Source organism: Cervus elaphus, chromosome X, assembly GCF_910594005.1.
Source record: "Cervus elaphus chromosome X, mCerEla1.1, whole genome shotgun sequence".
Taxonomy (NCBI): domain Eukaryota; kingdom Metazoa; phylum Chordata; class Mammalia; order Artiodactyla; family Cervidae; genus Cervus; species Cervus elaphus.
The window spans coordinates 58,695,200-58,767,288 of NC_057848.1; the positions used below are offsets into that span (position 1 = coordinate 58,695,200).

A 72,089-nucleotide genomic window follows, 5' to 3' on the forward strand; every position below is an offset into this window, starting at 1 on the left:
ATAACATATTTGCTGTGTTTTTATGTCATTTAAATATCTTTTGCATCTATAGTTTATAAAGATTTAACTTACATTTTTTACATGTTATTTTTTTCTTTATTATCTGGTCATATTTTTTTTTTAAAAAGTCTGTTTCATAAATATTTTCAACAAATTGGTGTTTGTTTTTTGGCCTTACTGCTTTCTAATTCATTATTTCTACACTTATCTCCATTATTTCCTACCCTCTATTACTTAAGGTTTCCTATGATGTTCATTACCTAGCTTCTTGAATTTTTTGGGTGATTTAAAGAGCTCTTTTCTAATACATATATTTAAGGCTATATATTTCCCTTTGAGTACCGTTTTGGCTCTGTTGCACAAGCCATGCTATTTAACTTCATGTTATATTGTTTGAATTTTTTTTACAAGTTGACTAAATCACTCTATTACATATGCTATTAGAATTTTTCAATATATGCCCCAAAACTAGCGAGTGTAAAAATTATTTTTGAGAAGACTGTGAAGATGATGATGAAAGATACATCATTAGGTGAAAGTTTCAGAGCCCAGGGGCATTTTGTTTTATTATTATTGTTATTTTTATTAATTACAGAAGAGACAAACATTAACTTCTGGTGACAGAGCTGGGTTTATGCCAGGAATGCAAAGGAGTTTAACACTAGAAGATCAGTCATTATAATTGGCTGCATGCAACAGTCAAGGATTGTCCAGGAGAATAGAAACCACTGTAAATATTTAACTTGGAGGGAACTTGATGCAAGGGGTTGGTTACGAAAGTGGTAGGAAGCCAAGCAGGAGAGAATTGGGAAATCCAGTTATTAACAAAACAAGGAAATGCCTCACCTCTAGGATGGAAGGACAAAGAAAGGAGATAGTGTTACTGGAACCTGAGTGTTGGATTCAACAGGATCCAGAGCCATGATGGGCCAATCTCATGGTTGAATGGCTGGAGCCATGAAGAATATGGAACCATTGAGGGACAAGCCACCTGATGCAGAGGAAGGAGAAAAATCTTTGACTGCTCTGTCTTCCAGGATTCTAATTTCTTGCTGGTGTTTCTGGTTAGCTGAACCACAATGGCAGTCAACTGTTGGCTGGTTTGATTGCAGCCTGCCGGAGTCGGCCCCTGTATAATCTAGAACAGAGCAAGGAGGAATGAGGGATGGACCTGGGAATGCATAAGCCCAGGATTGCCTTATTACAAGAACAGACTGAGTGAGAAAAATCAGATCTACGTTGATACAGAAAAATATCTAATAAAAACCAACCTCTGGTCATCATAAAAAGAAGAGTGAGTTCAAAGTATTTAACTGGGGTAATGAGTTTTGGGGAGGAAGACCAGAGAGACAAAGTGCCATTCTTATCACATCATATCAAAGGTACATACTATCAACATGATTTATCACCATTGATACTTACCTTGATCACCTAGCTGAAGTAGTGTTTGTCAGGTTTTCTCCTCTCTTGAGCTCAGATGCAGAAATAAGGAAGAGAGGAAGCTAGCACTTGGATCATCTCCTAAATAACCAGCCAGAAATCACTGTTAACTGTGGCTAACTTGTCACACAGATTACAACTCAACAAAAAATATTCAGCCCTATTTCCTGCAGTGAAACAGAAGTCTTCCAACATGGAAAACAATAAATGGGATCATGGTGTAAATAGAGAATATATGGGGGTTTGCATCCAACTTAGAGGGACCCTGAATATCAGAGGAAGGGGTGTGGACCTTATTTTACATGCTAAGTCACTTCAGTCGTGTCAGACTCTTTGCGACCCTATGGACTGTAGTCCTCCAGGCTCCTCTGTCCATGGGATTCTCCAGGCAAGAATACTGGAGTGGGTTGCCATTCCCTTCTCCAGGAGATCTTCCCAACCCAGGGATCGAACCTGCATCTCTTATGTCTCTGGTGTTGGCAGGCAGGTTCATTTCCACTGGTGCCACCTGGGAAGCTTTTCTTTTATGAGTGGTAGAAAATTAAGCAGCAGAGTGACATGATAACACCTGGGCTCCTCTCATCCTCCTTAGTTCCTTTTGGGAGTGGGATTTGGATCTGTATTCTTATATACTATCCTCACTGGGTATGAGGAAGGCTTAAATGTTCTCAGTTTGCAATGTACTTATGAATACCTCAAAAGAAGGGCATCATTTAAACTCCCATCTAAAAGCAATCCTTTGCTCGTTTTGAGATCGTGTTTCAGTAAGACACACTTTCAGTTCACCTGTGTTCTCTTTATTCTTTCGGGTCAAACTCCATCCAGTGGACTGCTTGACATCATGGCCCCAAACCCAGGAAAGCATGAAGTTTTGATGAGTAGCTGAAAACACCAACTGAGCATCCTCACTGTGTATTATGGACTCTTGAACCTACGGTCATGTGCACCATTGCATTTCCATCTGAATTTTGGTCGTAGGCATATTTTTTTGCTTAGGTGTCTATCACCTTAGTGTCTTGACCTGTCTGTCGCTAGAAGGGTGGATTTGCTAACCAAACACAGTCTCAGGTTCTTTTGACTTAAGCAAAAGTGAAACAGAATTACTAATACTTGTTTCATACACTCACTCTTCTGTAACAGTGATAGGAAAGTCATGCCTGGAATTTGGACTGTGCTGGCACTTGTTTCTTGTGTAATGACACTTAACACATACACTACCAGTGAAGGGCCAGAATGTTTATCCTGTTAGAAGAGTCAGAGGTCTCTGTGCCTTAAATATGTCAGAGAATATTTTAGGGAAGGACTGGGTTATATACTTCTGGAAGTCATCAGAATATTGTACTCCTCCAAACCTAAATTGCCTTCCTATTGTGCCTGGTTGGTCATTTCCTCCTAAATGCCACTTCGCTTCTCCCAGCACTTGGAGGACACGGGCTTAGCTTGTCATTCTGTGAGGAGCTCTTTCTTGCCAACATTTTGTTCTTTCACAGTAGTGATAACAGTTTTATGAAAAATAGGATTTTTTAAAGCTCAGTTCAGTTCAGTTGCTCAGTCGTGTCCAACTCTTTGTGACACCATGAATTGCAGCATGCCAGGCCTCCCTGTCCATCACCATCTCCCAGAGTTTACTCAAACTCATGTCCATCGAGTCCGTGATGCCATCCAGCCATCTCATCCTCTGTCATCCCCTTCTCCTCCTGCCCCGAATCCCTCCCAGCATCAGGGTCTTCTCATAATTTCTAATGTTTGATTATGTATCACCGGTAGTGCAATCTAATCCAAAGCACCTTCTCTAAACCCCTTATAAACTGATTAAAACTTCCCTAGGTCTCTAAAGTTTATTCATACATCTTATTCACACATCTTTATATTATTCATCTCAGTGATGTTTTCAGTTTTTCAACTTCAGTTCTTCTTTGCTGTGCTAGTGAGGGATATGCTAAGACATATGAGTAAGGGAAGCTTAAGGACATGTTGGGCAGTTTGTAGAGTGGATGGTCCAAGATGAAGAGGGCAACAGGATCCCTACCTCAGAGCCTCCCACTCCAATAATAGGAAGCAACTCACAGCCCTGACAAGACTCAGTTTATGACTGAAAAACAACAAATGAGAAAACAACTGAAGGACTTCACATAGGTTACCCGCTTTTGAGTAGAAACTCATCATCTGGACATGATTTCAAATGCTCATTCTTGTAGGAGAAAGTAAGAACTCCTTCCTCTGAGCTCTGAATAGGCAACTCTCCTGTTTGGAATCATTTGTTTAGCCTGCCCCTGTGTTGTGAGCTTTGAGAGCCTAGGCCATACCCGTTAATTCTCAGAAGTCCAGGCCCAGCTCAAAGCCCCTGAGGGCCCCCTGAATGTTTTGTGAACGAGTGACTCCACATTTAAACATTCATCTAAGAATGAGAAGGTCAAGGAATGCTGAAGATAACATTTGTGAGGTAGACTTCAAATATCGAGGCAGTTGAGGGGATATATTGATGGCAGGGGTGTACACTCACATTCATACTGTACTAAATAGCTCACACAATGATTTGTTGACTCTTATTAACTTTCCTGCCCACCATCACATTAAGAATTAGCATGTATACCAATTTATGGATGAAGAAACTGAGAACCAGCTGGTCGTACAACCTTGTTCAGGCAGAATTGATGAGGCCAGCTACTTTAGTTCCAAACATTATCTCTAGGACATAGCAACCTGCAACTTTCAGCTCATTTTCTTTATCGTCTGAATGTGTTTCTGCCGATCGTCTTTTCTCGATCTCACTACTTTGTCACCGTATTTTTCAGGTGTGTTTTTGTCCCCTCTGTAATTTTCCATGCTTCCTCGTCCATCAAAGGTCCACTGATTAATAGAAAACCCCTCGGTTTTCTCTGTGAGCCCTTGCCCTCTTCTTTCCCTGACCTCCAGCTACACTCTCTGCCTTGCTCTCAATTTTATGCAGAAAGCTGAAGGGAAAGAACCTTAGGATATGAATGCTAGTTTTGATTCACTACCCACTTAGGTCCCTTTTTTATATACCAGTGTTCAGACCGCCCCTCCACCAGGTATCTCCAAGAATTGTCAAAGCTTTAACTAAAGTCATGCATGTGAAAACACTTCTTAAAGTCCTAAAGAACTAAAGAAATGCGTGTTGTCTTTTACTCAGATGGAAGGGAATGTCCAGGGGCCCGTTAAGTAAGCTATCTAGTTTGAAGGAATTGCCGAAAGCAGCAAAATTGCTGAAGACAAGTGGCTCTGAGCAGGCTCAGAAACCAGTGCCCCCTCCCAGAGAAGCAAGGACCCCTGGACAACACCCCAGACGAAAAGTCGGTAAGAGAAAATGTGGAGAGTTCCTCTAATCCCTGTAGAAAAGTGAATAACTATGGCCTAGATGTGTGGCGTGGACGTTGGGTAGGTGTGGGTTTAAGGTGGACTGATCTGAGACATGAAGTTAGCAGTGGGGCCTTGGGAAAATCTTACACATTTTCTGAGGTCCTGCTTGCTCATCTGTAAAGTCAAGATAAGGATACATAAGTCATACAGTGTTTGAAAGCATTACATTAAATGCAAAAGTGCTGACACATACAAGTAGTACAATAAATCCAGCTGTGATAATAGGGACCATGCTTTGTTAGTGTTTATGCCCAGACGTCTGCTCAATGCCTATGTGTCATGTGCCCTCAACATCTATTTTCTGAGTAGATGTGTCAGTGAACTATTTCCTCAGTAGGAAGGTTGGGCAGTTAAACCTACTGACAGGAAGTGCAGGAAGCTAACACTGAACTGGGCATCTGTGATCAGTGTGGAGCCTCAGTCTCCTGAACCAGTAGTTAAAGGGAGAAGAAACAAAGTATAGAGAAGGGACTTCCTGGTGGTTAAGTGGCTGAGACTCCGTGCTTCCACTGCAGTAGGTGTGGGTTCCATTCCTGGTCAGGGAACTGAGATCCCACAAACCATTCACCATAGCCAAAATAAATAAGGGAACATTAAAACATAAAAATACAAAAGTAAAAGTTTGAAAAATAAATGTGAAAAAGTTTTCACAAGGTGTATAGATGGACAAGTAGGAGATCTCACACTTTCTGGTAAAACAGGGACTGACTCTCCAGACCCTACCAGCCTTGCTTAGCTTCTGTTCTCCATCTTAGAACTCAGAAGAAAGGAGACTGGAGTGAAGAGGGATAGTCTACGAGAAAGAAAAAGCCACGTGTGCCAAGAGGTCAGCGAGCCCCAGGAAGATGACTGCCTCTGTGAGTGACCCTGCTGGCCCACTCACGGAGAAGGGGTTATGAGGCCTCGGTCCAGTAACCTCACCTCACCATCTGGTCCCCCAATCTTTCTGAAGGTCTTTACGACCAGCAACATCACTATACCTCCCTTCGTCCCCGTTGCTCTAGCCTCCAGATTGTGAGGAGTGTCAGAAATTCTTCATCGACAGCTGTGCTGCCCATGTTGCTCCAACCTTTGTAAAGGACTCTGCACTGGAGAAGGGGCATGCGAACCACTCAGCCCTCACTCTGCCCTCTGGGTTAAGTTTCAGACTCTCGGGCATCCCTGAGGCTGGGCTTGGAATATGGAACGAGGCTCCCGATCTTCCTCTGGGCCTGCACTTTGGCCCCTATGAGAGCCAGATCACAGACAATGAAGAGGCCGCCAAGAATGGATACTTCTTGGCTTGTGAGGAATAACCCTCTTTGCCTGTCCTCTGGCCTCAAATCGCTTGTGTGTGGTGGAGAGTTACTCCACGTCTACATGCAAGGATGCACATGGTGATGACATGGTCGGCAATGACACAGTCGGCCCTGTGTACTGTGTGCCCTGGGCATGAACACAGGACTGCTAAAGATCAGAGGAAGGTGGGACACAGTGGTACAGGCACACAGGACTTCTATCTAAAGATCAGAGGAGATGTGGGAGGCGGTGGTACGGGCATACAGAAGTGACTCCTCACTTGTGGAGCCCTTGCCTTCAATGTGCCAATAGACTCAGACTTGGAATGATGATTAAGGAGCTTACCATGTGGTCCCACTGGCAGTTGAATCCATGCAGGCTGAAGAGCACCAATGACAGCAGAGGGAAATAGTTCTTCTATTCAGTTCAGTTCAGTTCAATCGCTCAGTCGTGTCCGACTCTTTGCGAGCCCGTGAATCACAGCACGCCAGGCCTCCCTGTCCATCACCAACTCCCGGAGTTTACCTAGACTCATGTCCATCGAGTCAGTGATGCCATCCAGCCATCTCATCCTCTGTCATCCCCTTCTCCTCCTGCCCCCAATCCCTCCCAGCATCAGGGTCTTTTTCAATGAGTCAGCTCTTCGCATGAGGTGGCCAAAGTATTGGAGTTTCAGCTTCAGCATCTGTCCTTCCAATGAACACCCAGGACTGATCTCCTTTAGGATGGACTGGTTGGATCTCCTTCAGTCCAAGGGACTCTCAAGAGTCTTCTCCAACACCACAGTTCAAAAGCATCAATTCTTCGGCGCTCAGCTTTCTTTATAGTCCAACTCTCACATCCATACATGACCACTGGGAAAACCATAGCCTTGACCAGACGGACGGTTGTTGGCCAAGTAATGTCTCTGCTTTTTAATATGCTATGTAGGTTGGTCATAACTTTCCTTCCAAGGAGTAAGCATCTTTTAATTTCATGGCTGCAGTCACCATCTGCAGTGATTTTGGAGCCCCAAGGAATAAAGTCTGCCGCTGTTTCCAGTGTTTTCCCCATCTATTTGCCATGAAGTGATGGGAGCAGATGCCATGATCTTTGTTTTCTGAATGGTGAGCTCTAAGCCGACTTTTTCACTCTCTTCTCTCACTTTCATCAAGAGGCTTTTTCATTCCTCTTCACTTTCTGCCATAAGGGTGGTGTCATCTGCATATCTGAGGTGATTGATATTTCTCCCGGCAGTCTTGATTCCAGCCTGTGCTTCTTCCAGCCCAGCGTTTCTCATGATGTACTCTGCATGTGAATTAAATAAGCAGGGTGACAATATACAGCCTTGGCGTACTCCTTTTCCTGTTTGGAACCAGTCTGTTGGTCCATGTCCAGTTCTAACTGTGGCTACCCATTGGCTAAAATGGTTCTGTCTCTGTTGGATGTGTTAAGTGTCAGGCAGCTCTCTGACAGACGTTTGCAGAGGTCGACTTGTGTCACTGCTCCTGTTTTGTGTTTATGGTTGTGTTGACCTGTTACATGTATGGGGGCCAAATAAAGTTGATTCAACCAGATTGCAGGAGCCGTGAGTAAGACATTATTTAGCAAACACTTTCTGATCTCCCACTGAGTACTAAGGCCCGTGGTGTACACCAGGACCACAGAGCATGACCGGTAACCCTTACCCAGAGGAGCTCACGATCTTGATAGCTGAGTTGCTGCAAACTTTTGACTGTTTGAACTATCAGAGTTCTGATAAAGTTGGTTCTGACAATTTCTGCTTGAGTTTTTGATGTTTCTCGGGTTCTAAAGGTTTTCTTTTTAGAAAAATTTAAAATGTGATATCCATTCTCTAATAGTTGTAGTATTCTATAGCTTATGCATTTCATCAGGGATGAGTTGGGTAGTTTCTGGATTTTGAGGAATTGTGCAATTCCATTGAAGTTCTTGAATTCATGTACTATACATAGATTTGTTCTTAGTGTTTCCTTTTTATCCTTCCAACATCTTTAGTGTAGGACTTGTAGAATTGTAGTGATAGTATTTCATTTCTGATATTAGTCCTTTGTCTTCTCTTTTATTTTTGTTTAGCTGGCTAGAGTTTAATCAATTTTTTTAATCTTTTTCAATTAACCAGTTTTTTTTCCCCCATGATTTGCTTTCTTTAATTTTGATTTCAATTTCTTTTTCCTCTTGTGTTTTTCATTTGTTTGTTTTCAGATTGCTTTGGCTTAAGGTCTCTCTTCTTTTTCTGAGTTAAGGTGGAACCATAGATTATTGCTTGAGGTCTTTCTTCTTTCTGAATCTAAACGTTAAATGCTATAATTTTCCCTCTGAACACTGATTTAGCTGCATCCCATAAATTGTAATACGTTGCACTTTCCTTTTAATTCATTCCAGTGCAGTTTCTACTTCCCTGAGAATCTCTCTTTGAACTATGGATGGTTGTTTAATTTCCAGTTGTTTTGAGATTTTCCTTCTTCCATATTGTTTGATTTCTAGTTTGATTCTTTTCTTGTCAGAGAACATATTCTGCATCATCTAAATTTTTTACGTTTGTTGTGATGATATAGGATGCTATCTTGGTGAATGTTTCACATGTGCTTGAAATAAATGTGAATTTTGCTGTGGTTGATGCAGTGATATTTAGATCCATAGCATTTGTGAATCCCCCAGGGCCCAGCCTGCCCCTTGGGCCATGGTTTGGTTCTCCATGCTTTTGGTATTCGGTCTATGGTGAGATTCCTGCATGCACAGCTCAGGTCTAACTCAGGAGTTTCTACAACTTGCTGGAATCCCTTGCTCATATTTGCTCTTCTCCACTCTCTGCCCTCATTCTTTGGCTACCAGGAGACTCTCCTTCTGGTCCTCTAACTCAGAGTGGGGGGTATTTAGTTTCCTCACTCTGTTGTGTACTTCCTTTGAATGGATTCGCCTAGATGACCAAGTGGTGAGATAATACAAAAACAGCACAACAGTCACTTCTCACAAAAGCTTTCCTTTAAAGAGAGAAATACCACCCTCCCTCAAAGGTTTAGGTGTCTGCCATGCTGTTATTGAGTCTTCCACCACAGGGTTACAGATCTAGGCCTGGGGCTTTTGCTTCTGCTCATGTTATAAATCCCGCAGTATATTCATGCTATTTTGCTTTACACCAGGGATCAGCAAACTTTCCCGGTAAGCGCTGCTGCTGCTGCTAAGTCACTTCAGTCGTGTCTGACTCTGTGCGACCCCATAGACGGCAGCCCACCAGCCTCTGCTGTCCCTGGAATTCTCCAGTCAAGAACACTGGAGTGGGCTGCCATTTCCCTCTCCAATGCATGAAAGTGAAAAGTGAAAGTGAAGTTGCTCAGTTGTGTCCGACTCTTTGCGACCCCATGGACTGCAGCCCACCAGGCTCCTCTACCCATGGGATTTTCAAGGCAAGAGTACTGGAGTGGGGTGCCATCACCTTCTCCGTCACGGTAAATGGCTAAATTGTAAATATTTTTTACTTTGTAGGCCATGTTTTCTCTTAGATAGAATTTGTATTTTATTTTTGTAGTATATTCATAATAATTTTGTGTCTAATGTATTCACATTTAAGGTTTATAATTAATTTAGTTAATTATTCAATTTACTTAATATTAAAGTTTATTTAATAGTTATAATATTATTATAGTAATTAGCTTATATTGTATTTTTATATTTAGTGTTTACCTCACGTTCTTTTTTTGTGAGAGGATCATTTCACATCCAGCATACCACAGTCCGTGTAGCTGTCACATTTCCTTAAACTTTACCTTTCAGTGACAGTTTCTCAGACTTTCCTTTTTTTTTTTTTTTTTTTGGATGACATTTACAATTTTGAGGCATACTGGCTAAGTATATTGTAGGGACTTCCCTCATGGTCCAGTGGTTAGGACTCTGTGCTTCCACTGCAGGGGGCGTGGGTTTGATCCCTGGTTAGGGAACTATGTTCATGCATGCTGAGTGACCAGAAAAATGTAAAACATCAAACTAGGTTGTGGCAACCACGGGTCCCTCTTGATCCCTCACCACTTTTCTCTTGAGCTCCACACACTACAGGACACTCTGGCTGTCCACTGAGGTAAGGGTGGGGTACACAGCTATTTGAGTATCATGGTCCTTTTCTCCCCTTAAAGAACAATTTCATGGACTCCGACAAGAAAGCGATGGAGCTCTAAGAAACAAATTACAGCCACTCTCAGTTCAGCACAGCATCGGCAGACATTGGTGTTTACTCATCACAGGAGCATCTACTAACAGTCAGTGGGAGACATGGAGTTACCATGTTAGAGATAATTTCTCCAGTTCGCAGAGAGTGAGAATGGTGTCCTCAAGATCTCACCCTGGAGGGCCGGCTCCCTGTGCAGCCCCTCCCAGCTGGCAGGGGTTGGCAGAAAGGGTAAACCTTCTTGGATGGCCTTCAGACTGGAGCACAGTAAACACCAGAAGGTGAATATTTCCCAAATCCTGTTGACAAAAATTCCTCCTCATGGATCCAGTCACAGGTGAGAATAGGAGAAAACACAGAGATCCTGGAGACTGCTGCCTTCCTGTTCTGAATCTTTAGCACAATGTCTGATATCATCATCTTTATAGTTAGTAAGAACACTACCGATAGTAGGCTGTCCTACTGTTACATTATTTTCACAATATTTCAGACTTTAAGCATTTTATGTGAATAAACTTACTTAAACCTTATAACAATCCTACAGTACCTATAAGTAGGTATATAGCTATCACCATTATAGATCAAGAAACTGAGGTAAAAAAATGTTTGATTGTGTATCACTGGTAGTGCAATCTAATCCAAAGCACCTTCTCTAAACCCCTTATAAACTCGTTAAAACTTCCATGGGTCTCTATAAAGTTTATTCATACATCTAATTCACACATCTTTAGATCATTCATCTGAGCGATGTTTTCAACTTCAGTTCTTTTTTGCTGTGCTAGTGAGGGATATGCTAAGACATCTGAATAAGGGAAGCTTAAGGACATGTTGGGCAGTTTGTAGAGTGGATGGTCCAAGATGAAGAGGGCAACAGGATCCCTACCTCAGAGCCTCCCACTCCAATAATAGGAAGCAACTCACAGCCCTGACAAGACTCAGTTTATGACTGAAAAACAACAAATGAGAAAATAACTGAAGGACTTCACATAGGTTACCCGCTTTTGAGTAGAAACTCATCATCTGGACATGATTTCAAATGCTCATTCTTGTAGGAGAAAGTAAGAACTCCTTCCTCTGAGCTCTGAATAGGCAACTCTCCTTTTTGGAATCATTTGTTTAGCCTGCCCCTGTGTTGTGAGCTTTGAGAGCCTAGGCCATACCCGTTAATTCTCAGAAGTCCAGGCCCAGCTCAAAGCCCCTGAGGGCCCCCTGAATGTTTTGTGAACGAGTGACTCCACATTTAAACATTCATCTAAGAATGAGAAGGTCAAGGAATGCTGAAGATAATATTTGTGAGGTAGACTTCAAATATCGAGGCAGTTGAGGGATATATTGATGGCAGGGGTGTACACTCACATTCATACTGTACTAAATAGCTCACACAATGATTTGTTGACTCTTATTAACTTTCCTGCCCACCATCACATTAAGAATTAGCATGTATACCAATTTATGGATGAAGAAACTGAGAACCAGCTGGTCGTACAACCTTGTTCAGGCAGAATTGATGAGGCCAGCTACTTTAGTTCCAAACATTATCTCTAGGACATAGCAACCTGCAACTTTCAGCTCATTTTCTTTATCGTCTGAATGTGTTTCTGCCGATCGTCTTTTCTCGATCTCACTACTTTGTCACCGTATTTTTCAGGTGTGTTTTTGTCCCCTCTGTAATTTTCCATGCTTCCTCGTCCATCAAAGGTCCACTGATTAATAGAAAACCCCTCGGTTTTCTCTGTGAGCCCTTGCCCTCTTCTTTCCCTGACCTCCAGCTACACTCTCTGCCTTGCTCTCAATTTTATGCAGAAAGCTGAAGGGAAAGAACCTTAGGATATGAATGCTAGTTTTGATTCACTACCCACTTAGGTCCCTTTTTTATATACCAGTGTTCAGACCGCCCCTCCACCAGGTATCTCCAAGAATTGTCAAAGCTTTAACTAAAGTCATGCATGTGAAAACACTTCTTAAAGTCCTAAAGAACTAAAGAAATGCGTGTTGTCTTTTACTCAGATGGAAGGGAATGTCCAGGGGCCCGTTAAGTAAGCTATCTAGTTTGAAGGAATTGCCGAAAGCAGCAAAATTGCTGAAGACAAGTGGCTCTGAGCAGGCTCAGAAACCAGTGCCCCCTCCCAGAGAAGCAAGGACCCCTGGACAACACCCCAGACGAAAAGTCGGTAAGAGAAAATGTGGAGAGTTCCTCTAATCCCTGTAGAAAAGTGAATAACTATGGCCTAGATGTGTGGCGTGGACGTTGGGTAGGTGTGGGTTTAAGGTGGACTGATCTGAGACATGAAGTTAGCAGTGGGGCCTTGGGAAAATCTTACACATTTTCTGAGGTCCTGCTTGCTCATCTGTAAAGTCAAGATAAGGATACATAAGTCATACAGTGTTTGAAAGCATTACATTAAATGCAAAAGTGCTGACACATACAAGTAGTACAATAAATCCAGCTGTGATAATAGGGACCATGCTTTGTCAGTGTTTATGCCCAGACGTCTGCTCAATGCCTATGTGTCATGTGCCCTCAACATCTATTTTCTGAGTAGATGTGTCAGTGAACTATTTCCTCAGTAGGAAGGTTGGGCAGTTAAACCTACTGACAGGAAGTGCAGGAAGCTAACACTGAACTGGGCATCTGTGATCAGTGTGGAGCCTCAGTCTCCTGAACCAGTAGTTAAAGGGAGAAGAAACAAAGTATAGAGAAGGGACTTCCTGGTGGTTAAGTGGCTGAGACTCCGTGCTTCCACTGCAGTAGGTGTGGGTTCCATTCCTGGTCAGGGAACTGAGATCCCACAAACCATTCACCATAGCCAAAATAAATAAGGGAACATTAAAACATAAAAATACAAAAGTAAAAGTTTGAAAAATAAATGTGAAAAAGTTTTCACAAGGTGTATAGATGGACAAGTAGGAGATCTCACACTTTCTGGTAAAACAGGGACTGACTCTCCAGACCCTACCAGCCTTGCTTAGCTTCTGTTCTCCATCTTAGAACTCAGAAGAAAGGAGACTGGAGTGAAGAGGGATAGTCTACGAGAAAGAAAAAGCCACGTGTGCCAAGAGGTCAGCGAGCCCCAGGAAGATGACTGCCTCTGTGAGTGACCCTGCTGGCCCACTCACGGAGAAGGGGTTATGAGGCCTCGGTCCAGTAACCTCACCTCACCGTCTGGTCCCCCAATCTTTCTGAAGGTCTTTACGACCAGCAACATCACTATACCTCCCTTCGTCCCCGTTGCTCTAGCCTCCAGATTGTGAGGAGTGTCAGAAATTCTTCATCGACAGCTGTGCTGCCCATGTTGCTCCAACCTTTGTAAAGGACTCTGCACTGGAGAAGGGGCATGCGAACCACTCAGCCCTCACTCTGCCCTCTGGGTTAAGTTTCAGACTCTCGGGCATCCCTGAGGCTGGGCTTGGAATATGGAACGAGGCTCCCGATCTTCCTCTGGGCCTGCACTTTGGCCCCTATGAGAGCCAGATCACAGACAATGAAGAGGCCGCCAAGAGTGGATACTTCTTGGCTTGTGAGGAATAACCCTCTTTGCCTGTCCTCTGGCCTCAAATCGCTTGTGTGTGGTGGAGAGTTACTCCACGTCTACATGCAAGGATGCACATGGTGATGACATGGTCGGCAATGACACAGTCGGCCCTGTGTACTGTGTGCCCTGGGCATGAACACAGGACTGCTAAAGATCAGAGGAAGGTGGGACACAGTGGTACAGGCACACAGGACTTCTATCTAAAGATCAGAGGAGATGTGGGAGGCGGTGGTACGGGCATACAGAAGTGACTCCTCACTTGTGGAGCCCTTGCCTTCAATGTGCCAATAGACTCAGACTTGGAATGATGATTAAGGAGCTTACCATGTGGTCCCACTGGCAGTTGAATCCATGCAGGCTGAAGAGCACCAATGACAGCAGAGGGAAATAGTTCTTCTATTCAGTTCAGTTCAGTTCAATCGCTCAGTCGTGTCCGACTCTTTGCGAGCCCGTGAATCACAGCACGCCAGGCCTCCCTGTCCATCACCAACTCCCGGAGTTTACCTAGACTCATGTCCATCGAGTCAGTGATGCCATCCAGCCATCTCATCCTCTGTCATCCCCTTCTCCTCCTGCCCCCAATCCCTCCCAGCATCAGGGTCTTTTTCAATGAGTCAGCTCTTCGCATGAGGTGGCCAAAGTATTGGAGTTTCAGCTTCAGCATCTGTCCTTCCAATGAACACCCAGGACTGATCTCCTTTAGGATGGACTGGTTGGATCTCCTTCAGTCCAAGGGACTCTCAAGAGTCTTCTCCAACACCACAGTTCAAAAGCATCAATTCTTCGGCGCTCAGCTTTCTTTATAGTCCAACTCTCACATCCATACATGACCACTGGGAAAACCATAGCCTTGACCAGACGGACGGTTGTTGGCCAAGTAATGTCTCTGCTTTTTAATATGCTATGTAGGTTGGTCATAACTTTCCTTCCAAGGAGTAAGCATCTTTTAATTTCATGGCTGCAGTCACCATCTGCAGTGATTTTGGAGCCCCAAGGAATAAAGTCTGCCGCTGTTTCCAGTGTTTTCCCCATCTATTTGCCATGAAGTGATGGGAGCAGATGCCATGATCTTTGTTTTCTGAATGGTGAGCTCTAAGCCGACTTTTTCACTCTCTTCTCTCACTTTCATCAAGAGGCTTTTTCATTCCTCTTCACTTTCTGCCATAAGGGTGGTGTCATCTGCATATCTGAGGTGATTGATATTTCTCCCGGCAGTCTTGATTCCAGCCTGTGCTTCTTCCAGCCCAGCGTTTCTCATGATGTACTCTGCATGTGAATTAAATAAGCAGGGTGACAATATACAGCCTTGGCGTACTCCTTTTCCTGTTTGGAACCAGTCTGTTGGTCCATGTCCAGTTCTAACTGTGGCTACCCATTGGCTAAAATGGTTCTGTCTCTGTTGGATGTGTTAAGTGTCAGGCAGCTCTCTGACAGACGTTTGCAGAGGTCGACTTGTGTCACTGCTCCTGTTTTGTGTTTATGGTTGTGTTGACCTGTTACATGTATGGGGGCCAAATAAAGTTGATTCAACCAGATTGCAGGAGCCGTGAGTAAGACATTATTTAGCAAACACTTTCTGATCTCCCACTGAGTACTAAGGCCCGTGGTGTACACCAGGACCACAGAGCATGACCGGTAACCCTTACCCAGAGGAGCTCACGATCTTGATAGCTGAGTTGCTGCAAACTTTTGACTGTTTGAACTATCAGAGTTCTGATAAAGTTGGTTCTGACAATTTCTGCTTGAGTTTTTGATGTTTCTCGGGTTCTAAAGGTTTTCTTTTTAGAAAAATTTAAAATGTGATATCCATTCTCTAATAGTTGTAGTATTCTATAGCTTATGCATTTCATCAGGGATGAGTTGGGTAGTTTCTGGATTTTGAGGAATTGTGCAATTCCATTGAAGTTCTTGAATTCATGTACTATACATAGATTTGTTCTTAGTGTTTCCTTTTTATCCTTCCAACATCTTTAGTGTAGGACTTGTAGAATTGTAGTGATAGTATTTCATTTCTGATATTAGTCCTTTGTCTTCTCTTTTATTTTTGTTTAGCTGGCTAGAGTTTAATCAATTTTTTTGATCTTTTTCAATTAACCAGTTTTTTTTCCCCCATGATTTGCTTTCTTTAATTTTGATTTCAATTTCTTTTTCCTCTTGTGTTTTTCATTTGTTTGTTTTCAGATTGCTTTGGCTTAAGGTCTCTCTTCTTTTTCTGAGTTAAGGTGGAACCATAGATTATTGCTTGAGGTCTTTCTTCTTTCTGAATCTAAACGTTAAATGCTATAATTTTCCCTCAACACTGATTTAGCTGCATCCCATAAATTGTAATACGTTGCACTTTCCTTTTAATTCATTCCAGTGCAGTTTCTACTTCCCTGAGAATCTCTCTTTGAACTATGGATGGTTGTTTAATTTCCAGTTGTTTTGAGATTTTCCTTCTTCCATATTGTTTGATTTCTAGTTTGATTCTTTTCTTGTCAGAGAACATATTCTGCATCATCTAAATTTTTTACGTTTGTTGTGATGATATAGGATGCTATCTTGGTGAATGTTTCACATGTGCTTGAAATAAGTGTGAATTTTGCTGTGGTTGATGCAGTGATATTTAGATCCATAGCGTTTGTGAATCCCCCAGGACCCAGCCTGCCCCTTGGGCCATGGTTTGGTTCTCCATGCTTTTGGTATTCGGTCTATGGTGAGATTCCTGCATGCACAGCTCAGGTCTAACTCAGGAGTTTCTACAACTTGCTGGAATCCCTTGCTCATATTTGCTCTTCTCCACTCTCTGCCCTCATTCTTTGGCTACCAGGAGACTCTCCTTCTGGTCCTCTAACTCAGAGTGGGGGGTATTTAGTTTCCTCACTCTGTTGTGTACTTCCTTTGAATGGATTCGCCTAGATGACCAAGTGGTGAGATAATACAAAAGCAGCACAACAGTCACTTCTCACAAAAGCTTTCCTTTAAAGAGAGAAATACCACCCTCCCTCAAAGGTTTAGGTGTCTGCCATGCTGTTATTGAGTCTTCCACCACAGGGTTACAGATCTAGGCCTGGGGCTTTTGCTTCTGCTCATGTTATAAATCCCGCAGTATATTCATGCTATTTTGCTTTACACCAGGGATCAGCAAACTTTCCCGGTAAGCGCTGCTGCTGCTGCTAAGTCACTTCAGTCGTGTCTGACTCTGTGCGACCCCATAGACGGCAGCCCACCAGCCTCTGCTGTCCCTGGAATTCTCCAGTCAAGAACACTGGAGTGGGCTGCCATTTCCCTCTCCAATGCATGAAAGTGAAAAGTGAAAGTGAAGTTGCTCAGTTGTGTCCGACTCTTTGCGACCCCATGGACTGCAGCCCACCAGGCTCCTCTACCCATGGGATTTTCAAGGCAAGAGTACTGGAGTGGGGTGCCATCACCTTCTCCGTCACGGTAAATGGCTAAATTGTAAATATTTTTTACTTTGTAGGCCATGTTTTCTCTTAGATAGAATTTGTATTTTATTTTTGTAGTATATTCATAATAATTTTGTGTCTAATGTATTCACATTTAAGGTTTATAATTAATTTAGTTAATTATTCAATTTACTTAATATTAAAGTTTATTTAATAGTTATAATATTATTATAGTAATTAGCTTATATTGTATTTTTATATTTAGTGTTTACCTCACGTTCTTTTTTTGTGAGAGGATCATTTCACATCCAGCATACCACAGTCCGTGTAGCTGTCACATTTCCTTAAACTTTACCTTTCAGTGACAGTTTCTCAGACTTTCCTTTTTTTTTTTTTTTTTTGGATGACATTTACAATTTTGAGGCATACTGGCTAAGTATATTGTAGGGACTTCCCTCATGGTCCAGTGGTTAGGACTCTGTGCTTCCACTGCAGGGGGCGTGGGTTTGATCCCTGGTTAGGGAACTATGTTCATGCATGCTGAGTGACCAGAAAAATGTAAAACATCAAACTAGGTTGTGGCAACCACGGGTCCCTCTTGATCCCTCACCACTTTTCTCTTGAGCTCCACACACTACAGGACACTCTGGCTGTCCACTGAGGTAAGGGTGGGGTACACAGCTATTTGAGTATCATGGTCCTTTTCTCCCCTTAAAGAACAATTTCATGGACTCCGACAAGAAAGCGATGGAGCTCTAAGAAACAAATTACAGCCACTCTCAGTTCAGCACAGCATCGGCAGACATTGGTGTTTACTCATCACAGGAGCATCTACTAACAGTCAGTGGGAGACATGGAGTTACCATGTTAGAGATAATTTCTCCAGTTCGCAGAGAGTGAGAATGGTGTCCTCAAGATCTCACCCTGGAGGGCCGGCTCCCTGTGCAGCCCCTCCCAGCTGGCAGGGGTTGGCAGAAAGGGTAAACCTTCTTGGATGGCCTTCAGACTGGAGCACAGTAAACACCAGAAGGTGAATATTTCCCAAATCCTGTTGACAAAAATTCCTCCTCATGGATCCAGTCACAGGTGAGAATAGGAGAAAACACAGAGATCCTGGAGACTGCTGCCTTCCTGTTCTGAATCTTTAGCACAATGTCTGATATCATCATCTTTATAGTTAGTAAGAACACTACCGATAGTAGGCTGTCCTACTGTTACATTATTTTCACAATATTTCAGACTTTAAGCATTTTATGTGAATAAACTTACTTAAACCTTATAACAATCCTACAGTACCTATAAGTAGGTATATAGCTATCACCATTATAGATCAAGAAACTGAGGTAAAAAAATGTTTGATTGTGTATCACTGGTAGTGCAATCTAATCCAAAGCACCTTCTCTAAACCCCTTATAAACTCGTTAAAACTTCCATGGGTCTCTATAAAGTTTATTCATACATCTAATTCACACATCTTTAGATCATTCATCTGAGCGATGTTTTCAACTTCAGTTCTTTTTTGCTGTGCTAGTGAGGGATATGCTAAGACATCTGAATAAGGGAAGCTTAAGGACATGTTGGGCAGTTTGTAGAGTGGATGGTCCAAGATGAAGAGGGCAACAGGATCCCTACCTCAGAGCCTCCCACTCCAATAATAGGAAGCAACTCACAGCCCTGACAAGACTCAGTTTATGACTGAAAAACAACAAATGAGAAAATAACTGAAGGACTTCACATAGGTTACCCGCTTTTGAGTAGAAACTCATCATCTGGACATGATTTCAAATGCTCATTCTTGTAGGAGAAAGTAAGAACTCCTTCCTCTGAGCTCTGAATAGGCAACTCTCCTTTTTGGAATCATTTGTTTAGCCTGCCCCTGTGTTGTGAGCTTTGAGAGCCTAGGCCATACCCATTAATTCTCAGAAGTCCAGGCCCAGCTCAAAGCCCCTGAGGGCCCCCTGAATGTTTTGTGAACGAGTGACTCCACATTTAAACATTCATCTAAGAATGAGAAGGTCAAGGAATGCTGAAGATAATATTTGTGAGGTAGACTTCAAATATCGAGGCAGTTGAGGGATATATTGATGGCAGGGGTGTACACTCACATTCATACTGTACTAAATAGCTCACACAATGATTTGTTGACTCTTATTAACTTTCCTGCCCACCATCACATTAAGAATTAGCATGTATACCAATTTATGGATGAAGAAACTGAGAACCAGCTGGTCGTACAACCTTGTTCAGGCAGAATTGATGAGGCCAGCTACTTTAGTTCCAAACATTATCTCTAGGACATAGCAACCTGCAACTTTCAGCTCATTTTCTTTATCGTCTGAATGTGTTTCTGCCGATCGTCTTTTCTCGATCTCACTACTTTGTCACCGTATTTTTCAGGTGTGTTTTTGTCCCCTCTGTAATTTTCCATGCTTCCTCGTCCATCAAAGGTCCACTGATTAATAGAAAACCCCTCGGTTTTCTCTGTGAGCCCTTGCCCTCTTCTTTCCCTGACCTCCAGCTACACTCTCTGCCTTGCTCTCAATTTTATGCAGAAAGCTGAAGGGAAAGAACCTTAGGATATGAATGCTAGTTTTGATTCACTACCCACTTAGGTCCCTTTTTTATATACCAGTGTTCAGACCGCCCCTCCACCAGGTATCTCCAAGAATTGTCAAAGCTTTAACTAAAGTCATGCATGTGAAAACACTTCTTAAAGTCCTAAAGAACTAAAGAAATGCGTGTTGTCTTTTACTCAGATGGAAGGGAATGTCCAGGGGCCCGTTAAGTAAGCTATCTAGTTTGAAGGAATTGCCGAAAGCAGCAAAATTGCTGAAGACAAGTGGCTCTGAGCAGGCTCAGAAACCAGTGCCCCCTCCCAGAGAAGCAAGGACCCCTGGACAACACCCCAGACGAAAAGTCGGTAAGAGAAAATGTGGAGAGTTCCTCTAATCCCTGTAGAAAAGTGAATAACTATGGCCTAGATGTGTGGCGTGGACGTTGGGTAGGTGTGGGTTTAAGGTGGACTGATCTGAGACATGAAGTTAGCAGTGGGGCCTTGGGAAAATCTTACACATTTTCTGAGGTCCTGCTTGCTCATCTGTAAAGTCAAGATAAGGATACATAAGTCATACAGTGTTTGAAAGCATTACATTAAATGCAAAAGTGCTGACACATACAAGTAGTACAATAAATCCAGCTGTGATAATAGGGACCATGCTTTGTCAGTGTTTATGCCCAGACGTCTGCTCAATGCCTATGTGTCATGTGCCCTCAACATCTATTTTCTGAGTAGATGTGTCAGTGAACTATTTCCTCAGTAGGAAGGTTGGGCAGTTAAACCTACTGACAGGAAGTGCAGGAAGCTAACACTGAACTGGGCATCTGTGATCAGTGTGGAGCCTCAGTCTCCTGAACCAGTAGTTAAAGGGAGAAGAAACAAAGTATAGAGAAGGGACTTCCTGGTGGTTAAGTGGCTGAGACTCCGTGCTTCCACTGCAGTAGGTGTGGGTTCCATTCCTGGTCAGGGAACTGAGATCCCACAAACCATTCACCATAGCCAAAATAAATAAGGGAACATTAAAACATAAAAATACAAAAGTAAAAGTTTGAAAAATAAATGTGAAAAAGTTTTCACAAGGTGTATAGATGGACAAGTAGGAGATCTCACACTTTCTGGTAAAACAGGGACTGACTCTCCAGACCCTACCAGCCTTGCTTAGCTTCTGTTCTCCATCTTAGAACTCAGAAGAAAGGAGACTGGAGTGAAGAGGGATAGTCTACGAGAAAGAAAAAGCCACGTGTGCCAAGAGGTCAGCGAGCCCCAGGAAGATGACTGCCTCTGTGAGTGACCCTGCTGGCCCACTCACGGAGAAGGGGTTATGAGGCCTCGGTCCAGTAACCTCACCTCACCGTCTGGTCCCCCAATCTTTCTGAAGGTCTTTACGACCAGCAACATCACTATACCTCCCTTCGTCCCCGTTGCTCTAGCCTCCAGATTGTGAGGAGTGTCAGAAATTCTTCATCGACAGCTGTGCTGCCCATGTTGCTCCAACCTTTGTAAAGGACTCTGCACTGGAGAAGGGGCATGCGAACCACTCAGCCCTCACTCTGCCCTCTGGGTTAAGTTTCAGACTCTCGGGCATCCCTGAGGCTGGGCTTGGAATATGGAACGAGGCTCCCGATCTTCCTCTGGGCCTGCACTTTGGCCCCTATGAGAGCCAGATCACAGACAATGAAGAGGCCGCCAAGAGTGGATACTTCTTGGCTTGTGAGGAATAACCCTCTTTGCCTGTCCTCTGGCCTCAAATCGCTTGTGTGTGGTGGAGAGTTACTCCACGTCTACATGCAAGGATGCACATGGTGATGACATGGTCGGCAATGACACAGTCGGCCCTGTGTACTGTGTGCCCTGGGCATGAACACAGGACTGCTAAAGATCAGACGAAGGTGGGACACAGTGGTACAGGCACACAGGACTTCTATCTAAAGATCAGAGGAGATGTGGGAGGCGGTGGTACGGGCATACAGAAGTGACTCCTCACTTGTGGAGCCCTTGCCTTCAATGTGCCAATAGACTCAGACTTGGAATGATGATTAAGGAGCTTACCATGTGGTCCCACTGGCAGTTGAATCCATGCAGGCTGAAGAGCACCAATGACAGCAGAGGGAAATAGTTCTTCTATTCAGTTCAGTTCAGTTCAATCGCTCAGTCGTGTCCGACTCTTTGCGAGCCCGTGAATCACAGCACGCCAGGCCTCCCTGTCCATCACCAACTCCCGGAGTTTACCTAGACTCATGTCCATCGAGTCAGTGATGCCATCCAGCCATCTCATCCTCTGTCATCCCCTTCTCCTCCTGCCCCCAATCCCTCCCAGCATCAGGGTCTTTTTCAATGAGTCAGCTCTTCGCATGAGGTGGCCAAAGTATTGGAGTTTCAGCTTCAGCATCTGTCCTTCCAATGAACACCCAGGACTGATCTCCTTTAGGATGGACTGGTTGGATCTCCTTCAGTCCAAGGGACTCTCAAGAGTCTTCTCCAACACCACAGTTCAAAAGCATCAATTCTTCGGCACTCAGCTTTCTTTATAGTCCAACTCTCACATCCATACATGACCACTGGGAAAACCATAGCCTTGACCAGACGGACGGTTGTTGGCCAAGTAATGTCTCTGCTTTTTAATATGCTATGTAGGTTGGTCATAACTTTCCTTCCAAGGAGTAAGCATCTTTTAATTTCATGGCTGCAGTCACCATCTGCAGTGATTTTGGAGCCCCAAGGAATAAAGTCTGCCGCTGTTTCCAGTGTTTTCCCCATCTATTTGCCATGAAGTGATGGGAGCAGATGCCATGATCTTTGTTTTCTGAATGGTGAGCTCTAAGCCGACTTTTTCACTCTCTTCTCTCACTTTCATCAAGAGGCTTTTTCATTCCTCTTCACTTTCTGCCATAAGGGTGGTGTCATCTGCATATCTGAGGTGATTGATATTTCTCCCGGCAGTCTTGATTCCAGCCTGTGCTTCTTCCAGCCCAGCGTTTCTCATGATGTACTCTGCATGTGAATTAAATAAGCAGGGTGACAATATACAGCCTTGGCGTACTCCTTTTCCTGTTTGGAACCAGTCTGTTGGTCCATGTCCAGTTCTAACTGTGGCTACCCATTGGCTAAAATGGTTCTGTCTCTGTTGGATGTGTTAAGTGTCAGGCAGCTCTCTGACAGACGTTTGCAGAGGTCGACTTGTGTCACTGCTCCTGTTTTGTGTTTATGGTTGTGTTGACCTGTTACATGTATGGGGGCCAAATAAAGTTGATTCAACCAGATTGCAGGAGCCGTGAGTAAGACATTATTTAGCAAACACTTTCTGATCTCCCACTGAGTACTAAGGCCCGTGGTGTACACCAGGACCACAGAGCATGACCGGTAACCCTTACCCAGAGGAGCTCACGATCTTGATAGCTGAGTTGCTGCAAACTTTTGACTGTTTGAACTATCAGAGTTCTGATAAAGTTGGTTCTGACAATTTCTGCTTGAGTTTTTGATGTTTCTCGGGTTCTAAAGGTTTTCTTTTTAGAAAAATTTAAAATGTGATATCCATTCTCTAATAGTTGTAGTATTCTATAGCTTATGCATTTCATCAGGGATGAGTTGGGTAGTTTCTGGATTTTGAGGAATTGTGCAATTCCATTGAAGTTCTTGAATTCATGTACTATACATAGATTTGTTCTTAGTGTTTCCTTTTTATCCTTCCAACATCTTTAGTGTAGGACTTGTAGAATTGTAGTGATAGTATTTCATTTCTGATATTAGTCCTTTGTCTTCTCTTTTATTTTTGTTTAGCTGGCTAGAGTTTAATCAATTTTTTTGATCTTTTTCAATTAACCAGTTTTTTTTCCCCCATGATTTGCTTTCTTTAATTTTGATTTCAATTTCTTTTTCCTCTTGTGTTTTTCATTTGTTTGTTTTCAGATTGCTTTGGCTTAAGGTCTCTCTTCTTTTTCTGAGTTAAGGTGGAACCATAGATTATTGCTTGAGGTCTTTCTTCTTTCTGAATCTAAACGTTAAATGCTATAATTTTCCCTCAACACTGATTTAGCTGCATCCCATAAATTGTAATACGTTGCACTTTCCTTTTAATTCATTCCAGTGCAGTTTCTACTTCCCTGAGAATCTCTCTTTGAACTATGGATGGTTGTTTAATTTCCAGTTGTTTTGAGATTTTCCTTCTTCCATATTGTTTGATTTCTAGTTTGATTCTTTTCTTGTCAGAGAACATATTCTGCATCATCTAAATTTTTTACGTTTGTTGTGATGATATAGGATGCTATCTTGGTGAATGTTTCACATGTGCTTGAAATAAGTGTGAATTTTGCTGTGGTTGATGCAGTGATATTTAGATCCATAGCGTTTGTGAATCCCCCAGGACCCAGCCTGCCCCTTGGGCCATGGTTTGGTTCTCCATGCTTTTGGTATTCGGTCTATGGTGAGATTCCTGCATGCACAGCTCAGGTCTAACTCAGGAGTTTCTACAACTTGCTGGAATCCCTTGCTCATATTTGCTCTTCTCCACTCTCTGCCCTCATTCTTTGGCTACCAGGAGACTCTCCTTCTGGTCCTCTAACTCAGAGTGGGGGGTATTTAGTTTCCTCACTCTGTTGTGTACTTCCTTTGAATGGATTCGCCTAGATGACCAAGTGGTGAGATAATACAAAAGCAGCACAACAGTCACTTCTCACAAAAGCTTTCCTTTAAAGAGAGAAATACCACCCTCCCTCAAAGGTTTAGGTGTCTGCCATGCTGTTATTGAGTCTTCCACCACAGGGTTACAGATCTAGGCCTGGGGCTTTTGCTTCTGCTCATGTTATAAATCCCGCAGTATATTCATGCTATTTTGCTTTACACCAGGGATCAGCAAACTTTCCCGGTAAGCGCTGCTGCTGCTGCTAAGTCACTTCAGTCGTGTCTGACTCTGTGCGACCCCATAGACGGCAGCCCACCAGCCTCTGCTGTCCCTGGAATTCTCCAGTCAAGAACACTGGAGTGGGCTGCCATTTCCCTCTCCAATGCATGAAAGTGAAAAGTGAAAGTGAAGTTGCTCAGTTGTGTCCGACTCTTTGCGACCCCATGGACTGCAGCCCACCAGGCTCCTCTACCCATGGGATTTTCAAGGCAAGAGTACTGGAGTGGGGTGCCATCACCTTCTCCGTCACGGTAAATGGCTAAATTGTAAATATTTTTTACTTTGTAGGCCATGTTTTCTCTTAGATAGAATTTGTATTTTATTTTTGTAGTATATTCATAATAATTTTGTGTCTAATGTATTCACATTTAAGGTTTATAATTAATTTAGTTAATTATTCAATTTACTTAATATTAAAGTTTATTTAATAGTTATAATATTATTATAGTAATTAGCTTATATTGTATTTTTATATTTAGTGTTTACCTCACGTTCTTTTTTTGTGAGAGGATCATTTCACATCCAGCATACCACAGTCCGTGTAGCTGTCACATTTCCTTAAACTTTACCTTTCAGTGACAGTTTCTCAGACTTTCCTTTTTTTTTTTTTTTTTTTGGATGACATTTACAATTTTGAGGCATACTGGCTAAGTATATTGTAGGGACTTCCCTCATGGTCCAGTGGTTAGGACTCTGTGCTTCCACTGCAGGGGGCGTGGGTTTGATCCCTGGTTAGGGAACTATGTTCATGCATGCTGAGTGACCAGAAAAATGTAAAACATCAAACTAGGTTGTGGCAACCACGGGTCCCTCTTGATCCCTCACCACTTTTCTCTTGAGCTCCACACACTACAGGACACTCTGGCTGTCCACTGAGGTAAGGGTGGGGTACACAGCTATTTGAGTATCATGGTCCTTTTCTCCCCTTAAAGAACAATTTCATGGACTCCGACAAGAAAGCGATGGAGCTCTAAGAAACAAATTACAGCCACTCTCAGTTCAGCACAGCATCGGCAGACATTGGTGTTTACTCATCACAGGAGCATCTACTAACAGTCAGTGGGAGACATGGAGTTACCATGTTAGAGATAATTTCTCCAGTTCGCAGAGAGTGAGAATGGTGTCCTCAAGATCTCACCCTGGAGGGCCGGCTCCCTGTGCAGCCCCTCCCAGCTGGCAGGGGTTGGCAGAAAGGGTAAACCTTCTTGGATGGCCTTCAGACTGGAGCACAGTAAACACCAGAAGGTGAATATTTCCCAAATCCTGTTGACAAAAATTCCTCCTCATGGATCCAGTCACAGGTGAGAATAGGAGAAAACACAGAGATCCTGGAGACTGCTGCCTTCCTGTTCTGAATCTTTAGCACAATGTCTGATATCATCATCTTTATAGTTAGTAAGAACACTACCGATAGTAGGCTGTCCTACTGTTACATTATTTTCACAATATTTCAGACTTTAAGCATTTTATGTGAATAAACTTACTTAAACCTTATAACAATCCTACAGTACCTATAAGTAGGTATATAGCTATCACCATTATAGATCAAGAAACTGAGGTAAAAAAATGTTTGATTGTGTATCACTGGTAGTGCAATCTAATCCAAAGCACCTTCTCTAAACCCCTTATAAACTCGTTAAAACTTCCATGGGTCTCTATAAAGTTTATTCATACATCTAATTCACACATCTTTAGATCATTCATCTGAGCGATGTTTTCAACTTCAGTTCTTTTTTGCTGTGCTAGTGAGGGATATGCTAAGACATCTGAATAAGGGAAGCTTAAGGACATGTTGGGCAGTTTGTAGAGTGGATGGTCCAAGATGAAGAGGGCAACAGGATCCCTACCTCAGAGCCTCCCACTCCAATAATAGGAAGCAACTCACAGCCCTGACAAGACTCAGTTTATGACTGAAAAACAACAAATGAGAAAATAACTGAAGGACTTCACATAGGTTACCCGCTTTTGAGTAGAAACTCATCATCTGGACATGATTTCAAATGCTCATTCTTGTAGGAGAAAGTAAGAACTCCTTCCTCTGAGCTCTGAATAGGCAACTCTCCTTTTTGGAATCATTTGTTTAGCCTGCCCCTGTGTTGTGAGCTTTGAGAGCCTAGGCCATACCCATTAATTCTCAGAAGTCCAGGCCCAGCTCAAAGCCCCTGAGGGCCCCCTGAATGTTTTGTGAACGAGTGACTCCACATTTAAACATTCATCTAAGAATGAGAAGGTCAAGGAATGCTGAAGATAATATTTGTGAGGTAGACTTCAAATATCGAGGCAGTTGAGGGATATATTGATGGCAGGGGTGTACACTCACATTCATACTGTACTAAATAGCTCACACAATGATTTGTTGACTCTTATTAACTTTCCTGCCCACCATCACATTAAGAATTAGCATGTATACCAATTTATGGATGAAGAAACTGAGAACCAGCTGGTCGTACAACCTTGTTCAGGCAGAATTGATGAGGCCAGCTACTTTAGTTCCAAACATTATCTCTAGGACATAGCAACCTGCAACTTTCAGCTCATTTTCTTTATCGTCTGAATGTGTTTCTGCCGATCGTCTTTTCTCGATCTCACTACTTTGTCACCGTATTTTTCAGGTGTGTTTTTGTCCCCTCTGTAATTTTCCATGCTTCCTCGTCCATCAAAGGTCCACTGATTAATAGAAAACCCCTCGGTTTTCTCTGTGAGCCCTTGCCCTCTTCTTTCCCTGACCTCCAGCTACACTCTCTGCCTTGCTCTCAATTTTATGCAGAAAGCTGAAGGGAAAGAACCTTAGGATATGAATGCTAGTTTTGATTCACTACCCACTTAGGTCCCTTTTTTATATACCAGTGTTCAGACCGCCCCTCCACCAGGTATCTCCAAGAATTGTCAAAGCTTTAACTAAAGTCATGCATGTGAAAACACTTCTTAAAGTCCTAAAGAACTAAAGAAATGCGTGTTGTCTTTTACTCAGATGGAAGGGAATGTCCAGGGGCCCATTAAGTAAGCTATCTAGTTTGAAGGAATTGCCGAAAGCAGCAAAATTGCTGAAGACAAGTGGCTCTGAGCAGGCTCAGAAACCAGTGCCCCCTCCCAGAGAAGCAAGGACCCCTGGACAACACCCCAGACGAAAAGTCGGTAAGAGAAAATGTGGAGAGTTCCTCTAATCCCTGTAGAAAAGTGAATAACTATGGCCTAGATGTGTGGCGTGGACGTTGGGTAGGTGTGGGTTTAAGGTGGACTGATCTGAGACATGAAGTTAGCAGTGGGGCCTTGGGAAAATCTTACACATTTTCTGAGGTCCTGCTTGCTCATCTGTAAAGTCAAGATAAGGATACATAAGTCATACAGTGTTTGAAAGCATTACATTAAATGCAAAAGTGCTGACACATACAAGTAGTACAATAAATCCAGCTGTGATAATAGGGACCATGCTTTGTCAGTGTTTATGCCCAGACGTCTGCTCAATGCCTATGTGTCATGTGCCCTCAACATCTATTTTCTGAGTAGATGTGTCAGTGAACTATTTCCTCAGTAGGAAGGTTGGGCAGTTAAACCTACTGACAGGAAGTGCAGGAAGCTAACACTGAACTGGGCATCTGTGATCAGTGTGGAGCCTCAGTCTCCTGAACCAGTAGTTAAAGGGAGAAGAAACAAAGTATAGAGAAGGGACTTCCTGGTGGTTAAGTGGCTGAGACTCCGTGCTTCCACTGCAGTAGGTGTGGGTTCCATTCCTGGTCAGGGAACTGAGATCCCACAAACCATTCACCATAGCCAAAATAAATAAGGGAACATTAAAACATAAAAATACAAAAGTAAAAGTTTGAAAAATAAATGTGAAAAAGTTTTCACAAGGTGTATAGATGGACAAGTAGGAGATCTCACACTATCTGGTAAAACAGGGACTAACTCTCCAGACCCTACCAGCCTTGCTTAGCTTCTGTTCTCCATCTTAGAACTCAGAAGAAAGGAGACTGGAGTGAAGAGGGATAGTCTACGAGAAAGAAAAAGCCACGTGTGCCAAGAGGTCAGCGAGCCCCAGGAAGATGACTGCCTCTGTGAGTGACCCTGCTGGCCCACTCACGGAGAAGGGGTTATGAGGCCTCGGTCCAGTAACCTCACCTCGCCATCTGGTCCCCCAATCTTTCTGAAGGTCTTTACGACCAGCAACATCACTATACCTCCCTTCGTCCCCGTTGCTCTAGCCTCCAGATTGTGAGGAGTGTCAGAAATTCTTCATCGACAGCTGTGCTGCCCATGTTGCTCCAACCTTTGTAAAGGACTCTGCACTGGAGAAGGGGCATGCGAACCACTCAGCCCTCACTCTGCCCTCTGGGTTAAGTTTCAGACTCTCGGGCATCCCTGAGGCTGGGCTTGGAATATGGAACGAGGCTCCCGATCTTCCTCTGGGCCTGCACTTTGGCCCCTATGAGAGCCAGATCACAGACAATGAAGAGGCCGCCAAGAGTGGATACTCCTTGGCTTGTGAGGAATAACCCTCTTTGCCTGTCCTCTGGCCTCAAATCGCTTGTGTGTGGTGGAGAGTTACTCCACGTCTACATGCAAGGATGCACATGGTGATGACATGGTCGGCAATGACACAGTCGGCCCTGTGTACTGTGTGCCCTGGGCATGAACACAGGACTGCTAAAGATCAGAGGAAGGTGGGACACAGTGGTACAGGCACACAGGACTTCTATCTAAAGATCAGAGGAGATGTGGGAGGCGGTGGTACGGGCATACAGAAGTGACTCCTCACTTGTGGAGCCCTTGCCTTCAATGTGCCAATAGACTCAGACTTGGAATGATGATTAAGGAGCTTACCATGTGGTCCCACTGGCAGTTGAATCCATGCAGGCTGAAGAGCACCAATGACAGCAGAGGGAAATAGTTCTTCTATTCAGTTCAGTTCAGTTCAATCGCTCAGTCGTGTCCGACTCTTTGCGAGCCCGTGAATCACAGCACGCCAGGCCTCCCTGTCCATCACCAACTCCCGGAGTTTACCTAGACTCATGTCCATCGAGTCAGTGATGCCATCCAGCCATCTCATCCTCTGTCATCCCCTTCTCCTCCTGCCCCCAATCCCTCCCAGCATCAGGGTCTTTTTCAATGAGTCAGCTCTTCGCATGAGGTGGCCAAAGTATTGGAGTTTCAGCTTCAGCATCTGTCCTTCCAATGAACACCCAGGACTGATCTCCTTTAGGATGGACTGGTTGGATCTCCTTCAGTCCAAGGGACTCTCAAGAGTCTTCTCCAACACCACAGTTCAAAAGCATCAATTCTTCGGCACTCAGCTTTCTTTATAGTCCAACTCTCACATCCATACATGACCACTGGGAAAACCATAGCCTTGACCAGACAGACGGTTGTTGGCCAAGTAATGTCTCTGCTTTTTAATATGCTATGTAGGTTGGTCATAACTTTCCTTCCAAGGAGTAAGCATCTTTTAATTTCATGGCTGCAGTCACCATCTGCAGTGATTTTGGAGCCCCAAGGAATAAAGTCTGCCGCTGTTTCCAGTGTTTTCCCCATCTATTTGCCATGAAGTGATGGGAGCAGATGCCATGATCTTTGTTTTCTGAATGGTGAGCTCTAAGCCGACTTTTTCACTCTCTTCTCTCACTTTCATCAAGAGGCTTTTTCATTCCTCTTCACTTTCTGCCATAAGGGTGGTGTCATCTGCATATCTGAGGTGATTGATATTTCTCCCGGCAGTCTTGATTCCAGCCTGTGCTTCTTCCAGCCCAGCGTTTCTCATGATGTACTCTGCATGTGAATTAAATAAGCAGGGTGACAATATACAGCCTTGGCGTACTCCTTTTCCTGTTTGGAACCAGTCGGTTGTTCCATGTCCAGTTCCAACTGTTGCTTCCTGACGTGCATATAGGTTTCTCAAGAGTCAGGTCAGGTGGTTTGGTATTTACATCTCTTTGAGAATTTCCACAGTTTATTGTGATCCACACAGTCGAAGGCTTTGGCATAGTCAGTAAAGCAGAAATAGATGTTTTTCCGGAACTCTCTTGCTTTTTGATGATCCAGTGCATATTGGCAATTTGATCTCTGGTTCCTCTGCCTTTTTTTTTTTTCTCCTCTGCCTTTTCTAAAACCAGCTTGAACATCTGGAAGTTCATGGCTCACGTATTAGTGAAGCCTGGCTTGGAGAATTTTGAGCATTACTTCACTAGCGTGTGATGTGAGTGTAATTGTGCGGTAGTGTGAGCATTCTTTGGCATTGCCTTTCTTTGGGTTCTTCTATTACTTTCTACCAGAAAAATAAAAGAGAGAAGAAAGCTTGTATTTCTTTTCTGACATTCAGATCACCAAAGGGAGAAACTGATGTGAGTATGTGAATGGATAGGAGACATCTGTGGCCAGCTGAATGAGGTGAATGCAGTGAGTCTGCAGTTCATAGACGTCGCTTCTCCCTCAAGCCCACACCCCTTTCCTTCTCAACCTGTCTCCCTCAATAGCTTTCACATCATCTTTCCTGTTTTCCCTCCATATCATGCTCTTTCATTTCAAAGGACATTAGAAATAAAGAAAGAAAAATATAGCATGTGCCCTCAAAGTATAAGTCTATGCTCAAGAAAACTGAGGTACTTGAAAACAACTTGAGTCTAGATTCACCAGGGACACTTTAACTCACTTAACTGACACTGCAAAGCACCTTATGTCCCAGTTTAGACAGTGAACTTCATTACTGAAGTAGATCACACAACCCATGTCCTTTTGGAGAACATACTGCAGACAGACATTAACCAAATGATTTTAGAAATAGTAACCTTAATTTTTCTATTTTTGAATAGAAACAGGATAACCTAACACAGGAGACCTTGAGTCCATGTGGGCAACAGCCTCTCCAGGCTCAGTTCCAGTGAGAAGTGGGCCCTGAGGCCTGGCAAGGAATGGGGGGGCAGGATGGCCGTGAGCATGGCCGTTCTCTGAGGGCCTCTCCTTTCATCAGGGCATGTGGAAGTGAATAAACTATTCCCGTTGTATGTCTCAAGCTATGTCAGAACACTCTCCAAGTTTCCGTGGGAGGGGGTGGGCAAGTGAATAGGACCCTGGATACAGGTGGGGAGATTGGAGAAAAACCTCAGGAGAGAAGGCAGGCTGGGGTGAGTGCTGACGGGTGTGTGCTAGCCTAGGATCACCAAGTCCTGTGGAATGAAAGAGAACTTAATTTAGAGTTTAGAGGAGCTGGAGGTCACCAGTGTTATGGACAGTCCAGGTGGAGACAAGTGTGGAGCTGGGCTCTGGAAAATGGCTAGCTAGGTAAGGAAAGAAAAGCATTCCAGCTAGGAAGAGGACCAGAAACAGGATCTGGAAATAGGAATTCACACAGCATGATCGAAGGTGTAAACAAAAAGTCCCCATGAGTGGCTGTGGGAGTCATGACGGCCTCAGAGCCTGAAGGCAAGGAACTGGTCATGGTCCAACAGAGGAGGGGACTCGTCACCTGTGGTTTCTTTCTCTTTCCCAGCCTAGACCCCAGGTATGTGAACTGTGCCTGGGACGATGGGGAGCAGAACCTGGTGGCCTTGCAGTGTCATGGGCAGATCTTCTACCAAACCTGCCAGGTGGTCAGGCTGGGCTGTGAGCTGCTGGTCTGGTACAGGGATGAGTATGGCCAGGAACTCGGCATCAAATGTGACAGCCGGAGGAAGAGTAAGCTCGCAGCCAGGAGAGGTGAGCGCCACCCCTCTTCCAGCACCCCACCCCATCCTAGGGAGCCTCCCTGGTCCGATTCTGAAGCAGAGTACAATCCAAAGTCAGTCAAGTCGCAATTAAAATGCCTCAGAATTTTATTCATTTCATATAACTGTTAGGGAAAACTTTTATATTAAAAATGTTCTGATTTTCAATATTTCATGCAAAAAAATATGTAAATCACCTTCTGCTGAAAGGCTTGGCAGCAAAAACAAGTTTTCTAGCACTTACCAGCTCTCTCCCCTTTACCCGTTTCTTCCTCATTTCCCCCACATTTCTTAGTGACATGCGTGCAGTGATTTGCATTCAGTTACTGTTTCAGTTTGTTGTCATGTGAGTTCATACTCTGTGCCAGACAGGGCTCCACGCCCTGAAACAGACAGAACCACTGCCTTGGGGCAGCATGGGCTTCATACCAGACAGGGACTGGTGCTCTGAGGAAAACCAGTGCAGGAAAAGTGCCTTGGATCAGCATGAGCAGAGGGTGGGGTGTGGCAGAGGATGGTGGGGCAGGGTCTCTGCAGAGACAACACCTGTGGGAAAGGATTCCAGGCAGGGGAGCAGCCAGTGCTGCGGCCCCAGAGCCGGCAAGAGAGGCCATGCCAGTGGTCACAGGAGGAAGCACAGAGGGAGAGGGAGGAGGCTGGATGGAACACTGAAGCCTCAGGGCTCGTGTCCATGTGCAGGCCCCAGGGGTCTTCGTAGGTGATACAGAACAACCATGAGGCCTTCAGCTGCAAGCAGCATGTTCTCTGTGCTAAGACGATGCTTAGGTTCATTTTTGGGAAGAGACAGCAGTGGGGAGTCCCCTCAGAGGTCAGTTCATTGCCAGACATGAGGGGAGAGTGGGCTAGCTCAAGATGCATGGGAGTGAGGGTGTGAAGAGTCTGGCTGGAGATTTAGTTTTAATTTATTTTTTTTTTCATTTATTTTTATTAGTTGGAGGCTAATTACTTTACAATATTGTAGTGGTTTTTGCCATACATTGACATGAATCAGCCATGGATTTACATGTGTTCCCCATCCCAGTCCTTCCTCCCACTTCCCTCCCCATCCCATCCCTCTGGGTCTTCCCAGTGCACCAACCATGAGCACTTATCTCATGCATCCAACCTGGGCTGGCAATCTGTTTCACCCTTGATAGTATACTTGTTTCAATGCTATTCTCTCAGAACATCCCACCCTCGCCTTCTCCCACAAAGTCCAAAAGTCTGTTCTATACATCTGTGTCTCTTTTTCTGTTTTGCATATAGGGTTATCGTTACCATCTTTTTAAATTCCATATATATGTGTTATTATACTGTATTGGTGTTTATCTTCCTGGCTTACTTCACTCAGTATAATGGGCTTCAGTTTCATCCACCTCATTAGAACAGATTCAAATGTATTCTTTTTAATGGCTGAGTAATATTCCCTTGTGTATATGTACCACAGCTTCCTTATCCATTCGTCTGCTGATGGGCATCTAGGTTGCTTCCATGTCATGGCTTTTATGAACAGTGCTGTGATGAACATTGGGGCGCATGTGTCTCTTTCAGTTCTGGTTTCCTAAGTGTGTATGCCCAGGAGTGGTATTGCTGGGTCATATGGCAGTTCTGTTTCCAGTTTTTTAAGGAATCTCTACACTGTTCTCCATAGTGGCTGTACTAGTTTGCATTCCCACCAACAGTGTAAGAGGGTTCCCTTTTCTCCACACCCTCTCCAGTATTTATTGCTTGTAGACTTTTTGATAGCAGCCATCCTGACTGGCGTGTAATGGTATCTCATTGTGGTTTCGATCTGCATTTCTCTGATAATGAGTGATGTTGAGCATCGTTTCATGTGTTTGTTAGCCATCTGTATGTCTTCTTTGGAGAAATGTCTGTTCTTTGGCCTGTTTTTTGATTGGGTCATTTATTTTTCTGGAATTGAGCTGCAGGGGTTGCTTATATATTTTTGAGATTAATCCTTTGTCCGTTGCTTCGTTTGCTGTTATTTTCTCCCATTCTGAAGGCTGTCTTTTCACCTTGCTTATAGTTTCCTTTGTTGTGCAAAAGGTTTTAAGTTTAATTAGGTCCCATTTGTTTATTTTTTGCTTTTATTTCCAGTGTTCTGGGAGGTGGGTCAAAGAGGATCCTGCTGTGAGATTTATTTTTAAACAGGACATCCTAGTACATGTTAAATGGACTAAGAATGAATGAAATACATGAGGTATGAATACTGGTGAGGTTTGAGAAAGGACATGTCTATTTTCTGATTTATGGAAAACTGAGAGAGGAGCAGTTTGTGAACCAATTGGGGCAGCAGGAGCCAGAGACCTGTAGTCAGTGGGACCTGGGCCACTGGGTCTCGTCCAGTCTGAAACCCACTTCCTGCAGAGTGGTTTCTTTGACAGGCTGCTCTTTGAACAAGGAGCCTCAAATTCAGCTTTACTCACACCTGCTCTAACCACCCTGTGCTGCCTCCCATATGCAGAGAGCTCCAGGCCAGGTGCCCCTAACTTCATAGACCCTTTCCCCTCACAGGGAGCCACTTAGGAAGATTCCACCTAAGTCATCAAGAGCCTTATCTCTCAGTAGGATAAAATACCTGGGGCCACTGTGACATGACTTTTCATATACTTACACGCAAGGAAAGGTCCCCGCACATCCACCTCTATCAGGAAAGACACTGCCTCTGATGCTACTGCAGGTCCCTAGTCTGGGTGATATGTAGAAAATGCCTTTGACACAAGCTTCCTGGATTTCTGTAGATGTAGAGAATAAGAATGGAATGGAAAAGCGGACTGTAAAGACACACTTGATAGGAGAAAAATCATGCACCGTCAACACTAAGATGATTAGTTGGGCAGGCCTTACCATGGCAAACCAGCTATTGACTAAAAGCTGCCTCTTTCAGCAGCTGAAAGCCCAAGATCCACCCATGTGTATCCTGCTGTCCAGTTAGAAATTCTTCAGTCAACATGTCCAAGGCAATCAACCCTCTCACATCCTCCTGAGACCATTTGCAAGAGACCACCTCCAACCAGAAGATCCTTGCACAGGCAATCAAAATCAGCAGCAGCGATACTCTGGTACACACAGCCCGAGTGACACACCGGAGGGTCGAGAGGCCAAGGAAAGGCCCCAAACGTTGGATAAGACTGAAGAGGATTTCCAGGGCTTCTTCCTACTCACCCTAATGACAAATGGGGGGTTCTAAGGTGCAGGAGAGAATGACACAAGAGGCCATCACAAGCCAGAAAATGAATCCAGAGGACACAGGCAAATTACTCATGGGGGCAGGAATCTCAGGAATTATAAGAGTTAAGTACAGAGAGTGTGGGCAAGGCTGCAAGGATAGGTCAACACCATGTGTTTGCGGAGAGTGTGGGCAAGTCTTCATCACAAGTCCCATCTCATGAGACACCAGAGGACACACATATAGGAGAAGCCCTATGTGTCCTGGGAGTGTGAGGAAAGCTTCAGTCAGAAGTCACTTCACTTCAGACACCAGAGGACACACACACGGGAGAAGCCCTATGTTTGCAAGGAATATGGGCAAATCCCTAGTCATAAGTCCCATCTGAACACGCACCACAGGACACTCACAGGGGAGAAGCCCTATGTTTGTGGGCAGTGTGGGAAAAGCTTCAGTGTGAAGTCAAATTTCATTAGACACCAGAATATGGACACACACACGGGAGAAGCCCTGTGTTTGTGGCAAGTGTGGGCAAAGCGTGAGTGTGAAGGAAGCCAGATAGATAAACACCAATACAGTCTGATCACACACCAGAGGACACACACACAGGAGAAGCCCCATGTTTGCAGGGAATATGGGCAAATCTTCAGTCGTAAGTCCCATATCATCAACCCCAGAGGACACACACGCGGGAGAAGCCCTGTTTTTGTGGAAAGTGTGGCAAAACTGCAGTGTGAAGTAAGCAAGATAGATAAACACCAATACAGTCTCATCACACACCAGAGGACACACACACAGGAGAAGCCCTATGTCTGCAGGGAATATGGGCAAATCTTCAGTCATAAATCCCATCACATCAAGCACCAGAGGACACACACAGGGGAGATGCCCTGTATTTGTGGGAAGTGTGGGCAAAGCTTCAGTGTGAAGTCAAATCTCATTAGACCAGAGGACGGACACACACACGGGAGAAGCCCTGTGTTTGTGGAAAGTGTGGACAAAGCTTCAGTGGGAAGTAAGCCAGATAGATAAACACCAAGAGTCTCATGACACACCAGAGGACACACACACAGAAGCCCTATGTTTGCAGGGAATATGGGCAAATCTTCAGTCATACGTCCCATCTCATTAAGCACCACAGGAAACACACGGGAGAAGCCCTATGTTTGTGGGGAGTGTGGGCAAAGCTTCAGTGTGAAGTCAAATCTCATTAGACACCGGAGGAGGGACACACACAAGGCAGAAGCACTGTGTTTGTAGAAAGTGTGGGCAAAGCGTGAGTGTCAAGTAAGACACATAAAAAAACACCAATACAGTCTCATCACACACCAGAGGACACACACACAGGAGAAGCCCTATGTTTGCGGGGAATATCGGCAAATCTTCACTAATAAGTCTCATCTCATCAAGCACCAGAGGACACACGGGAGAAGCTCTATGTTTTCAGGGAATATGTGCAAATCTTCAGTCATAGATACCATCTCATTAAGCACTAGAGGAAACACCCAGAAGAGAAGCCCTATGTTTGTGGGGAGTGTGGGCAAAGCTTCAGTGTGAAGTCAAATCTCATTAGACACCGGAGGACGGACACACACCAGGGAGAAGCCGTGTGTTTGTGGAAAGTGTGGGCAAAGTGTGAGTATGAAGTAAGACACATAGAAAAACACCAATAGAGTCTGATCACACACCAGAGGACACACACACAGGAGAAGCCCTATGTTTGCAGGGAATATGGGCAAATCTTCACACATAAGTCCCATATCAGCCAACACACAGAGGACACACACGTGGGAGAAGCCCTATGTTTGTGGGGAGTGTGAGGAAAGCTTCAGTCAGAAGTCACTTCTCTTCAGACACCAGAGGACACACACACGGGAGAAGCCCTGTGTTTGCAGAAAGTGTGGGCAAAACTGCAGTGTGAAGTAAGCCAGATAGATAAACACCAATACAGTCTCATCACACACCAGAGGATACACACGCATGAGAAGCTCTATGTTTGCATGGAATATGGACAAATCTTCAGTCATAGGTCCCATATCATTAAGCACCAGAGGAAACACGCAGGGGAGAAGCCCTATGTTTGTGGCGAGTGTGGGCAAAGCTTCAGTGTGAAGTCAAATCTCATTAGACACCAGAGGACGGACACACACAAGGGAGAAGCCGTGTGTTTGTGGAAAGTGTGGGCAAAGCGTGAGTGTGAAGTAAGTCACATAGAAAAACACCAATAGACACTCATCACACACCAGAGGACACACGGACAGGAGAAGCCCTATGTTTGCAGGGAATATTGGCAAATCGTCAGTCATAAGTCCCATCTCGTCAAGCACCAGAGGACACACGGGAGAATCCCTGTGTTTGCAGAGAATATGGGCAAATCATCAGTCATAAATCCCATATCATCAAGCACCAGAGGACACACACACGGGAGAAGCCCTGTTTTTGTGGAAAGTGTGGCAAAACTGCAGTGTGAAGTAAGCAAGATAGATAAACGCCAATACAATCTCATCACACACCAGAGGACACACACACGAGAAGCCCTATGTTTGCAGGGAGTATAGGCCAATCTTCAGTCATAAATCCCATCACATCAAGCACCAGAGGACACACACAGGGGAGATGCCCTGTGTTTGTGGGAAGTGTGGGCAAAGCTTCAGTGTGAAGTCAAATCTCATTAGACCAGAGGACGGACACACACACGGGAGAATCCCTGTGTGTGTGGAAAGTGTGGGCGAAGGTTCATTGGGAAGTAAGCCAGATAGATAAACACCAATAAACTCTCATGACACACCAGAGGACACACACACAGGAGAGCCCTATGTTTGCACGAAATATGGGGAAATATTGAGTGTGAAGTCAAATCTCTTTAGAAACTGGAGGACAGACACACACACGGGAGAAGCCCGGTGTTTGCGGAACGTGTGGGCAAAGCTTCAGTGTGAAGTAAGCCAGATAGATAAACAGGAATAGAGGCTCATCACACACCAGAGGACACACACAGAGGAGAAGCCGTATGTTTCTGGGGACTGTGGGCAAAGCTTCAGTGTGAAGTCTAAACTCAATAGACAGTTGAGGACGGACAGACACACGAGAGAAGCCCTGTGTTTGCAGAAAGTGTAGTCAAAGATTCAGTGTGAAGTAAGCCAGATAGATAAACACGAATAGAGTCTCATCACACACCAGAGGACATTGCACAGGAGAAGCGCTATATTTGAAGGGAATATCGGCAAATCTTCACACATAAGTCCCATCTCATCAAGCACCAGAGGACACACACAGGGGAGAAGCCCTATGTTTGTGGGGAGTGTGAGGAAAGCTTCAGTCAGAAGTCACTTCTCTTCAGACACCAGACCACACACACACGGAGGAAGCCCTGTGTTTGCAGAAAGTGTGGGCAAAACTGCAGTGTGAAGTAAGCCAGATAGATAAACACCAATACAGTCTCATCACACACCAGAGGACACACACACAGGAGAAGCCCTATGTTTGCAGGGAATATCAGCAAATCTTCACTCATAAGTCCCATCACATCAAGCACAAGAGGACACACGGGAGAAGCCCTGTGTTTGCAGGGAATATGGGCAAATCTTCGGTCATTAGTCCCATATCATCAAGCACCAGATGACACACAGCGGGAGAAGCCCTTTGTTTGTGGGGACTGTGAGGAAAGCTTTAGTCAGAACTCACTTCTGTTCAGACACAAGAGGACACACACACGGGAGAAGCCCTGTGTTTGCAGAAAGTGTGGGCAAAACTGCAGTGTGAGGTGAGCCAGATAGATAAACACCAATAGAGTCTCATCACACACCAGAGGACACACACACAGGAGAAGGACTATGTTTTCAGGGAATATGGGCAAATCTTCACTCATAAGTCCCATCTCATCAAGCACCAGAGGACACACGGGAGAAGCCCTATGTTTGCAGGAAATATGGGTAAATCTTCAGTGTGAAGTGAAATCCCTTTAGACACTGGAGGACAGACACACACACGGGAGAAGCCCTGTGTTTGTGGAACGTGTGGGCAAAGCTTCAGTGTGAAGTAAGCCAGATAGATAAACAGGAATAGAGTATCATCACACACCAGAGGACACACAGAGAGGAGAAGCCCTATGTTTCTGGGGACTGTGGGCAAAGCTTCAGTGTGAAGTCTAATCTCAAAAGACAGTGGAGGACGGACAGACACACGGGAGAAGCACTGTGTTTGCAGAAAGTGTAGTCAAAGATTCAGTGTGAAGTAAGCCAGATAGATAAACACGAATAGAGTCTCATCACACACCAGAGGACACCACACAGGAGAAGTGCTATGTTTGCAGGGAATATCGGCAAATCTTCACACATACGTCCCATCTCATCAAGCACCAGAGGACACACACACGGGAGAAGCCCTATGTTTGTGGGGAGTGTGAGGAAAGCTTCAGTCAGAAGTCACTTCTCTTCAGACACCATACCACACACACACGGAGGAAGCCCTGTGTTTGCAGAAAGTGTGGGCAAAACTGCAGTGTGAAGAAAGCCAGATAGATAAACACCAATACAGTCTCATCACACACCAGAGGACACACACACAGGAGAAGCACTATGTTTGCAGGGAATATGGGCAAATCTTCAGTCATAAATCCCATCTCATCCAGCACCAGAGAACACACACACGGGAGTAGCCCTATGTTTCTGGGGAGTGTGGGCAAAGCTTCAGTGTGAAGTCAAATCTCATTAGACACCGGAGGACAGACACACACACGGGAGAAGCCCTGTGTTTGTGAAAAGTGTGGGCAAAGCTTCAGAGTGAGGTAAACCAGATAGATAAACACCAATACAGTTTCATCACACACCAGAGGACACACACACAGGAGAAACGCTATGTTTGCAGGCAACATGAGCAAATCTTCCGTCATTATCCCAACTCATCTATCACCAGAGGACACACATTGGGGAGAAGCCCTGTGTTTGTGGAAAATGTGGGAAAAGCGTCAGTGTGAAGTAAGCCCAATAGATAAACACCAATATAGTCTCATCACACACCACAGGACACACACACAGGAGAAGCCGTATGTTTGCAGGAAATATGGAGAAATCTTCACTCATAAGTCCAATCTCATCAAGCACCAGAGGACACACACAGGGGAGAAGCCCTATGTTTGTGGGGAGTGTGAGGAAAGCTTCAGTCAGAAGTCATTTCTCTTCAGACACCAGAGGACACACACACACGGGAGAAGCACTGTGTTTGCGGAGAGTGTGGCCAAAACTGCAGTGTGAAGTAAGCCAGATAGATAAACACCCATACAGTCTCATCACACACCAGAGGACACACACACAGGAAGAATCCCTATGTTGCAGGGAATATGGGCAAATCTTCAATCATAAATCCCATCACATCAAGCACCGGAGGACACACGGGAGAAGCCCTATGTTTGCAGGGAATATGGGCAAATCTTCAGTGTGAAGTCAAATCTCTTTAGACACCGGAGGACAGACACAAAAAAGGGAGAAGCCGTGTGTTGCGGAAAGTGTGGGCAAAGCGTGAGTGTGAAGTAAGACACATAGGTAAACACCAATACAGTCTCATCACACACCAGAGGACACACACACAGGAGAAGCCCTATGTTTGCAGGGAATATGGGCAAATCTTCAGTCATAAGTCCCTTATCATCAACCCCAGAGGACACACACGCGGGAGAAGCCCTGTTTTTGTGGAAAGTGTGGCAAAACTGCAGTGTGACGTAAGCCAGATAGATAAACACCAATACAGTCTCATCACACACCAAAGGACACACACACAGGAGAAGGCCTATGTCTGCAGGGAATATGGGCAAATCTTCAGTCATAAATCCCATCACATCAAGCACCAGAGGACACACACAGGGGAGATGCCCTGTATTTGTGGGAAGTGTGGGCAAAGCTTCAGTGTGAAGTCAAATCTCATTAGACCAGAGGACGGACACACACAAGGCAGAAGCACTGTGTTTGTAGAAAGTGTGAGCAAAGCGTGAGAGTCAGGTAAGACACATAGAAAAACACCAATACAGTTTCATCACACACCAGAGGACACACACACAGGAGAAGCCCTATGTTTGCAGGGAATATCGGCAAATCTTCACTAATAAGTCTCATCTCATCAAGCACCAGAGGACACACGGGAGAAGCCCTATGTTTGCAGGGAATATGGGCAAATCTTCAGTGTGAAGTCAAATCTCTTTAGACACCGGAGGGCAGACACACACACGGGAGAAGCCCTGTGTTTGTGGAAAGTGTGGGCCAAGCTTTAGTGTGAAGTAAGCCAGATTGATAAACACAAATACAGTCTCATCACACACCAGAGGACACACACAGAGGAGAAGCCATATGTTTCTGGGGACTGTGGGCAAAGCTTCAGTGTGAAGTCTAATCTCAATAGAGAGTGGAGGACGGACAGACACACGGGAGAAGCCCTGTGTTTGCAGAAAGTGTAGTCAAAGGTTCAGTGTGAAGTAAGCCAGATAGATAAACACGAATAGAGTCTCATCATCACACACCAGAACACAGACACAAAGGTTAAGCCCTATGTTTGCAGGGAATATTGGCAAATCTTCAGTCATAAGTCCCATCTCATCAAGCACCAGAGGATACACACAGGGGAGAAGCCCTATGTGTGTCGGGAGTGTGGGCAAAGCTTCAGTGTGAAGTCACTTCTCTGCAGACACCAGAGAACACAGAAACGGGAGAAGCCCGGTGTGTGCGGAAAGTGGTCAAAGGTTCAGTGTGAAGTAAGCCAGATAGATAAACACCAATACAGTCTCATCAGACACCAGAGGACACACGCACAGGAGAAGCCCTATGTTTTCAGGGAATATGTGCAAATCTTGAGTCATAGATACCATCTCATTAAGCACTAGAGGAAACACCCAGAAGAGAAGCCCTATGTTTCTGGGGAGTGTGGGCAAAGCTTCAGTGTGAAGTCAAATCTCATTAGACACGAGAGGACGGACACACACCAGGGAGAAGCCGTGTGTTTGTGGAAAGGGTGGGCAAAGTGTGAGTAAGAAGTAAGACACATAGAAAAACACCAATACAGTCTCATCACACACCAGAGGACACACACACAGGAGAAGCCCTATGTTGCAGGGAATATGGGCAAATCTTCACGCATAAGTCCCATATCAGCCAACACATAGAGGACACACACGTGGGAGAAGCCCTATGTTTCTGGGGAGTTTGAGGAAAGCTTCAGTCAGAAGTCACTTCTCTTCAGACACCAGAGGACACACACACGGGAGAAGCCCTCTGTTTGCAGAAAGTGTGGGCAAAACTGCAGTGTGAAGTAAGCCACATAGATAAACACCAATACAGTCTCATCACACACCAGAGGACACACACACAGGAGAAGCCCTATGTTTGCAGGGAATATGGGCAAATCTTCAGTCATAAATTCCATCACATCAAGCACCAGAGGACACACACAGGGGAGATGCCCTATGTTTGTGGGAAGTGTGGGCAAAGCTTCAGTGTGAAGTCAAATCTCATTAGACCAGAGGACGGACACACACACGGGAGAAGCCCTGTGTTTGTGGAAAGTGTGGGCAAAACTGCAGTGTGAAGTAAGCCACATAGATAAACACCAATACAGTCTCATCACACACCAGAGGATACACACGCATGAGAAGCCCTACGGTTGCTAGGAATATGGACAAATCTTCAGTCATAGGTCCCATATCATTAACCACCAGAGGAAACATGCAGGGGAGAAGCCCTATGTTTGTGGCGAGTGTGGGCAAAGCTTCAGTGTGAAGTCAAATCTCATTAGACACCAGAGGACGGACACACACAAGGGAGAAGCCGTGTGTTTGTGGAAAGTGTGGGCAAAGCGTGAGTGTGAAGTAAGTCACATAGAAAAACACCAATAGACACTCATCACACACCAGAGGACACACGGACAGAGAAGCCCTATGTTTGCAGGGAATATTGGCAAATCGTCAGTCATAAGTCCCATCTCGTCAAGCACCAGAGGACACACGGGAGAATCCCTGTGTTTGCAGAGAATATGGGCAAATCATCAGTCATAAATCCCATATCATCAAGCACCAGAGGACACACACACGGGAGAAGCCCTGTTTTTGTGGAAAGTGTGGCAAAACTGCAGTGTGAAGTAAGCAAGATAGATAAACGCCAATACAATCTCATCACACACCAGAGGACACACACACGAGAAGCCCTATGTTTGCAGGGAGTATAGGCCAATCTTCAGTCATAAATCCCATCACATCAAGCACCAGAGGACACACACAGGGGAGATGCCCTGTGTTTGTGGGAAGTGTGGGCAAAGCTTCAGTGTGAAGTCTAATCTCATTAGACTGCGGAGGACGGACACACACCAGGGAGAATCCCTGTGTTTGTGGAAAGTGTGGGCAAAGCGTGAGTGTGAAGTAAGACACAAAGAACAACACCAATACAGTCTCATCAGACACCAGAGGACACACGGACAGGAGAAGCCTTATGTTTGCAGGGAATATCGGCAAATCTTCACTCATAAGTCCCATCTCATCAAGCACCAGAGGACACACGGGAGAAGCCCTATGTTTGCAGGAAATATGGGGAAATATTGATTGTGAAGTGAAATCTCTTTAGACACTGGAGGACAGACACACACACGGGAGAAGCCCTGTGTTTGTGGAACGTGTGGGCAAAGCTTCTGTGTGAAGTAAGCCAGATAGATAAACAGGAATAGAGTCTGATGACACAGCAGAGGACACACACGCATGAGAAGCCCTATGTTTGCAGGGGTTATGGACAAATCTTCAGTCATAGGTCCCATATCATTAAGCACCAGAGGAAACACACAGGGGAGAAGCTCTATGTTTGTGGTGAGTGTGGGCAAAGCTTCAGTGTGAAGTCAAATCTCATTAGACACCGGAGGACGGACACACACAAGGGAGAAGCCGTGTGTTTGTGGAAAGTGCGGGCAAAGCGTGAGTGTGAAGTAAGTCACATAGAAAAACACTAATAGACACTCATCACACACCAGAGGACACACGGACAGGAGAAGCCCTATGTTTGCAGGGAATATTGGCAAATCGTCAGTCATAAGTCCCATCTCGTCAAGCACCAGAGGACACACGGGAGAAGCCCTGTGTTTGCAGAGAATATGGGCAAATCATCAGTCATAAATCCCATATCATCAAGCACCAGAGGACACACACACGGGAGAAGCCCTGTTTTTGTGGAAAGTGTGGCAAAACTGCAGTGTGAAGTAAGCAAGATAGATAAACGCCAATACAATCTCATCACACACCAGAGGACACACACACGAGAAGCCCTATGTTTGCAGGGAATATAGGCCAATCTTCAGTCATAAATCCCATCATATCAAGCACCAGAGGACACACACAGGGGAGATACCCTGTGTTTGTGGGAAGTGTGGGCAAAGCTTCAGTGTGAAGTCAAATCTCATTAGACCAGAGGACGGACACACACCAGGGAGAATCCCTGTGTTTGTGGAAAGTGTGGGCGAAGGTTCAGTGGGAAGTAAGCCAGATAGATAAACACCAATAGAGTCTCATGACACACCAGACGACACACACACAGGAGAAGCCTTATTTTTGCCGGGAATATGGGCAAATCTTCAGTCATAAATCCCATCACATCAAGCACCAGAGGACACACACAAGGGAGAAGCCCTGTGTTTGTGGAAAGTGTGGACAAAGCTTCAGTGGGAAGTAATCAAGACAGATAAACACCAATAAACTCTCATGACACACCAGAGGACACACACACAGGAGAAGCCCTATGTTTGCAAGAAATATGGGCAAATATTGAGTGTGAAGTCAAATCTCTTTAGAAACTGGAGGACAGACACACACACGGGAGAAGCCCGGTGTTTGCGGAACGTGTGGGCAAAGCTTCAGTGTGAAGTAAGCCAGATAGATAAACAGGAATAGAGACTCATCACACACCAGAGGACACACACAGAGGAGAAGCCGTATGTTTCTGGGGACTGTGGCCAAAGCTTCAATGTGAAGTCTAAACTCAATAGACAGTTGAGGACGGACAGACACACGAGAGAAGCCCTGTGTTTGCAGAAAGTGTAGTCAAAGATTCAGTGTGAAGTAAGCCAGATAGGTAAACACGAATAGAGTCTCATCACACACCAGAGGACACCACACAGGAGAAGTGCTATGTTTGCAGGGAATATCGGCAAATCTTCACACATAAGTCCCATCTCATCAAGTACCAGAGGACACACACGTGGGAGAAGCCCTGTTTTTGTGGGGAGTGTGAGGAAAGGTTCAGTCACAAGTCACTTCTCTTCAGACACCAGAGGACACACACACGGGAGAAGCCCTGTGTTTGCAGAAAGTGTGGGCAAAACTGCAGTGTGATGTAAGCCAGATAGATAAACACCAATACAGTCTCATCACACACCAGAGGACACACACACAGGAGAAGCCCTATGTTTGCAGGGAATATGGGCAAATCTTCAGTCATAAATCCCATCACATCAAGCACCAGAGGACACACACAGGGGAGATTCCCTATGTTTGTGGGAAGTGTGGGCAAAGCTTCAGTGTGAAGTCAAGTCTCAAGACACCGGAGGACGGAGACACACAAGGGAGAATCCCTGTGTTTGTGGAAAGTGTGGGCAAAGCTTCAGTGGGAAGTAAGCCAGATAGATAAACACCAATAGAGTCTCATGACACACCAGAGGACACACACACAGGAGTAGCCCTATGTTTGCAGGAAATATGGGCAAATATTCAGTGTGAAGTCAAATCTCTTTAGACAGTGGAGGAGAGAGACACCCGCGGGATAAGCCCTGTGTTTGTGGAACGTGTGGGCAAAGCTTCAGTGTGAAGTGAGCCAGAAAGATAAACAGGAATAGAGTCTCATCACACACCAGAGGACACACACAGAGGAGAAGCCCTATGTTTCTGGGGACTGTGGGCAAAGCTTCAGTGTGAAGTCTAATCTCAACAGACAGTGGAGGACGGACAGACACACGAGAGAAGCCCTGTGTTTGCAGAACGTGTAGTCAAAGATTCAGTGTGAAGTAAGCCAGATGGATAAACACGAATAGAGTCTCATCACACACCAGAGGACACACACACAGGAGAAGCCCTATGTTTGCAGGAGATATGGGCAAATCTTCCGTCATTATCCCAACTCATCCATCACCAGAGGACACACACAGGGGAGAAGCCCTGTGTTTGTGGAAAATGTGGGAAAAGCGTCAGTGTGAAGTAAGCCCAATAGATAAACACCAATACAGTCTCATCACACACCAGAGGATACACACGCATGAGAAGCCCTACGGTTGCTAGGAATATGGACAAATCTTCAGTCATAGGTCCCATATCATTAACCACCAGAGGAAACACGCAGGGGAGAAGCCCTATGTTTGTGGCGAGTGTGGGCAAAGCTTCAGTGTGAAGTCAAATCTCATTAGACACCAGAGGACGGACACACACAAGGGAGAAGCCGTGTGTTTGTGGAAAGTGTGGGCAAAGCGTGAGTGTGAAGTAAGTCACATAGAAAAACACCAATAGACACTCATCACACACCAGAGGACACACGGACAGAGAAGCCCTATGTTTGCAGGGAATATTGGCAAATCGTCAGTCATAAGTCCCATCTCGTCAAGCACCAGAGGACACACGGGAGAAGCCCTGTGTTTGCAGAGAATATGGGCAAATCATCAGTCATAAATCCCATATCATCAAGCACCAGAGGACACACACACGGGAGAAGCCCTGTTTTTGTGGAAAGTGTGGCAAAACTGCAGTGTGAAGTAAGCAAGATAGATAAACGCCAATACAATCTCATCACACACCAGAGGACACACACACGAGAAGCCCTATGTTTGCAGGGAGTATAGGCCAATCTTCAGTCATAAATCCCATCACATCAAGCACCAGAGGACACACACAGGGGAGATGCCCTGTGTTTGTGGGAAGTGTGGGCAAAGCTTCAGTGTGAAGTCTAATCTCATTAGACTGCGGAGGACGGACACACACCAGGGAGAATCCCTGTGTTTGTGGAAAGTGTGGGCAAAGCGTGAGTGTGAAGTAAGACACAAAGAACAACACCAATACAGTCTCATCAGACACCAGAGGACACACGGACAGGAGAAGCCTTATGTTTGCAGGGAATATCGGCAAATCTTCACTCATAAGTCCCATCTCATCAAGCACCAGAGGACACACGGGAGAAGCCCTATGTTTGCAGGAAATATGGGGAAATATTGATTGTGAAGTGAAATCTCTTTAGACACTGGAGGACAGACACACACACGGGAGAAGCCCTGTGTTTGTGGAACGTGTGGGCAAAGCTTCTGTGTGAAGTAAGCCAGATAGATAAACAGGAATAGAGTCTGATGACACAGCAGAGGACACACACGCATGAGAAGCCCTATGTTTGCAGGGGTTATGGACAAATCTTCAGTCATAGGTCCCATATCATTAAGCACCAGAGGAAACACACAGGGGAGAAGCTCTATGTTTGTGGTGAGTGTGGGCAAAGCTTCAGTGTGAAGTCAAATCTCATTAGACACCGGAGGACGGACACACACAAGGGAGAAGCCGTGTGTTTGTGGAAAGTGCGGGCAAAGCGTGAGTGTGAAGTAAGTCACATAGAAAAACACTAATAGACACTCATCACACACCAGAGGACACACGGACAGGAGAAGCCCTATGTTTGCAGGGAATATTGGCAAATCGTCAGTCATAAGTCCCATCTCGTCAAGCACCAGAGGACACACGGGAGAAGCCCTGTGTTTGCAGAGAATATGGGCAAATCATCAGTCATAAATCCCATATCATCAAGCACCAGAGGACACACACACGGGAGAAGCCCTGTTTTTGTGGAAAGTGTGGCAAAACTGCAGTGTGAAGTAAGCAAGATAGATAAACGCCAATACAATCTCATCACACACCAGAGGACACACACACGAGAAGCCCTATGTTTGCAGGGAATATAGGCCAATCTTCAGTCATAAATCCCATCATATCAAGCACCAGAGGACACACACAGGGGAGATACCCTGTGTTTGTGGGAAGTGTGGGCAAAGCTTCAGTGTGAAGTCAAATCTCATTAGACCAGAGGACGGACACACACCAGGGAGAATCCCTGTGTTTGTGGAAAGTGTGGGCGAAGGTTCAGTGGGAAGTAAGCCAGATAGATAAACACCAATAGAGTCTCATGACACACCAGACGACACACACACAGGAGAAGCCTTATTTTTGCCGGGAATATGGGCAAATCTTCAGTCATAAATCCCATCACATCAAGCACCAGAGGACACACACAAGGGAGAAGCCCTGTGTTTGTGGAAAGTGTGGACAAAGCTTCAGTGGGAAGTAATCAAGACAGATAAACACCAATAAACTCTCATGACACACCAGAGGACACACACACAGGAGAAGCCCTATGTTTGCAAGAAATATGGGCAAATATTGAGTGTGAAGTCAAATCTCTTTAGAAACTGGAGGACAGACACACACACGGGAGAAGCCCGGTGTTTGCGGAACGTGTGGGCAAAGCTTCAGTGTGAAGTAAGCCAGATAGATAAACAGGAATAGAGACTCATCACACACCAGAGGACACACACAGAGGAGAAGCCGTATGTTTCTGGGGACTGTGGCCAAAGCTTCAATGTGAAGTCTAAACTCAATAGACAGTTGAGGACGGACAGACACACGAGAGAAGCCCTGTGTTTGCAGAAAGTGTAGTCAAAGATTCAGTGTGAAGTAAGCCAGATAGGTAAACACGAATAGAGTCTCATCACACACCAGAGGACACCACACAGGAGAAGTGCTATGTTTGCAGGGAATATCGGCAAATCTTCACACATAAGTCCCATCTCATCAAGTACCAGAGGACACACACGTGGGAGAAGCCCTGTTTTTGTGGGGAGTGTGAGGAAAGGTTCAGTCACAAGTCACTTCTCTTCAGACACCAGAGGACACACACACGGGAGAAGCCCTGTGTTTGCAGAAAGTGTGGGCAAAACTGCAGTGTGATGTAAGCCAGATAGATAAACACCAATACAGTCTCATCACACACCAGAGGACACACACACAGGAGAAGCCCTATGTTTGCAGGGAATATGGGCAAATCTTCAGTCATAAATCCCATCACATCAAGCACCAGAGGACACACACAGGGGAGATTCCCTATGTTTGTGGGAAGTGTGGGCAAAGCTTCAGTGTGAAGTCAAGTCTCAAGACACCGGAGGACGGAGACACACAAGGGAGAATCCCTGTGTTTGTGGAAAGTGTGGGCAAAGCTTCAGTGGGAAGTAAGCCAGATAGATAAACACCAATAGAGTCTCATGACACACCAGAGGACACACACACAGGAGTAGCCCTATGTTTGCAGGAAATATGGGCAAATATTCAGTGTGAAGTCAAATCTCTTTAGACAGTGGAGGAGAGAGACACCCGCGGGATAAGCCCTGTGTTTGTGGAACGTGTGGGCAAAGCTTCAGTGTGAAGTGAGCCAGAAAGATAAACAGGAATAGAGTCTCATCACACACCAGAGGACACACACAGAGGAGAAGCCCTATGTTTCTGGGAACTGTGGGCAAAGCTTCAGTGTGAAGTCTAATCTCAACAGACAGTGGAGGACGGACAGACACACGAGAGAAGCCCTGTGTTTGCAGAACGTGTAGTCAAAGATTCAGTGTGAAGTAAGCCAGATGGATAAACACGAATAGAGTCTCATCACACACCAGAGGACACACACACAGGAGAAGCCCTATGTTTGCAGGAGATATGGGCAAATCTTCCGTCATTATCCCAACTCATCCATCACCAGAGGACACACACAGGGGAGAAGCCCTGTGTTTGTGGAAAATGTGGGAAAAGCGTCAGTGTGAAGTAAGCCCAATAGATAAACACCAATATAGTCTCATCACACACCACAGGACACACACACAGGAGAAGCCCTATGTTTTCAGGGAATATCGGCAAATCTTCACGCATAAGTCCAATCTCATCAAGCACCAGAGGACACACACACGGGAGAAGCCCTATGGTTGTGGGGAGTGTGAGGAAAGCTTCAGTCAGAAGTCACTTCTCTTCAGACACCATACCACACACACACGGAGGAAGCCCTGTGTTTGCAGAAAGTGTGGGCAAAACTGCAGTGTGATGTAAGCCAGATAGATAAACACCCATACAGTCTCATCACACAGCAGAGGACACACACACAGGAGAAGCCCTATGTTTGCAGGGAATATGGGCAAATCTTCAGTCATAAATCCCATCACATCAAGCACCAGAGGACGCACACATGGGAGATGCCCTGTGTTTGTGGGAAGTGTGGGCAAAGCTTCAGTGTGAAGTCAAATCTCATTAGACCAGAGGACGGACACACACACGGGAGAAGGCCTGTGTTTCTGAAAAGTGTGGGCAAAGCTTCAGTGTGAAGTAAGCCAGACAGATAACACCAATAGAATCTCTCTCTTTTTTTTTTTTTAATTTTTTTATTTTTTTATTAGTTGGAGTCTAATTACTTCACAACGTTTCAGTGGGTTTTGTCATACGTTGATATGAATCAGCCATGGATTTACACGTATTCCCAATCCCGATCCCCCCTCCCACCTCCCTCTCCACCCGATTCCTCTGGGTCTTCCCAGTGCACCAGGCCGGAGCACTTGTCTCATGCATCCCACCTGGGCTGGTGATATGTTTCACCATAGATAGTATACATGCTGTTCTTTTGAAATATCCCACCCTCACAATTCTCCCACAGAGTTCAAAAGTCTGTTCTGTATTTCTGTGTCTCTTTTTCTGTTTTGCATATAGGGTTATCGTTACCATCTTTCTAAATTCCATATATATGTGTTAGTATGCTGTAATGTTCTTTATCTTTCTGGCTTACTTCACTCTGTATAAGGGGCTCCAGCTTCATCCATCTCATTAGGACTGGTTCAAATGAATTCTTTTTAATGGCTGAGTAATATTCCATGGTGTATATGTACCACAGCTTCCTTATCCATTCATCTGCTGATGGGCATCTAGGTTGCTTCCATGTCCTGGCGATTATAAACAGTGCTGCGATGAACATTGGGGTGCACGTGTCTCTTTCAGATCTGGTTTCCTCAGTGTGTATGCCCAGACGTGGGATTGCTGGGTCATATGGCAGTTCTATTTCCAGTTTTTTAAGAAATCTCCACACTGTTTTCCATAGCGGCTGTACTAGTTTGCATTCCCACCAACAGTGTAAGAGGGTTCCCTTTTCTCCACACCCTCTCCAGCATTTATTGCTTGTAGACTTTTGGATAGCAGCCATCCTGACTGGCGTGTAATGGTACCTCATTGTGGTTTTGATTTGCATTTCTCTAATAATGAGTGATGTTGAGCATCTTTTCATGTGTTTGTTAGCCATCTGTATGTCTTCTTTGGAGAAATGTCTGTTTAGTTCTTTGGCCCATTTTTTGATTGGGTCATTTATTTCTCTGGAATTGAGCTGCAGGAGTTGCTTGTATATTTTTGAGATTAATCCTTTGTCTGTTTCTTCATTTGCTATTATTTTCTCCCAATCTGAGGGCTGTCTTTTCACCTTACTTATAGTTTCCTTTGTAGTGCAAAAGCTTTTAAGTTTCATTAGGTCCCATTTGTTTAGTTTTGCTTTTATTTCCAATATTCTGGGAGGTGGGTCATAGAGGATCTTGCTGTGATTTATGTCGGAGAGTGTTTTGCCTATGTTCTCCTCTAGGAGTTTTATAGTTTCTGGTCTTACATTTAGATCTTTAGTCCATTTTGAGTTTATTTTTGTGTATGGTGTTAGAAAGTGTTCTAGTTTCATTCTTTTACAAGTGGTTGACCAGTTTTCCCAGCACCACTTGTTAAAGAGGTTGTCTTTTTTCCATTGTATATCCTTGCCTCCTTTGTCAAAGATAAGGTGTCCATAGGTTCGTGGATTTATCTCTGGGCTTTCTATTCTGTTCCATTGATCTATATTTCTGTCTTTGTGCCAGTACCATACTGTCTTGATGACTGTGGCTTTGTAGTATAGTCTGAAGTCAGGCAGGTTGATTCCTCCAGTTCCATTCTTCTTTCTCAAGATTACTTTGGCTATTCGAGGTTTTTTGTATTTCCATACAAATTGTGAAATTCTTTGGTCTAGTTCTGTGAAAAATACCGTTGGTAGCTTGATAGGGATTGCATTGAATCTATAGATTGCTTTGGGTAGAATAGCCATTTTGACAATATTGATTCTTCCAATCCATGAACACGGTATGTTTCTCCATCTGTTTGTGTCCTCTTTGATTTGTGTCATCAGTGTTTTATAGTTTTCTATGTATAGGTCTTTTGTTTCTTTAGGTAGATATACTCCTAAGTATTTTATTCTTTTTGTTGCAATGGTGAATGGTATTGTTTCCTTAATTTCTCTTTCTGTTTTTTCATTGTTAGTATATAGGAATGCAAGGGATTTCTGTGTGTTAATTTTATATCCTGCAACTTTACTATATTCATTGATTAGCTCTAGTAATTTTCTGGTAGAGTCTTTAGGGTTTTCTATGTAGAGGATCATGTCATCTGCAAACAGTGAGAGTTTCACTTCTTCTTTTCCTATCTGGATTCCTTTTACTTCTTTTTCTGCTCTGATTGCTGTGGCCAAAACTTCCAACACTATGTTGAATAGTAGTGGTGAGAGTGGGCACCCTTGTCTTGTTCCTGATTTCAGGGGAAATGCTTTCAATTTTTCACCATTGAGGGTGATGCTTGCTGTGGGTTTGTCATAGATAGCTTTTATTATGTTGATGTATGTTCCTTCTATTCCTGCTTTCTGGAGAGTTTTAATCATAAATGAGTGTTGAATTTTGTCAAAGGCTTTCTCTGCATCTATTGAGATAATCATATGGTTTTTATCTTTCAGTTTGTTAATGTGGTGTATTACATTGATTGATTTGTGGATATTAAAGAATCCTTGCATTCCTGGGATAAAGCCCACTTGGTCATGGTGTATGATTTTTTTAATATGTTGTTGGATTCTGTTTGCTAGAATTTTGTTAAGGATTTTTGCATCTATGTTCATCAGTGATATTGGCCTGTAGTTTTCTTTTTTTGTGGCATCTTTGTCTGGTTTTGGAATTAGGGTGATGGTGGCCTCATAGAATGAGTTTGGAAGCTTACCTTCATCTGTAATTTTCTGGAAGAGTTTGAGTAAGATAGGTGTTAGCTCTTCTCTAAATTTTTGGTAGAATTCAGCTGTGAAGCCATCTGGTCCTGGGCTTTTGTTTGCTGGAAGATTTTTGATTACAGTTTCGATTTCCTTGCTTGTGATGGGTCTGTTAAGATCTTCTATTTCTTCCTGGTTCAGTTTTGGAAAGTTATACTTTTCTAAGAATTTGTCCATTTCATCCAAGTTGTCCATTTTATTGGCATAGAGCTGCTGGTAGTAGTCTCTTATGATCCTTTGTATTTCAGTGTTGTCTGTTGTGATCTCTCCATTTTCATTTCTAATTTTGTTAATTTGGTCCTTCTCTCTTTGTTTCTTAATGAGTCTTGCTAATGGTTTGTCAATTTTGTTTATTTTTTCAAAAAACCAGCTTTTAGCTTTGTTGATTTTTGCTATGGTCTCTTTAGTTTCTTTTGCATTTATTTCTGCCCTGATTTTTAAGATTTCTTTCCTTCTGCTAACCCTGGGGTTCTTCATTTCTTCCTTCTCTAATTGCTTTAGGTGTAGAGTTAGGTTATTTATTTGGTTTTTTTCTTGTTTCTTGATGTAAGCCTGTAATGCCATGAACCTTCCCCTTAGCACTGCTTTTACAGTGTCCCATAGGTTTTGGGTTGTTGTGTTTTCATTTTCATTCATTGCTATACACATTTTGATTTCTTTTTTGATTTCTTCTATGATTTGTTGGTTATTCAGAAGCGTGTTATTTAGCCTCCATATGTTTGAATTTTTAACAATTTTTTTCCTGTAATTGAGATCTAATCTTACTGCACTGTGGTCAGAAAAGATGACTGGAATGATTTCAATTTTTTTGAATTTTCCAAGACCAGATTTATGGCCCAGGATGTGATCTATTCTGGAGAAGGTTCCGTGTGCACTTGAGAAAAAGGTGAAGTTGATTGTTTTGGGGTGAAATGTCCTATAGATATCAATTAGGTCTAGCTGGTCCATTGTGTCATTTAAGGTTTGTGTTTCCTTGTTAATTTTCTGTTTAGTTGATCTATCCATAGTTGTGAGTGGGGTATTAAAGTCTCCCACTATTATTGTGTTACTATTAATTTCCTCTTTCATACTCGTTAGTGTTTGCCGTACATATTGCGGTGCTCCTATGTTGGGTGCATGTATATTTATAATTGTTATATCTTCTTCTTGGATTGATCCTTTGATCATTATGTAGTGTCCTTCTTTGTCTCTTTTCACATCCTTTATTTGAAAGTCTATTTTATCTGATATGAGTATTGTGACTCCTGCTTTCTTTTGGTCTCCGTTTGCATGAAATATTTTTTTCGAGCCCTTCACTTTTAGTCTGTATGTGTCTCTTGTTTTGAGGTGGGTCTCTTGTAGACAGCATATATAGGGGTCTTGTTTTTGTATCCATTCAGCCAATCTTTGTCTTTTGGTTGGGGCATTCAACCCATTTACATTTAGGGTAATTATTGATAGGTGTGGTCCCGTTGCCATTTACTTTGTTGTTTTGGGTTCACGTTTATACAACCTTTCTGCATTTCCTGTCTAGAGAAGATCCTTTAGCATTTGTTGAAGAGCTGGTTTGGTGGTGCTGAATTCTCTCAGCTTTTGCTTATCTGTAAAGCTTTTGAATTCTCCTTCATATCTGAATGAGATCCTTGCTGGATACAGTAATCTAGGTTGTAGGTTATTCTCTTTCATTACTTTCACTACGTCTTGCCATTCCCTTCTGGCCTGGAGGGTTTCTATTGATAGATCAGCTGTTATCCTTATGGGAATCCCTTTGTGTGTTATTTGTTGTTTTTCCCTTGCTGCTTTTAATATTTGTTCTTTGTGTTTGATCTTTGTTAATTTGATTAATATGTGTCTTGGGGTGTTTCGCCTTGGGTTTATCCTGTTTGGGACTCTCTGGGTTTCTTGGACGTGGGTGGCTATTTCCTTCCCCATTTTAGGGAAGTTTTCAGCTATTATCTCCTCGAGTATTTTCTCATGGCCTTTCTTTTTGTCTTCTTCTTCTGGAACTCCTATGATTCGAATGTTGGGGCGTTTCACATTGTCCCAGAGGTCCCTGAGGTTGTCCTCATTTCTTTTGATCCTTTTTTCTTTTTTCCTCTCTGCTTCATTTATTTCCACCATTTTATCTTCTACCTCACTTATCCTATCTTCTGCCTCCGTTATTCTACTCTTGGTTCTCTCCAAAGGGTTTTTGATCTCATTCATTGCATTATTCATTTTTAATTGACTCTTTTTTATTTCTTCTAGGTCTTTATTAAACATTTCCTGTATCTTTTCAATCTTTGTTTCCAGGCTATTTATCTGTAACTCCATTTTGTTTTCAAGATTTTGGATCATTTTTATTATCATTATTCTAAATTCTTTTTCAGGTAGATTCCCTATCTCTTCCTCTTTTGTTTGACTTGGTGGGCATTTTTCATGTTCCTTTACCTGTTGGGTATTTCTTTGCCTTTTCATCTTGTTTAGATTGCTGTATCTGGAGTGGGCTTTCTGTATTCTGGAGGTCTGTGGTTCCTTTTTATTGTGGAGGATTTACCCAGTGGGTGGGGTTAGACGATTGGCTTGTCAAGGTTTCCTGGTTAGGGAAGCTTGCGTCAGTGTTCTGGTGCATGGAACTTGATTTCTTCTCTTTGGAGAGCAATGGAGTGCCCAGTAATGAGTTTTGAGATGGGTCTATGTGTTAGGTGTGACCTTGGGCAGCCTGTATGTTGACGTTCAGGGCTATGTTCCTGCGTTGCTGGAGAATTTGCGTGGTATGTCTTGCTCTAAAACTTATTGGCTCTTGGGTGGTGGTTGGTTTCAGTGTAGGTATGGAGGCTTTTGGACAGTCACTTATTACTTAAAGTTCCATGTAGTCAGGAGTTTTCTGGTGTTCTCAGGTTTTGGGCTTAAGTCTCCTGCCTCTGGATTTCAGTTTTATTCTTCCTGTAGTCTCAGGACTTCTCCAACTATACAGCACTGATAAGAAAACTTCTAGGTTAATGGCTAAAAGATTCTCCCCGGTTAGGGACACCCAGAGAGGTTCACAGAGTTACATGAAGAAGAGGAGAGGGAGGAGGGGGATAGAGATGAGCAGGAGGAGAAAAAGGGGGACTCAAGAGGAGAGAAACAGATCTACGCAGCTGTCTGTTCCCAGAGTGTTCTCCGTAGCCCAGTCACCTACAAAGATTCACAGAATTGGATTGGGAAGAGAAGGGGAAAGAAGGAAATAGAGGTGTTCTGAGGTAGAAAACAGAGAGTCAAGATTGGGAGAGAATAATCTTCAGTTTAAAAATAGGGCTTCTCTACTTTTTTTTTTTTTTTTGTAAGGTTATAGTGTATTGAAAATGAAAATTAAGGAGTAGTAGAGGAGTACTAGAGGACTTTAAAAGAAATAAGAGAAAAAGAAAAATAGAAAATAGAAGAGAAAAAGGAAAGAAGAAAAAAGGAAAAAAAAGAAAGAAAAAGAAAAAAAAAAGAAAGGAAAAAAAAATTTTTTTTTCCCTAATTAAAAAAATGGTAAAAATCTATGGAAATGAAAGTTAAGGAGTAATGGGGGAGTAATAGGGGAATTTAAAGGAAAATCAAAGAGAAAAAAGAAAAAAGAAAAAAAGAAAAAAAAAAAGAGAAAAAAGTAAAATTATATCTAGGAGTTTCTCTGGAGCTGTTGGGGTCAGTGTGGGTTCGGCTCAGTTTCAGATAGCTCCTCGTTCCAGATAGCTTCTCAATATCTACAGGCCCCTTCCGGTGTAGTCGGTGTTTTCTAGAGGGATTTTAATCTGTTGCACCAGTCCCTTCTGAAGCGGTTCCCTTTGTTTATTTGGCTTCTGTTTGCCGGTCTCTTCAGAGCCTCATTTCCGCCCGGACACAGGCGGGCGGAGGTGGACTCTTATTCAGGTAGCTAGTTCCGTCGCTCTGCGGGGAGGGGCTGGCACTGCAGGGAGGGGCTGGCACTGCGGGGAGGGGCTGGCGCTGTGGGGGCAGGCTTGCGCCACGGGGACGGGCTGGCGCTGCTGGGAGGGGCTGACGCTGCTTTCTCCGTCTGTGCTGCTCAGGCTCCCGGCTGTTCTATATGGAGCGCGCCCCGCGCTGCGCGAGGTTCCAGCCCTCGGGTGTTCCACAAAAGTGCGGAACGAAAAGCTGCGCCCGCTCTCAGTGCCTTCCCCGTCAGAGCGGTCCAGGCAGCCAGGGGCTTGGTGGGCGCACTCTCCCCAGGTGTGGCGCGCCCACTCCCTTCCACGGTCCCAGTTTCAGTTTCCTCTGGCGCCAGTCGGGTGCCTGCGCCTTCTGCCCTCCGCGTCTCCAGCCCCAGTGCCCGCCCGCGCCGGTCGGGTGCCTGCGCCCTGTGTCTCGCCGCGACCTTACCCTCCCCCCTGCCTCCTGCCTCCGGCGGGGCTGGGCCCGTCCGCAGCCTGCGAGCTCTTCTCTGGATTTTCTCGGTCTCTTTGTTCTGCGAATGGCCAGCAGTGTGTTCCGGCCGGTTAATTTACTCTCTCTCTTTTGGTCTCCCACAGTTCAAGTTGGCAACTCACAGAAGCTCCCTCCGATTGTCCTCTGGGCACTCAGGCCCGGACCCTACCCCAAGCAATGCCGCCTAAGACTTCCCGGGACGGATCTCTGTCCTTAGCTCTTTTGTCTCACTTTTTATCTTTTATATTTTGTCCTCCCTCCTTTCGAAGACAATGGGCTGCTTTTCTGGGTGCCTGATGACCTCAGCTAGCGATCAGAAGTTGTTTTGTGAAGTTTGCTCTGCATCAGTTATTCTTTTGATGAATTTGTAGGAGAGAAAGTGGTCTCCCCGTCCTACTGCTCCGCCATCTTGGCTCCTCCTGGTCCCAATAGAGTCTCATGACACACCAGAGGACACACACACAGGAGAAGCCCTTGGTTTGCAGGAAATATGGGCAAATATTCAGTGTGAAGTCAAATCTCTTTAGACACTGGAGGACAGACACACACACGGGAGAAGCCCTGTGTTTGCGGAACGTGTGGGCAAAGCTTCAGTGTGAAGTAAGCCAGATAGACAAACAGGAATAGAGTCTCATCACACACCAGAGGACACACACAGAGGAGAAGCCCTATGTTTTTGGGGACTGTGGGCAAAGCTTCAGTGTGAAGTCTAATCTCAATAGAGAGTGAAGGACGGACAGACACACGGGAGAAGCCCTGTGTTTGCAGAAAGTGTAGACAAAGATTCAGTGTGAAGTAAGCCAGATAGATAAACACGAATAGAGTCTCATCACACACCAGAGGACACACACACAGGAGAAGCCCTATGTTTTCAGGGAATATTGGCAAATCTTCACGCATAAGTCCCATCTCATCAAGCACCAGAGGACACACACACGGGAAAAGCCCTGTGTTTGCAGAAAGTGTGGGCAAAACTGCAGTGTGAAGTAAGCCAGATAGATAAACACCAATACAGTCTCATCACACACCAGAGGACACACACACAGGAGAAGCCGTATGTTTGCAGGGAATATGGGCAAATCTTCAGTCATAAATCCCATCTCATCAAGCACCAGAGAACACACACAGGGGAGAAGCCCTATGTTTGCGGGGAGTGTGGGCAAAGCTTCAGTGTGAAGTCAAATCTCATTAGACACCGGAGGACAGACACACACACGGGAGAAGCCCTGTGTTTGTGAAAAGTGTGGGCAAAGCTTCAGTGTGAAGTAAACCAGATAGATAAACACCAATACAGTCTCATCACACACCACAGGACACACACACAGGAGAAGCCGTATGTTTGCAGGAAATATGGAGAAATCTTCACTCATAAGTCCCATCTCATCAAGCACCAGAGGACACACACAGGAGAAGCCCTATGGTTGTGGGGAGTGTGAGGAAAGCTTCAGTCAGAAGTCATTTCTCTTCAGACACCAGAGGACACACACGAGAGAAGCACTGTGTTTGCGGAAAGTGTGGCCAAAACTGCAGTGTGAAGTAAGCCAGATAGATAAACACCGATACAGTCTCATCACACAGCAGAGGACACACACACAGGAGAAACCCTATGTTTGCAGGGAATATGGGCAAATCTTCAGTCATAGATGCCATCTCATTAAGCACCATAGGAAACACCCAGGGGAGAAGCCCTATGTTTGTGGGAAGTGTGGGCAAAGCTTCAGTGTGAAGTCAAGTCTCAAGACACCGGAGGATGGACACCCACAAGGGAGAAGCCGTGTGTTTGTGGAAAGTGTGGGCAAAGCGTGAGTGTGAAGTAAGACACATAGATAAACACCAATACAGTCTCATCACACACCAGAGGACACAACACAGGAAAAGCCCTATGTTTGTAGGGAATATCGGCAAATCGTCATTCATAAGTCCCATCTCATCAAGCACCAGAGGACACAAGGGAGAAGACCTGTGTTTGCAGGGAATATGGGCAAATCTTCAGTCATAAGTCCCATATCATCAAGCACCAGAGGACACACACAGGGGAGATGCCCTGTGTTTGTGGGAAGTGTGGGCAAAGCTTCAGTGTGAAGTCAAATCTCATTAGACCAGAGGACGGACACACACACGGGAGAAGGCCTGTGTTTGTGGAAAGTGTGGGCAAAGCTTCGGTGGGAAGTAAGCCAGATAGATAAACAGCAATAGAGTCTCATGACACACCAGAGTACACACAGACATGAGAAGCCCTATGTTTGCAGGGAATATGGACAAATCTTCAGTCATACGTCCCATCTCATTAAGCACCAGAGGAAACACCCAGGGGAGAAGCCCTATGTTTGTGGGGAGTGTGGGCAAAGCTTCAGTGTGAAGTCTAATCTCATTAGACCAGAGGACAGACACACACACGGGAGAAGCCCTGTGTTTGCGGAACGTGTGGGCAAAGCTTCAGTGTGAAGTAAGCCAGATAGATAAACAGGAATAGAGTCTCATCACACACCAGAGGACACACACAGAGGAGAAGCCCTATTTTTCTGGGGACTGTGGGCAAAGCTTCAGTGTGAAGTCTAAACTCAATAGACAGTTGAGGACGGACAGACACACGAGAGAAGCCCTGTGTTTGCAGAAAGTGTAGTCAAAGATTCAGTGTGAAGTAAGCCAGATAGATAAACACGAATAGAGTCTCATCACACACCAGAGGACACACACACAGGAGAAACCCTATGTTTGCAGGCAACATGGGCAATTCTGCCGTCATAATCCCAACTCATCAATCACCAGAGGACACACACAGGGGAGAAGCCCTGTGTTTGTGGAAAATGTGGGAAAAGCGTCAGTGTGAAGTAAGCCCAATAGATAAACACCAATATAGTCTCATCACACACCACAGGACACACACACAGGAGAAGCCCTATGTTAGCAGGTTATATGGAGAAATCTTCACTCATAAGTCCCATCTCATCAAGCACCAGAGGACACACACAGGAGAAGCCCTATGGTTGTGGGGAGTGTGAGGAAAGCTTCAGTCAGAAGTCATTTCTCTTCAGACACCAGAGGACACACACACGAGAGAAGCACTGTGTTTGCGGAAAGTGTGGCCAAAACTGCAGTGTGAAGTAAGCCAGATAGATAAACACCCATACAGTCTCATCACACAGCAGAGGACACACACACAGGAGAAGCCCTATGTTTGCAGGGAATATGGGCAAATCTTCAGTCATAGATACCATCTCATTAAGCACCAGAGGAAACACCCAGGGGAGAAACCCTATGTTTGTGGGGAATGTGGGCAAAGCTTCAGTGTGAAGTCAAGTCTCAGACACCGGAGGACGGACACACACAAGGAAGAAGCCGTGTGTTTGTGGAAAGTGTGGGCAAAGCGTGAGTGTGAAGTAAGACACATAGATAAACACCAATACAGTCTCATCACACACCAGAGGACACACACACAGGAGAAGCCCTATGTTTGTAGGAAATATCGGCAAATCTTCACTCATAAGTCCCATCTCATCAAGCACCAGAGGACACACGGGAGAAGCCCTGTGTTTGCAGGGAATATGGGCAAATCGTCAGTCATAAGTCCCATATCATCAAGCACGAGAGGACACACACAGGGGAGATGCCCTGTGTTTGTGGGAAGTGTCGACAAAGCTTCAGTGTGAAGTCAAATCTCATTAGACCAGAGGACGGACACACACACGGGAGAATCCCTGTGTTTGTGGAAAGTGTGGGCAAAGCTTCAGTGGGAAGTAAGCCAGACAGATAACAGCAATAGAGTCTCTTTTTTTTTTTTTAATTTTTTTATTTTTTTATTAGTTGGAGTCTAATTACTTCACAACGTTTCAGTGGGTTTTGTCATACGTTGATATGAATCAGCCATGGATTTACACGTATTCCCAATCCCGATCCCCCCTCCCACCTCCCTCTCCACCCGATTCCTCTGGGTCTTCCCAGTGCACCAGGCCGGAGCACTTGTCTCATGCATCCCACCTGGGCTGGTGATATGTTTCACCATAGATAGTATACATGCTGTTCTTTTGAAATATCCCACCCTCACAATTCTCCCACAGAGTTCAAAAGTCTGTTCTGTATTTCTGTGTCTCTTTTTCTGTTTTGCATATAGGGTTATCGTTACCATCTTTCTAAATTCCATATATATGTGTTAGTATGCTGTAATGTTCTTTATCTTTCTGGCTTACTTCACTCTGTATAAGGGGCTCCAGCTTCATCCATCTCATTAGGACTGGTTCAAATGAATTCTTTTTAATGGCTGAGTAATATTCCATGGTGTATATGTACCACAGCTTCCTTATCCATTCATCTGCTGATGGGCATCTAGGTTGCTTCCATGTCCTGGCGATTATAAACAGTGCTGCGATGAACATTGGGGTGCACGTGTCTCTTTCAGATCTGGTTTCCTCAGTGTGTATGCCCAGACGTGGGATTGCTGGGTCATATGGCAGTTCTATTTCCAGTTTTTTAAGAAATCTCCACACTGTTTTCCATAGCGGCTGTACTAGTTTGCATTCCCACCAACAGTGTAAGAGGGTTCCCTTTTCTCCACACCCTCTCCAGCATTTATTGCTTGTAGACTTTTGGATAGCAGCCATCCTGACTGGCGTGTAATGGTACCTCATTGTGGTTTTGATTTGCATTTCTCTAATAATGAGTGATGTTGAGCATCTTTTCATGTGTTTGTTAGCCATCTGTATGTCTTCTTTGGAGAAATGTCTGTTTAGTTCTTTGGCCCATTTTTTGATTGGGTCATTTATTTCTCTGGAATTGAGCTGCAGGAGTTGCTTGTATATTTTTGAGATTAATCCTTTGTCTGTTTCTTCATTTGCTATTATTTTCTCCCAATCTGAGGGCTGTCTTTTCACCTTACTTATAGTTTCCTTTGTAGTGCAAAAGCTTTTAAGTTTCATTAGGTCCCATTTGTTTAGTTTTGCTTTTATTTCCAATATTCTGGGAGGTGGGTCATAGAGGATCTTGCTGTGATTTATGTCGGAGAGTGTTTTGCCTATGTTCTCCTCTAGGAGTTTTATAGTTTCTGGTCTTACATTTAGATCTTTAGTCCATTTTGAGTTTATTTTTGTGTATGGTGTTAGAAAGTGTTCTAGTTTCATTCTTTTACAAGTGGTTGACCAGTTTTCCCAGCACCACTTGTTAAAGAGGTTGTCTTTTTTCCATTGTATATCCTTGCCTCCTTTGTCAAAGATAAGGTGTCCATAGGTTCGTGGATTTATCTCTGGGCTTTCTATTCTGTTCCATTGATCTATATTTCTGTCTTTGTGCCAGTACCATACTGTCTTGATGACTGTGGCTTTGTAGTATAGTCTGAAGTCAGGCAGGTTGATTCCTCCAGTTCCATTCTTCTTTCTCAAGATTACTTTGGCTATTCGAGGTTTTTTGTATTTCCATACAAATTGTGAAATTCTTTGGTCTAGTTCTGTGAAAAATACCGTTGGTAGCTTGATAGGGATTGCATTGAATCTATAGATTGCTTTGGGTAGAATAGCCATTTTGACAATATTGATTCTTCCAATCCATGAACACGGTATGTTTCTCCATCTGTTTGTGTCCTCTTTGATTTGTGTCATCAGTGTTTTATAGTTTTCTATGTATAGGTCTTTTGTTTCTTTAGGTAGATATACTCCTAAGTATTTTATTCTTTTTGTTGCAATGGTGAATGGTATTGTTTCCTTAATTTCTCTTTCTGTTTTTTCATTGTTAGTATATAGGAATGCAAGGGATTTCTGTGTGTTAATTTTATATCCTGCAACTTTACTATATTCATTGATTAGCTCTAGTAATTTTCTGGTAGAGTCTTTAGGGTTTTCTATGTAGAGGATCATGTCATCTGCAAACAGTGAGAGTTTCACTTCTTCTTTTCCTATCTGGATTCCTTTTACTTCTTTTTCTGCTCTGATTGCTGTGGCCAAAACTTCCAACACTATGTTGAATAGTAGTGGTGAGAGTGGGCACCCTTGTCTTGTTCCTGATTTCAGGGGAAATGCTTTCAATTTTTCACCATTGAGGGTGATGCTTGCTGTGGGTTTGTCATAGATAGCTTTTATTATGTTGATGTATGTTCCTTCTATTCCTGCTTTCTGGAGAGTTTTAATCATAAATGAGTGTTGAATTTTGTCAAAGGCTTTCTCTGCATCTATTGAGATAATCATATGGTTTTTATCTTTCAGTTTGTTAATGTGGTGTATTACATTGATTGATTTGTGGATATTAAAGAATCCTTGCATTCCTGGGATAAAGCCCACTTGGTCATGGTGTATGATTTTTTTAATATGTTGTTGGATTCTGTTTGCTAGAATTTTGTTAAGGATTTTTGCATCTATGTTCATCAGTGATATTGGCCTGTAGTTTTCTTTTTTTGTGGCATCTTTGTCTGGTTTTGGAATTAGGGTGATGGTGGCCTCATAGAATGAGTTTGGAAGCTTACCTTCATCTGTAATTTTCTGGAAGAGTTTGAGTAAGATAGGTGTTAGCTCTTCTCTAAATTTTTGGTAGAATTCAGCTGTGAAGCCATCTGGTCCTGGGCTTTTGTTTGCTGGAAGATTTTTGATTACAGTTTCGATTTCCTTGCTTGTGATGGGTCTGTTAAGATCTTCTATTTCTTCCTGGTTCAGTTTTGGAAAGTTATACTTTTCTAAGAATTTGTCCATTTCATCCAAGTTGTCCATTTTATTGGCATAGAGCTGCTGGTAGTAGTCTCTTATGATCCTTTGTATTTCAGTGTTGTCTGTTGTGATCTCTCCATTTTCATTTCTAATTTTGTTAATTTGGTCCTTCTCTCTTTGTTTCTTAATGAGTCTTGCTAATGGTTTGTCAATTTTGTTTATTTTTTCAAAAAACCAGCTTTTAGCTTTGTTGATTTTTGCTATGGTCTCTTTAGTTTCTTTTGCATTTATTTCTGCCCTGATTTTTAAGATTTCTTTCCTTCTGCTAACCCTGGGGTTCTTCATTTCTTCCTTCTCTAATTGCTTTAGGTGTAGAGTTAGGTTATTTATTTGGTTTTTTTCTTGTTTCTTGATGTAAGCCTGTAATGCCATGAACCTTCCCCTTAGCACTGCTTTTACAGTGTCCCATAGGTTTTGGGTTGTTGTGTTTTCATTTTCATTCATTGCTATACACATTTTGATTTCTTTTTTGATTTCTTCTATGATTTGTTGGTTATTCAGAAGCGTGTTATTTAGCCTCCATGTGTTTGAATTTTTAACAATTTTTTTCCTGTAATTGAGATCTAATCTTACTGCACTGTGGTCAGAAAAGATGACTGGAATGATTTCAATTTTTTTGAATTTTCCAAGACCAGATTTATGGCCCAGGATGTGATCTATTCTGGAGAAGGTTCCGTGTGCACTTGAGAAAAAGGTGAAGTTGATTGTTTTGGGGTGAAATGTCCTATAGATATCAATTAGGTCTAGCTGGTCCATTGTGTCATTTAAGGTTTGTGTTTCCTTGTTAATTTTCTGTTTAGTTGATCTATCCATAGTTGTGAGTGGGGTATTAAAGTCTCCCACTATTATTGTGTTACTATTAATTTCCTCTTTCATACTCGTTAGTGTTTGCCGTACATATTGCGGTGCTCCTATGTTGGGTGCATGTATATTTATAATTGTTATATCTTCTTCTTGGATTGATCCTTTGATCATTATGTAGTGTCCTTCTTTGTCTCTTTTCACATCCTTTATTTGAAAGTCTATTTTATCTGATATGAGTATTGTGACTCCTGCTTTCTTTTGGTCTCCGTTTGCATGAAATATTTTTTTTGAGCCCTTCACTTTTAGTCTGTATGTGTCTCTTGTTTTGAGGTGGGTCTCTTGTAGACAGCATATATAGGGGTCTTGTTTTTGTATCCATTCAGCCAATCTTTGTCTTTTGGTTGGGGCATTCAACCCATTTACATTTAGGGTAATTATTGATAGGTGTGGTCCCGTTGCCATTTACTTTGTTGTTTTGGGTTCACGTTTATACAACCTTTCTGCATTTCCTGTCTAGAGAAGATCCTTTAGCATTTGTTGAAGAGCTGGTTTGGTGGTGCTGAATTCTCTCAGCTTTTGCTTATCTGTAAAGCTTTTGAATTCTCCTTCATATCTGAATGAGATCCTTGCTGGATACAGTAATCTAGGTTGTAGGTTATTCTCTTTCATTACTTTCACTACGTCTTGCCATTCCCTTCTGGCCTGGAGGGTTTCTATTGATAGATCAGCTGTTATCCTTATGGGAATCCCTTTGTGTGTTATTTGTTGTTTTTCCCTTGCTGCTTTTAATATTTGTTCTTTGTGTTTGATCTTTGTTAATTTGATTAATATGTGTCTTGGGGTGTTTCGCCTTGGGTTTATCCTGTTTGGGACTCTCTGGGTTTCTTGGACGTGGGTGGCTATTTCCTTCCCCATTTTAGGGAAGTTTTCAGCTATTATCTCCTCGAGTATTTTCTCATGGCCTTTCTTTTTGTCTTCTTCTTCTGGAACTCCTATGATTCGAATGTTGGGGCGTTTCACATTGTCCCAGAGGTCCCTGAGGTTGTCCTCATTTCTTTTGATCCTTTTTTCTTTTTTCCTCTCTGCTTCATTTATTTCCACCATTTTATCTTCTACCTCACTTATCCTATCTTCTGCCTCCGTTATTCTACTCTTGGTTCTCTCCAAAGGGTTTTTGATCTCATTCATTGCATTATTCATTTTTAATTGACTCTTTTTTATTTCTTCTAGGTCTTTATTAAACATTTCCTGTATCTTTTCAATCTTTGTTTCCAGGCTATTTATCTGTAACTCCATTTTGTTTTCAAGATTTTGGATCATTTTTATTATCATTATTCTAAATTCTTTTTCAGGTAGATTCCCTATCTCTTCCTCTTTTGTTTGACTTGGTGGGCATTTTTCATGTTCCTTTACCTGTTGGGTATTTCTTTGCCTTTTCATCTTGTTTAGATTGCTGTATCTGGAGTGGGCTTTCTGTATTCTGGAGGTCTGTGGTTCCTTTTTATTGTGGAGGATTTACCCAGTGGGTGGGGTTAGACGATTGGCTTGTCAAGGTTTCCTGGTTAGGGAAGCTTGCGTCAGTGTTCTGGTGCATGGAACTTGATTTCTTCTCTTTGGAGAGCAATGGAGTGCCCAGTAATGAGTTTTGAGATGGGTCTATGTGTTAGGTGTGACCTTGGGCAGCCTGTATGTTGACGTTCAGGGCTATGTTCCTGCGTTGCTGGAGAATTTGCGTGGTATGTCTTGCTCTAAAACTTATTGGCTCTTGGGTGGTGGTTGGTTTCAGTGTAGGTATGGAGGCTTTTGGACAGTCACTTATTACTTAAAGTTCCATGTAGTCAGGAGTTTTCTGGTGTTCTCAGGTTTTGGGCTTAAGTCTCCTGCCTCTGGATTTCAGTTTTATTCTTCCTGTAGTCTCAGGACTTCTCCAACTATACAGCACTGATAAGAAAACTTCTAGGTTAATGGCTAAAAGATTCTCCCCGGTTAGGGACACCCAGAGAGGTTCACAGAGTTACATGAAGAAGAGGAGAGGGAGGAGGGGGATAGAGATGAGCAGGAGGAGAAAAAGGGGGACTCAAGAGGAGAGAAACAGATCTACGCAGCTGTCTGTTCCCAGAGTGTTCTCCGTAGCCCAGTCACCTACAAAGATTCACAGAATTGGATTGGGAAGAGAAGGGGAAAGAAGGAAATAGAGGTGTTCTGAGGTAGAAAACAGAGAGTCAAGATTGGGAGAGAATAATCTTCAGTTTAAAAATAGGGCTTCTCTACTTTTTTTTTTTTTTTGTAAGGTTATAGTGTATTGAAAATGAAAATTAAGGAGTAGTAGAGGAGTACTAGAGGACTTTAAAAGAAATAAGAGAAAAAGAAAAATAGAAAATAGAAGAGAAAAAGGAAAGAAGAAAAAAGGAAAAAAAAGAAAGAAAAAGAAAAAAAAAAGAAAGGAAAAAAAAATTTTTTTTTCCCTAATTAAAAAAATGGTAAAAATCTATGGAAATGAAAGTTAAGGAGTAATGGGGGAGTAATAGGGGAATTTAAAGGAAAATCAAAGAGAAAAAAGAAAAAAGAAAAAAAGAAAAAAAAAAGAGAAAAAAGTAAAATTATATCTAGGAGTTTCTCTGGAGCTGTTGGGGTCAGTGTGGGTTCGGCTCAGTTTCAGATAGCTCCTCGTTCCAGATAGCTTCTCAATATCTACAGGCCCCTTCCGGTGTAGTCGGTGTTTTCTAGAGGGATTTTAATCTGTTGCACCAGTCCCTTCTGAAGCGGTTCCCTTTGTTTATTTGGCTTCTGTTTGCCGGTCTCTTCAGAGCCTCATTTCCGCCCGGACACAGGCGGGCGGAGGTGGACTCTTATTCAGGTAGCTAGTTCCGTCGCTCTGCGGGGAGGGGCTGGCACTGCAGGGAGGGGCTGGCACTGCGGGGAGGGGCTGGCGCTGTGGGGGCAGGCTTGCGCCACGGGGACGGGCTGGCGCTGCTGGGAGGGGCTGACGCTGCTTTCTCCGTCTGTGCTGCTCAGGCTCCCGGCTGTTCTATATGGAGCGCGCCCCGCGCTGCGCGAGGTTCCAGCCCTCGGGTGTTCCACAAAAGTGCGGAACGAAAAGCTGCGCCCGCTCTCAGTGCCTTCCCCGTCAGAGCGGTCCAGGCAGCCAGGGGCTTGGTGGGCGCACTCTCCCCAGGTGTGGCGCGCCCACTCCCTTCCACGGTCCCAGTTTCAGTTTCCTCTGGCGCCAGTCGGGTGCCTGCGCCTTCTGCCCTCCGCGTCTCCAGCCCCAGTGCCCGCCCGCGCCGGTCGGGTGCCTGCGCCCTGTGTCTCGCCGCGACCTTACCCTCCCCCCTGCCTCCTGCCTCCGGCGGGGCTGGGCCCGTCCGCAGCCTGCGAGCTCTTCTCTGGATTTTCTCGGTCTCTTTGTTCTGCGAATGGCCAGCAGTGTGTTCCGGCCGGTTAATTTACTCTCTCTCTTTTGGTCTCCCACAGTTCAAGTTGGCAACTCACAGAAGCTCCCTCCGATTGTCCTCTGGGCACTCAGGCCCGGACCCTACCCCAAGCAATGCCGCCTAAGACTTCCCGGGACGGATCTCTGTCCTTAGCTCTTTTGTCTCACTTTTTATCTTTTATATTTTGTCCTCCCTCCTTTCGAAGACAATGGGCTGCTTTTCTGGGTGCCTGATGACCTCAGCTAGCGATCAGAAGTTGTTTTGTGAAGTTTGCTCTGCATCAGTTATTCTTTTGATGAATTTGTAGGAGAGAAAGTGGTCTCCCCGTCCTACTGCTCCGCCATCTTGGCTCCTCCTGGTCCCAATAGAGTCTCATGACACACCAGAGGACACACACACAGGAGAAGCCCTTGGTTTGCAGGAAATATGGGCAAATATTCAGTGTGAAGTCAAATCTCTTTAGACACTGGAGGACAGACACACACACGGGAGAAGCCCTGTGTTTGCGGAACGTGTGGGCAAAGCTTCAGTGTGAAGTAAGCCAGATAGACAAACAGGAATAGAGTCTCATCACACACCAGAGGACACACACAGAGGAGAAGCCCTATGTTTTTGGGGACTGTGGGCAAAGCTTCAGTGTGAAGTCTAATCTCAATAGAGAGTGAAGGACGGACAGACACACGGGAGAAGCCCTGTGTTTGCAGAAAGTGTAGACAAAGATTCAGTGTGAAGTAAGCCAGATAGATAAACACGAATAGAGTCTCATCACACACCAGAGGACACACACACAGGAGAAGCCCTATGTTTTCAGGGAATATTGGCAAATCTTCACGCATAAGTCCCATCTCATCAAGCACCAGAGGACACACACACGGGAAAAGCCCTGTGTTTGCAGAAAGTGTGGGCAAAACTGCAGTGTGAAGTAAGCCAGATAGATAAACACCAATACAGTCTCATCACACACCAGAGGACACACACACAGGAGAAGCCGTATGTTTGCAGGGAATATGGGCAAATCTTCAGTCATAAATCCCATCTCATCAAGCACCAGAGAACACACACAGGGGAGAAGCCCTATGTTTGCGGGGAGTGTGGGCAAAGCTTCAGTGTGAAGTCAAATCTCATTAGACACCGGAGGACAGACACACACACGGGAGAAGCCCTGTGTTTGTGAAAAGTGTGGGCAAAGCTTCAGTGTGAAGTAAACCAGATAGATAAACACCAATACAGTCTCATCACACACCACAGGACACACACACAGGAGAAGCCGTATGTTTGCAGGAAATATGGAGAAATCTTCACTCATAAGTCCCATCTCATCAAGCACCAGAGGACACACACAGGAGAAGCCCTATGGTTGTGGGGAGTGTGAGGAAAGCTTCAGTCAGAAGTCATTTCTCTTCAGACACCAGAGGACACACACGAGAGAAGCACTGTGTTTGCGGAAAGTGTGGCCAAAACTGCAGTGTGAAGTAAGCCAGATAGATAAACACCGATACAGTCTCATCACACAGCAGAGGACACACACACAGGAGAAACCCTATGTTTGCAGGGAATATGGGCAAATCTTCAGTCATAGATGCCATCTCATTAAGCACCATAGGAAACACCCAGGGGAGAAGCCCTATGTTTGTGGGAAGTGTGGGCAAAGCTTCAGTGTGAAGTCAAGTCTCAAGACACCGGAGGATGGACACCCACAAGGGAGAAGCCGTGTGTTTGTGGAAAGTGTGGGCAAAGCGTGAGTGTGAAGTAAGACACATAGATAAACACCAATACAGTCTCATCACACACCAGAGGACACAACACAGGAAAAGCCCTATGTTTGTAGGGAATATCGGCAAATCGTCATTCATAAGTCCCATCTCATCAAGCACCAGAGGACACAAGGGAGAAGACCTGTGTTTGCAGGGAATATGGGCAAATCTTCAGTCATAAGTCCCATATCATCAAGCACCAGAGGACACACACAGGGGAGATGCCCTGTGTTTGTGGGAAGTGTGGGCAAAGCTTCAGTGTGAAGTCAAATCTCATTAGACCAGAGGACGGACACACACACGGGAGAAGGCCTGTGTTTGTGGAAAGTGTGGGCAAAGCTTCGGTGGGAAGTAAGCCAGATAGATAAACAGCAATAGAGTCTCATGACACACCAGAGTACACACAGACATGAGAAGCCCTATGTTTGCAGGGAATATGGACAAATCTTCAGTCATACGTCCCATCTCATTAAGCACCAGAGGAAACACCCAGGGGAGAAGCCCTATGTTTGTGGGGAGTGTGGGCAAAGCTTCAGTGTGAAGTCTAATCTCATTAGACCAGAGGACAGACACACACACGGGAGAAGCCCTGTGTTTGCGGAACGTGTGGGCAAAGCTTCAGTGTGAAGTAAGCCAGATAGATAAACAGGAATAGAGTCTCATCACACACCAGAGGACACACACAGAGGAGAAGCCCTATTTTTCTGGGGACTGTGGGCAAAGCTTCAGTGTGAAGTCTAAACTCAATAGACAGTTGAGGACGGACAGACACACGAGAGAAGCCCTGTGTTTGCAGAAAGTGTAGTCAAAGATTCAGTGTGAAGTAAGCCAGATAGATAAACACGAATAGAGTCTCATCACACACCAGAGGACACACACACAGGAGAAACCCTATGTTTGCAGGCAACATGGGCAATTCTGCCGTCATAATCCCAACTCATCAATCACCAGAGGACACACACAGGGGAGAAGCCCTGTGTTTGTGGAAAATGTGGGAAAAGCGTCAGTGTGAAGTAAGCCCAATAGATAAACACCAATATAGTCTCATCACACACCACAGGACACACACACAGGAGAAGCCCTATGTTAGCAGGTTATATGGAGAAATCTTCACTCATAAGTCCCATCTCATCAAGCACCAGAGGACACACACAGGAGAAGCCCTATGGTTGTGGGGAGTGTGAGGAAAGCTTCAGTCAGAAGTCATTTCTCTTCAGACACCAGAGGACACACACACGAGAGAAGCACTGTGTTTGCGGAAAGTGTGGCCAAAACTGCAGTGTGAAGTAAGCCAGATAGATAAACACCCATACAGTCTCATCACACAGCAGAGGACACACACACAGGAGAAGCCCTATGTTTGCAGGGAATATGGGCAAATCTTCAGTCATAGATAC

At 44.2% G+C, this 72,089-nt stretch overlaps 2 long non-coding RNA genes and 1 pseudogene across 2 annotated transcripts; all 3 read left to right on the forward strand.

Moving 5' to 3' along the window:
• Positions 1-9,489: 9,489 nt before the first annotated feature.
• LOC122689117 lies at positions 9,490-13,413 on the forward strand. Its single transcript, XR_006339726.1, has 4 exons — positions 9,490-9,545; positions 10,227-10,595; positions 12,266-12,429; positions 13,248-13,413. It is a non-coding gene; the product is annotated as an uncharacterized LOC122689117 (long non-coding RNA).
• Positions 13,414-17,158: 3,745 nt separating this feature from the next.
• On the forward strand, positions 17,159-29,638 carry LOC122689116. Its single transcript, XR_006339725.1, has 6 exons — positions 17,159-17,214; positions 17,895-18,263; positions 19,934-20,097; positions 20,916-21,017; positions 27,603-27,766; positions 28,585-29,638. It is a non-coding gene; the product is annotated as an uncharacterized LOC122689116 (long non-coding RNA).
• A 4,764-nt stretch (positions 29,639-34,402) lies between these two features.
• On the forward strand, positions 34,403-37,423 carry LOC122690324 (annotated as a pseudogene).
• Positions 37,424-72,089: the final 34,666 nt, after the last annotated feature.